This window comes from Balaenoptera ricei, chromosome 17 (genome assembly GCF_028023285.1).
Source record: "Balaenoptera ricei isolate mBalRic1 chromosome 17, mBalRic1.hap2, whole genome shotgun sequence".
Classification (NCBI taxonomy): domain Eukaryota; kingdom Metazoa; phylum Chordata; class Mammalia; order Artiodactyla; family Balaenopteridae; genus Balaenoptera; species Balaenoptera ricei.
In genome coordinates this window covers 19,651,849-19,723,937 of record NC_082655.1, presented here as the reverse complement: position 1 = coordinate 19,723,937, position 72,089 = coordinate 19,651,849, and the positions used below count along the sequence as shown (strand labels likewise).

At 38.6% G+C, this 72,089-nt stretch overlaps 1 protein-coding gene across 1 annotated transcript; it reads left to right on the top strand.

The window, feature by feature from the left end:
• The first annotated feature begins 27,838 nt into the window (after window positions 1–27,838).
• Window positions 27,839–34,820, top strand: CCN3 (cellular communication network factor 3). Its single transcript, XM_059901338.1, has 5 exons — window positions 27,839–28,183; window positions 28,275–28,500; window positions 29,586–29,840; window positions 31,158–31,372; window positions 34,434–34,820. The coding sequence occupies exons 1-5, from the start codon at window positions 28,100–28,102 to the stop codon at window positions 34,728–34,730; spliced, it is 1,077 nt and encodes a 358-aa protein (XP_059757321.1). The 5' UTR covers window positions 27,839–28,099; the 3' UTR covers window positions 34,731–34,820.
• The last annotated feature ends 37,269 nt before the right edge of the window (window positions 34,821–72,089 follow it).

Sequence of the window (72,089 nt, the reverse complement as noted above, 5' to 3'; positions counted from 1 at the left end):
CTAACATAATCATCCTCACTTTTCAGATAAAGAAACTGAGGCATAAAGAGAAGTTAAATAATTTGCTTTATGTGCACAGCTATAAAGTGGTAATGCTGAGATTTTAACTGGAAGTCCATCTAGTCATAGCTTGCATGTTTGCCTACTAAGCTAAATTGCATCAAATATTTTTTAATGTATATTCCTGGGATATCAATTACTGTAGATGCTAAATAATTTGATATATAATGGTTATGTTGAAAAATGGAATTTTAAAAAATGAACAAAACAGAAATTTCAGATGAAACCTAATGATGAAATAGATTTCAAATACGCTGTATCTTACTGTTAGCTACTGAGTTTTTCCTATCCCAGCCCTCTGCAGCCCACTCCTATGGGTATGAATATACTTTTCCTTGCTCTTAGAAAAAAAAAACTTACGATGAGACAGAGTAAATGAATCAAATCTAAGTGCCTCATCCAGTTTTTCCATCTCAAACATCATTTCTTGCTCTGTTCCAATGAGCTGGTTATTTGGGGAGGCAGATCTATTGAAGTTAGTTCCAGGACTTCCATCCCACTTTTCCAACTGCTGAGAATGCCCTCCATAGAGTATATGGCTATGTGAATCATGACTGGTAAGTTCCATTTCTGGCAGCAACATCTCTGAACCAACATGTGAGGGTTGCTTAATTTGAAGATTAATAGAATTGGGCAGTTAGATGGGTGGCGGTATCAGAGTCAACATGTACACTAATCCTATCTAGATTGAAACAAGAGTTTAGCTAGCTTGCATGCAACATCTTTTAGGAAGGGAATGAATAGTGATAACCTTAGGGCAACCAATCACAGAAACTGAGTTCCCCGCGATAAAAGATAAGAGCCCTAAGCTCTCATGATCAATGGCACTCACTCCTGATGTAGTGGTCCATGGTCTCTTCACACCCTCCTAACATTTGAAGGTTTAACCTCTGGATGGAAACTCTGGACCTCAAAGCAACTATATATCTTGTTCTTGGTTCTATCCAGACTATCAATCTATCCAGCCACTGGAGAGAGAAATGGAGTACGTTTACATCTACAAGACTATTAAGGAACCATCACAGCCATCCATCTAGAGCTTTAGGCACTGAGACATTTTACTCCTACAGATGGATATGTGTGTGTGTGTGATATGTGTATTGTTAGAAAATTTTGGCTTAATTAAACTGAATTAATTTTATATTGAATATGGTTATCCACTTGAATATAAATATAATGTAAATGATTTGAAATGGCTACCTGTGTTTGGTTTTTGCTTATTGTATCAAAGACAGCAGAGTCAATACAAAATGATTCACTGAAGGGCTTAGACTGCCTGTAGCTTTTCCATTCACCCACCTCCTTTCTGCCTGTTCATTTACACTACTTTTTCCAAGCCCATTCTTCAGCATTTACGCTTACAGTTTATTCCACATTCAAGGTTTTATGCACTTGTTTAAATTTTATAATTATGTTGCATGGGAATTTCTAGCTTGCCCTTTCAGAGCACAAAGCAGACATTTTATTGAATTTTTACTGAAGAAATAGATACTGGCCAAATGTTCAGTGAGTTGAGTGAGAGATTGACCTAATGCTTAGAATGAAGAGAACACAACCGCAGAACTTTGACGTGTGTCCATAAAATTGAACTCAACCTTCAGCACATGCAAAACAAATACATGAATGTAACCTAATGCTATAAAGGCCCATTAGCTTGTACATTTCAAATTTTAAAATTACATAGTAAGATAAGAGGAGATAGGGCTCTTCCCAACTTGTAGATGAGAAACACGAGGCAGAATGCAATGATTTGACTGAGCTTTTTTCCACTTAATTTCATTGCCTGTTAAAAATAACGGGAAAAAAAAATGACAGAAGCATTAGTGGAACAACTTTGTGCTGATTCACTCAAAAACTCGTCCTCAAGCCATTGTGATTTCTCATTTCTCTTTTGGATCAAGTATTTTTGTGTCTGCACGTGAAGCAGAAGTGTGAAATCAATTAAGAAGGATGGAGACTACTGCAAGTCTGGATCAGAGAGAATTTTTTCACCCTGACTTGCAAGGGAAACTCATTATTCCTTGATGAGGTGCTTTCCTTTGTTTCAAGCTTCAAATTTAATACTTACAAAAAAAAAAAAAAAAGAAAGAAAACGGTTTGGGGTATAAAATAATATTTCACACACTATTAAAGTTGAGAGATGAGAAAGGAGACAAAAAATTAATATTTATTGTTACTTAATATAGGTTTTTAAAAGTTCAGAATCAACATTTTGAAAGACTGACTTCTAAGTTACAGAAAATAAATGGAAAAGGCTGGGGTGCTGTTGCCAGGCCCAAGCTACTCAAATGCTAGGCAAACTGGCACTGCAAGTTGCTGACTAGTATGTTTTTTTTTAAAAATAAATTTATTTATTTATTTTTGGCTGTGTTGGGTCTTCGTTTCTGTGCGAGGGCTTTCTCCAGTTGCGGCAAGCGGGGGCCACTCTTCATCGCGGTGCGCGGGCCTCTCACTATCGCGGCCTCTCTTGTTGCGGGGCACAGGCTCCAGACGCGCAGGCTCAGTAGTTGTGGCTCACGGGCCCAGCCGCTCCGCGGCATGTGAGATCCTCCCAGACCAGGGCTCGAACCCGTGTCCCCTGCATTAGCAGGCAGACCCTCAACCACTGCGCCACCAGGGAAGCCCACTAGTATGGTTTTTGACTGCTATGGGTATTCGTGTTCTCACCCAGAGCAGAGGGGTATGAGAAATCTATATAAAAGTCAATAATTTTTAACCTACTGTGGTAGACGCAATAATGACCCCCAAATGTGTCTATGTCACAATCCCTAGAACCTGAGAACATGTTACTTTGTATAACAAAAGGGACTTTGCAGGTTTTTTTTTTAATTGAAGTATAGTTGATTTACAATGTTGTGTTCGTTTCAGATGTACAACAAAGTGATTCATATATATATATATGTATATATCTAAATATATATATATTCTTTCCATATTCTTTTCCATTATAGATTATTACAAAATATTGTATATAGTTCCCTGTGCTATACAGTAGGTCCCTGTTGTTTATATTTCTTTGTTTTAACTGACAATTTTTAAACTATTAAGAGGGAGTATTTTTTTCATATTCTTATTGGCCATTTCTCTTTCTTCTTTTTTGAAATGGCTGTTCATGATCTTTGTACAGTTTTCTATTGATTTGTTTATATTTTTCATACTAGTTTATTGGAATCTCTCACAGGTTAACAATATTAACACTTAGTCATATATTTTGCAAATATCAGTACAATTTGTTCTTTCCCTCCTTAGTTCATTAAGATTTTTAAATGGAAAAATTTTTTTCTTATTTGTGTAAGATTAAAATTTTGTTAAGTCCTTCTTTGGTGACGTATTTAGAAAATGTTGTTCCAAGGTCACATATACATCCCTGCCTATTTTCCTCCAAAATTTAATGGCTTTACTTTTTCATTTAAATGTTTTATACACCTGGAATTCATTTTACCATATGATGATGTCAGCTAGAGATACAACTCAATTTTTTCTAAATTGTTAGCCAGTTGTACCAACACCATTTACAGAATAAATCAAGAACTTCTTGTGATATAACATCATAGAATTCATGCAATTAATATTTGAGTATTTTCCCCCAGTGGTGGTGCCCCCTTCATTCTCATGTGCTCAGTATCCTCATAAATTCTCTCTTCTCCTACTAGAAATTGCTCTCAGGAAAGAGTCTCATAAACTCATTTTCAATACAATCTCCAAGTATTGAACACCCTCTAATAGGTCAGGCTCTGAGCTAGGCTTCTGAGGATACAGAACTGAACAGCCACAGACCTTATCTTCAAGAAGTCTATAGTTTAATGGTGAGACACACAAATAGAAGCAGCAAGAGTTTTAAGGTACAATAGTAATATTAAAATTTACAGCTATTTATTGAACACTTACTGTATGCCTCTCACTAAACTAAGTACTTCATAATCATCTCATTTCACCCTCAGGACGATGTAGGGACTACATTGATTCTCATTTTCACCACCCACTCTCCCTTTACGTGCGATTAAAGGAGCAAATGTTTCAGATGTTGAGATTGACGAACATGATACCGTTTTTAGTCCAAGCCAGTAGTCAGTCCTGAGAAAATATAAAACTGAGAAATTTGTTGACAAAAACAAGGCGAGGGAAGAAATCTGTAGGTCGTCTCTACAGTTGAGCCCCAGCTTTCGATGACCCGCAGAAGTTAACTGCATACCCTAGACAACTGTACAGCATTGTGGATTCTGTAGCGACCAGGAGCCACTACAGATCCCACAAGTTGTGTCTTACTGTTGCTCATCTTATGTTGCTCAACCAGGCTTGCAGCTCCCCCAGGCCAGCAGCTTCTTTTTCAGCTACTCCGAGGCCAGTGCCAGGTATGTGCGCAGCTTCATGGCAAAGGGCACCAGCTCCTTCTATTTCACCAGCATTGCCAAGGTTGGAGGGAGTGAGGGACTGATTTATATTCTGATTTGTCATTCTGCTCCACTTCACGTCTAGCTCACGTTCCTGACTGCCAGTCTGACTCACCTGCAATGACTTGGGCCCAGATGCAGAGGCAATAGGCTTTCACTTCTTCGACAGTGCCTACAACCATGTAAAATCAAATCCCCACCATAAATCCTTTATGCCATGTCACCCAAAGTGCTTCTGTTTTTCTGCTGGAACACTAACTGATACAATATGTTTGAACGTTACATAACAAATATGGTTTAGTGGTAGCCTCTGAGGAGGGAGGGAGGAGAATGAATTGGCTATAGTTGAACAAGGTCTTCAATGTTATTTATGTAATAAAATAAAAATGTGTGCCCAATGTATTTGTTACAGCAAATTATATTATATATTATAAAATTGTGTATAAAATTGTGTATATTGTACTCAGTTATAAAATTGTATATGTTATAATAAATTATAAAATTGTAAATTAGGCTGGTTGCTGAGTACACAACGTTTCTTCTTTTCAATTTCTTCATCTGTAAAATAATAGGATCGAATTATATTTATGTGTCTTCTAGGTCTAAAAATTCTTGAGCTCCATCAGTACAATCTGTTGATTTATAATATGTCAGGAAATAAAATACCTGTTCTCAAATATTTGAAGACCATCATGGAAGATGGTGATCTGCTTTAACCTATGTTATTTTTGAGAGCAATGGGTTATATTCAATATGAGAAATAATTTGCCACCAATTAAAACTGCCCACCAAAAGAAGAAGATGACTTTGGGGGTAATGTGTTCTCTTTTCCTGGAAAAATCCAGGCAAAAGACAGATCATTATTTATCACGGAAGCTACTGAAGAACTTACCGTCATGGGAGAATGATCAAGCTGGATGGCCTCTAATATCTCCCTGAACTTGAACTGGCTAAGTTTTTTGCATAAATATTTTCCATTTAAACTATTAGCTTAGATGGTTCCCAAAGAATAATCCCAGTCCAATTTTTTTTCAATTATAACGGATATAGCATTACAGTTTGCAATAGTTGATCAGGGCATACGCAATTTCTTGCTTGTGAATTTGAACGTGTAGCCAGGAATAAATAGCACACAGTATGTGTAATGCAATCTTAAAAGTGTTTTATTGGAACAATTCTTAGACCTCATACAAGGAAATGAAAAAACAAGAAATGTAAATGAATGTGATGTCAGACTGATGAGGCAAGTCTCCAGAGATCCTTGGAAGTTCGAATGGACTTTAAAATTCATTATGATTGAATTATAAAATAAATGAAAACCAGCAGGGTTAAATATGAGGTTGATGAGAGTAGGAAAAGAAAGTTCTTTGGATATTCATGACAGGGAACACGTTCATGTTCACCTCCAGGACAAGGAGAAATTTTCTTTCAGGTTCTTCCCTTTCAGTGTTTACTAGTCACCAGGCACTGTGCTGGTCACTTGAAATACAAAGACCAAGAAAACACAGAATCAATCATTTAGAAGTTCATGCTTTCAAAGCAGGGGCAAACGTATACAACTGAGCACTCATAATAATAATAATACTGTAATAGCTAAAGCCACTTGCACACTAACCATGTGCCAGATACTCTTCTAAGCACTTTACTTAGATGAACTCATTTCATTCTCATACCAACCCTATGAGGTAGACACTGTTATAATACCTGTGTTACACATGCTGAAAGCGAGGCATAGACAGGTTTAGCAGCTTACTCAGGTCACAGCTTCTTAGTGGCAGAGCCAAGATTCAGACCCAGGCAGTTCTCGATCAGAGTCTGTGCTACTGACGACACACCTTATTGCCTCTTTCAACATGGTGATTTTTCAGGGCTAAGAAGTCTAGAGATTGCTGCTTTGAAAATCTTCATGGTTATTCTTGTTGTTGTTTTAATAAGCTGTTGTTTAGTAGCTTTGAAAATAGAGATTTTCAGTACATAGTTGAAAGAAGATAGGGACATTCCATACAATTTAGCACAGATTAAGGCATAGACATGTGTTTATCTGATAGTTCAGGTCTCAAGAAACTTATTAATGGCAAAATTCATAGCTCATTTCAATTTTATACCTATTGAATAGCAACACTGTACCAAGCATTGCTTGGGGAAGGGTGGAAGGATAAAAATAAGAGACATTTCTTGACTTTAGGAAGCTTAAACTCTGATAGGCAAGATGAGCCAGTACACAAATAATTATAGTACAGAGCAGGTTGTGATAAGAGCCATGAAAGCGGTACAGAGTGTCAGAGAAGCTAAGAGGAAAGAAATTTTCATTCAGCGGAAGGATCAGGAAAGTCTTCCTGGAGGAGGTGACATCTTAAAGTCTCTTGTGTGCCAGGTAGGATCTTGGTAGGTGAGAACGAATAGAGGGTTAAAGGCATTCTGACAAAGCAAACAGTTGAGTAAAAAATAGAGTAGAAACCCAAGATGTATTCTTAGTAATGAATTAATCATGTTGATTGGTTGGAAAAAGTTGAAGATATGGATGAAAATGTGGGTTGGACCACTGAGGAATTTTTAGTACACAATTGACAGATACCTTTGAAATTAATTTAATTGAGTGGCATGACTGTTCATTAGAACAGACAACCCCTCAGGAGTATTCAAACATGACTATCACCTCTAAATTATTACCTGACCTTTGAGATAACACATTTCAGTGACAGCAGCTCAAGATTTCATTTTATATTTTCCTTCAGCCTAACTCATATTTATTAAGCATTCACCGTCTACACTGCATCGTGGCTTCAGGCACTGTAGGAAGAAATGGCCCCATGCCAGAAAGACCAAAAGGTACAGTCACAGGGGCCGAGGATGAACCTGGGAAGCTCTAGGTTTCATCTTATTGTAAAATTTCTCAGTCAAATGCCAACTTACCACAACCTATTCCCACTTTACATTAAAGGTTCTACCTATCTAAGTTTCTTTTTCTCTGAGAATCCAATGTTCTTCAGTTACCTTTATGGCCTTTTCTTGCCCTACAGTGTAGTGGTTGTTGTAATGGTGTAAGTAAAAGACGAAAAAACAAAGCAAACGTAGGCTGTAGATGTAAAGAAAAGGATGGTGTTAAGTACTTGAAAAGGCAGATTCAACTGGTCTTGGGCACCAATGGGAAATATTGGAAAGTGGGCAGGAAACAATCCAGTGTTCTTTCAAGGTTTCTAACTTAGAAGAGCATGGTCGAATCATCCATTCTAAATAAGAGTTCATGTGGAAGCAAGTTTGGAGTGGGAAGAAAAATACTAAGTTTTAGTTGAGGTCACAGTGACCTTGAGAAATTTATGGAGCACCATGGTATCTAAGAGACAGAAATATAAACAGACATAAATTGAGACATATAACTTGGGATGCTTTAGGTGATACCTGAAATTATTGGCTTGGATCCAATCAACCAAGGAGAGTCTAACAATGAGATGGTCGAGATACAGATCCTGAGGAATATAAAAGTTGACAACATTGTTACAAAAAGAGGTATCTGAGAAGATTAAGAAGTGCATAGAGATGCAGGGAAAAAATAGAAAAGAGGAAGCCAGGGGAGGAGAAGTGTTTCAAGAAGGAAGGAAAAGCAAACACTGCTGGATGCTTTGAAGCCTCCATCAGTAAACGAATAAAAAGGATTTGTTGGGTTTTAGTAGTTCCAGGTTTTTCAGTGGCTTCTGCAAGGGAAGTTGCAGAGGAGCAGTGAAATCATATTACCTTAGGTCCAGAAGAAAGGTGCAGGTAATAAATTGTAACTTCAAGTAGACACGATTCTTTCAAGAATTTTGGTTAAGAGAGGAGTTAAGGAGAGAACTGGAATAGTTCTAGCCGGGCATAGGATTCAGTTTACAGGAGAATAAAGTGGAAGTCAAAATGCCTTTGTCCCTTTTTTTCCTTTAGTCTCTGTTTGTAAAGTGCTTTTTTTCTATGCTTATGAAGAAATTTCTGAAGTAAAGATTTCTGTAAAAATTTACGTGAGACTCAACAATCATCATTTCAATGAATGTGAATTAATATAAAATATCTTCTCACTGATTTCCATATAACTAAATTTACTGGAATCCTAAAATTACATTTACCTGTAATTAGTCAGCATATTTTGAATTTATTTATTAATATGAAGTTTCTGTTCAGAGTATTGTTTAATTAAATATCAAGAAACAATAACAATAAACACAACTATAATTTTTTGAGCATTTACAATATGCCAGGCACTCTTCTAAGTGCATGTATTTTATTTATCCTTACCTCTCCTCCCAAGAATCCTTGAGGTAGGGCCTGTTTTTGTCTCCATTTCACAGAGGCACACAGGGAGGCTCCCTTCCCAACTTAGGAAGTAGCAGTTCTGGGTTCCAGCTCTGTGCCCATGCTTCTAATCATCACACCATCTTGCCTCTTGATCATAAATTGTAACTATCATTACACCTAAAGAGACATGTCAGGTGATAGAGTTTTGTTCTCTAGAGACTTCTGTCTTCACTAACTTTCAGGAGCTTATTTCTCCCTCCTGGATTCAGCTTGACCAATAAAAAAAGGGTAGCTAAGTCATTTGTGTAACTATACCAGAATTCAGACAAATTCAAACTTGGTTATGTTTATCCCTCTGTTTAAGAAGTTTCCTTAGCTACTCCAGCTCACTCTCCAGCTGGGAACTGAAGAGGGATCCTGGCATGAAGAGGTCATGGCCATCAGACCTTTGGGTAGGGTATGTAACTGGGAGATTTTAAAATGGGTTCTGATTGTCAAAATCAGAACTGAGGCCCAGGGGAAAAGCAAAATTTATTTCTCATGAAAACCATTCAAGACATTTATACAAAATACAAAAAATACTGTAAAGAACAAAACTATTCAGACTTGGGATCCAAATGTTAAGAATGCTTCAATAATAAGAATAAAACACAGGGGTAGCGACTTCTCTCTCAGCTCATATTAAATGGATGGGTCACAGTTTGCAGCATATGATTGCACACATATTTTTTAAAATTTCCTTATTATGAGCTACACAGTTAGCAACACAAAATAATATAAATTTTAAAAATAAGTGAAAAAATATGAAGCCAAAATTCTCCAATGGAACTGAAAGAATATATAGAAAAACTGATGTATGGACATTACGATAGGAGGGGGGTTCAATGATTTTCTAAGCTCTTCATAATTCTAAATGTATAACATGTAAGAAATACAGGTATTCCTATCATCATCCACATATATGCTACTTCAAGTAATTCATAAACATGACATCAAATTAGCCTTGAACAAGATCTAATCTAAATACACATTAGTCTACGGCCATACCACCCTGAAGGCGCCCGATCTCATCTAAAAACACATTAACTCTTTCATACTGAGTGCGTAGAAATTAGTAAATAAAGAAAAACATTTAATATTTTAATTGAAAGAACAATATATCTGCTAGGCATGCCTTTTCACTAAAACCTTTGGAGACAAAGCTAAATTTACTAATTGGGAAAAGGAAAATAACACTTGTTAGAGAAAGCCTTTAGGTATCTTAATGTGCTCTAAAAGTTTTACATACTCTGCCTCAGTATTCCTCACTACATTTCTCTCTCTGGAAGTTTCTAATTGCTCCCAATTTGAAAAGAGTTAAATAACTAGTCCAAGTTCACTGAGTTATCAAGTAGCAGAGCTGAGACTGGAACCCACTTCTGTCTGATTCCAAAATTCCTTCCACTTCACATACTCCCTCTGTGAGTAATAAGAACCATGGTCTCTCAAAATCTGGATAAAATGGAAAGGTAGAAATTAAATAATAGATATTAAATAGCAAAAAGTTGAACTCAGATTTAAAATAAGTGGATAGTAATAGATTTCAGTAATGTTCCTATTTTACATTAAAAAGTGAAACAAGCCACAGAATAAAAACTAATTTGTATGTAGAAATATCATTTACCCAGTGATAGCTCATGAGAACCACAGCATAATTATTAAGAGCCACTAATTTCCATATTAGTGATTCCAAGACCATATTATTTCAGAGTTTGATTTATACTAGAAAAAAATGAAATATATGTCATACCTAACGGCACAGCATCCATTGATTATTACACTAGTGGAATTTCTGGGTAAAATTATTGAAAGAATAATTCTATTTCTGTCAATATATATTTAACGTAAGGTGGACAAAATTACATGCTCAGTGAAAATTGTGTATAAATTAAGATTGTATAATTCAAGCGGCAAAACCCCAACTTAAGCTACTTTAGACTAAAAATGAAATGTGTAAGCTCACATAATGCAAAAGATCAGAAACAGTTTCAGGCAGAATGGATCCAGGGGCTCAAAAAATACCACCCAGAACTTCATTTTTAAGCCTCTCTCTGTTCTGCTCTGCTTGATCTTCAGGCTCCCCTTGAAGGCCCTCTCAGCTCTCCTTATAGCAACAGTGGTTCCCACAGATACAGACTTCACGACCTCATCTCATATTATTAAGGTGAAAAGTGATGGTCTCTAGTAGTTTCCACAGAGAAAAGACAAAAGCCCCAAACTGTTGCACATTTCATTAGCTCTGGTTGGACTTCCACATTCCCTATGAGCAGGGGAATGAAATACAAGTATTGACATAAGCCTCCAGGGTTGCTACTCTATAACTGGTAGTAGACATCCCACTCAGAACACTTGGACTCAGAATTGGGAGGGCTAGTATCTCAAAGGAGAGCTGAGGATACAATTAAAATGGGAAAATGGTGTTTGGTGTCCTCCAAATTACAAATGTCCAGTGCAAACTGAAAGATTCCTGGGCAAGACAATAACATGAACACAGAACACAGATAATCTCATAGACTGAAATAATACCCATAACAACAATAAAATTAATAATTATATTGGGTAATAGGTATTGATTGACTACTAAGTCAAAAGCTGAGTGCTTTACATATTTGCTTGATTGAAACCTCACAACTACCTACACGGTAGGTGTTATTAGTATACCTATATTTTACAGATGAGGACATTGAGGTCCAGAATATTTAAGTAATTTTTCCAATATAAAAAAAAGAATAGGGACTTCCCTTGTGGTGCAGTGGTTAAGAATCTGCCTGCCAATGCATGGGACATGGGTGAGAGCCCTGGTCCGGGAAGATCTCACATGCTGCAGAGCAGCTAAGCCCATGCACCACAACTACTGAGCCTGCACTCTGGAGCCCACGTACCACAACTACTGAGCCCGAGTGCCGCAAGTACTGAAACCCACACGCCTAGAGCCCATGCTCTGCAACAAGAGAAGCCACCGCAATGAGAAGCCCGTGCACCACAAGGAGGAGTGGCCCCCGCTCGTCCCAACTAGAGAAAGCCCACGCGCAGCAACGAAGACCCAACACAGCCAAGAATAAATAAATAAATACATACAAAAATAAATATATTTTTAAAAATTAAAAAATAATTTAAAAAAGGATGAAAGCCTCCATCACCTCTGTAAACTATGTGAGGGAGCCAACTAGAGGACAGAAAATTTGAAGGAAAATTGCTAGATATGACACTGATAAGGCTAGATTCATTCAAGAAGTATTCATTGAGTGTTTGCTACAAGTAGATATTGGGTTGAGCACTAGAGGCACTGAAGTGAGTGATGAATGGAAGAAAAGCCAACTTGTGACTCCAGCTGCAATCAGTGTGCCCAATCTAGACTTCTCCTTCTCCACCAAACTTTCCTTGCCTCAGGGCCTTTGTATGTGCTGTTCTTTCTACTTTCTCTCCATCCATAAGTCTCCTCTCTTCACATATCTCCTCATCCTTAACATGCATGGTCCATCACTGTATCATCTAATACCTAAACTCATTGTGCCTCTGTCAATTTGTAGATTAGTTCCCCCATAAATGGAAGGTTGATAATCCCAGCTGGGCTCTCAATGCTACCTAGGGTTGTACTAAATCTCTCTAGTATTCAGTTTCTTGCTTTCTTCAATTGCAATTTCAAACTTTAGCAGTCTCCTCAAATCTTTGACACTACCACCTTCTCTTGCTGTCTCTCAGCAACCTACCTCATCTACTTCTTCATGAAAAACTAAAACTATTAGACAGGAATTTTCTCATGTATATTCCTAACCCTAACCCTAGCCCCATCTGATGTGGTGGGTTCTCGGAATCTTATTTTTGGCATAAAACTTCCCCCTGAATCCAATTGAAAAGACTCAAATTGGACAACCTGGATCATGCTCCTGAGAAATTAGAATTGAAACTAAAGAATTAAAAATTCAGTTACATGCTTTCTTTTGAATGGAGGAGATGTAGAAATGTGAGTAATGTGCTGTGACCATCTTCCACCCTAAGTATAGAAGCCAGTATGCATAGACAGAGAAGAAGGCAGAGAAAATTTAGAAACAGAGATGAGAAATAAAAATAAGTCCCTTCTTGGTTCCAGGTCCTTTCTAAGTCTCAGCTATATGCCTTCATTTCCTTGGAGACATCCCTGTAATCATATAATTAGGTTAGTTATGCTAGTTTTGGATGGTTTCTGTCACTTCTACTAAAAATCATAAATATAAAGCATTTACTTTGCAACTGTTTCTGAAACTTTTTCTTTCCTCCCCATCTCCACTGCCAGATTCTGGTCCAAGCCATCATCATCTTTCAACTGGGCAATCGCAAAGGCCTTCTAACTGGTCTCCCTACATGCCTTCTTGCTCCATCCAAACAATCCTCTAGCTGGATTAGATCATTTGATTCTACTACTTTAAATCTTTTAATGGTTTCCCTTTGTTAAAAAGCCAAAGCTTAACATAGACTTCACAGACCCACATTACCTAGTTCCTGTCTGGACAGCCTCATGCTATAATAGTCTTCCCATTGTTCATTGCCCTTCAGCAGACCCTAAAACTCACCCAGTGCACTCTGCTTGAAGACTTTATCATTCTGCTCTCTCTGCCTGACATATCTTTTCACTCTTTCAACTGGCTAGGTCTACTCATCCTTCAGATTTTGCATTAATGACGTTTAAAATTATAATTGTGTTTATTTTTTTAAGAGCTGCCTCCCTCTAATTAGACTGCAAGACTAATAGACTACTGGCCATGTTTTCATCATCATTGTATTCACAGCATCTGGCACATGGTAAATAATCAATAAATGTTTGTTAAATAAAGGTGTGAGTCAAGTACAGGTGGATATACTACCTACATACACAGGAATCCCAAAAGGAGACAATACTGAAGAAACAATAAAATGAATGAAAAACTAGAAGAAAACTTTACAGAGACGAAGTAACTGAACAGACAGAAAAGTTGTCTAAAAATATAAAACATAGAGATTAATAGTTTGATATTTCATCCAGGTAGAGAGAAGAAAAAAACAACTTACCTTCCAGTGAAGAAAAATATGACTTGTCTCAGTAGTATTGTCTCTAAAAGCCAAGAGACAATGAATTAACACCTATAAATACCTAAGATACAATAATCTCCAAATGACTATCTAATGAACCATGTGCTGTAGTGGTTATGAGTGTAGGCTATGAGACAAAATTGCCCAGGTTCAAATTTTGACTCCTTCAGCAAGTTATTTAAGCTTTCTGTCCTTCAGTTATACCATCTTCAGAATGGAGATAATGATAAGAGCTTTCTCACAGAGGAATTACATGAGTCATTATATGGCTAGTGTTTGCAACATCTCTACCTAGATATAAGTATTATTTAAACTGAAAAATTTGTCACCCAAGAATTCTGTGTCCAGCCAAGTTGCTCTTCAGCTGTAAAGGACATCTTCATGTGCAAAGCTCCTCAGCAAGTATACAACTTACTTATCCCTCCTGGAAAACTAAAACATTAATCAAAGTGAAGAATGCAAAAAAAGGGAAGTCAAGGCTTAAAAAAAAGTAAGTCATCATTGAAACTATCATCAAAGACAATGTGTAAGCAGTTATTTTATGATTATAGCTTAAAGAAAATGTTATAATTTACTCTTATAATAAAAAATATATAATATAAAAATTTCGATAAACAAAATTTAGGATTAGAAAAAAGTATATTCCCAATCTTATTAGGATAAAATAAGAATAAAATAATAAAAAATAAATAATATTCACTCTTTAGCTAAATAATTAACATAAAATAGGCATTTTAATTTAAAGATAATGACATTTTCATTTAAAAATAATAAATATGAGTTATTTACCCTCTAAGTCACTTGAGGAAAAAGCTGAGGTTAAAAACAAACAAAAAAAGAAAAACAAGAAAGAGAAGAATAAAGCAATATATCATAAATATTATAGAACACAAAACAAGATAAAAGAGACAAGAAAAATCTTGTCGGTTATGGCAATAAATGTAAATGTATGAATCTCACCTATTAAAATACAGAGTCTATATATGAGTCAATGAGAATAATTAACAATAATACCATTATGGTGTGCTGTTTGAAATACAGAAGTATACACACCTGAAGCAAAACAACACAGGAAGTTTAAAACTCAATGAATTATCATGCATACATTAGAAGAACAAGAAGAAAAATAAAGTGGGAGTTGAAATATTTGGATTAGACAAAGCAGAATCCAAGAGAATATTATTTAAGGATACAGTAGGAAATATTTTATATAGAATATATATAAATTTATAATTTATTGTGAAAAATGTCATGTACTCTACACTTTTAATATGCTGAAAATGTCATAAATACACAAAGAATACAAATACATGAATTTCATAAAAAATAGCAACATAATTTTTTGTCATAAAGTATGTGAAAAATTATTGATCTAAAAGAGTTTAATAATATCAGTATAATATTAATTATCATGTTAATAATGTTAATTAAATACATGTACATATGTACATTATAATCATGGAAAATGAGCTTTCTCAAATTCTATGAAACATTTACAAAAATTACAGTGACTTCTTTTAAACTTTGGAGAAATAAATGATCCACAAGCAAAATAAACTCTTCCAATACAAGTGAAAACAGGAGAGCTTTCTAATTCATTATTATAAACTAACATCAAATCCTAACAAAGATTAAAAAGAAAAAACTATAAATTCATTTTACTTATGAACACACACAAATCATAAAGAAAATTAACAAGTCAACTTAACAGTTTACACCATAACAACCAACTCAGCCTTTTCTGAAAACACAAGGACGATTTCATATTAAAAAAATCAATTCATATAATATACAATATAAATAATTCAGTAAAAACACAACACAATAAAATGTCAACAATTTATTCAGTAAAATTCAATAAACATTATTGGCTTTAAAAGTTTTCTTCAAATCAATAGTTAACAGGACCCTTAAGGTAAAATGCTAGAGGAATTACCATGAAAGTCAGGAAGGAAACAAGGACATCTGCTACTATCCCAACAATTAACATTATTTTGGAAGTTTGGGGCAATGCAGAAAAATAAATAAATAAATAAAGAGAAATGAGAAATAAAATGTCCAAAAAAATCAGATACAAATTATTAGTATTTGTAACTAATATAATTGTCTGACTAAAACTGCAAGATAATTAAATGTATGAAAGAAATTAGAACTAATGATAAATTTCAGTAAAATAATCATATGTTAAATATACAACAAATAATGTTTTAGACAATATTGTCAAAACAGTGGCCACAGCAAAATACTTTGAACAAATTTAACAAGCCAAAAGCAGTATTTATATGAAGAAAATGTTAACCTTACAAAAGGGACTTTAAAAAAATATTGTGTTCTTGGGTGAAGAAAACAACTACAACAATAAAAGTAATTAACTTTTTTTTTTTTTGAGTACTTCCCACAAGCCAGAATCTCCTGAACAATTATAAGTATTACCTCATTTAATCCTCATAAAAATCCCTTGAGGCAGTTCAATAATTATTTCCATTTTAAAAATGAGTAGGGCTTCCCTGGTGGTGCAGTGGTTGAGAATCCGCCTGCCAATGCAGGGGACACGGGTTCGAGCCCTGGTCTGGGAAGATCCCACATGCCGCGGAGCAACTGGGCCCGTGAGCCACAACTACTGAGCCTGCGCGTCTGGAGCCTGTGCTCCGCAACGGGAGAGGCCGTGACAGTGAGAGGCCCGCGCACAGCGATGAAGAGTGGCCCCCACTCGCCACAACTAGAGAAAGCCCTCGCACAGAAACAAAGACGCAACACAGCCATAAATAAATTAATTAATTAATTTTAAAAAAAATGAGTAAACACTCTTTTTTCAAGTGCAAAAAAAAAAGCATTCACCAGAATAGATCATATTTTGAAGCATAAAACTCAAAACTTACTAACTTTGAAAGAGTTCAAATTATACAACCAAGTATATTCTGAGACCAAAACAGAATTGAACTACAAATAAATAACAGAAAGCTATCTGGAAGATCCCCAAACATTTCAAAATGAAACAGCATACTTCTAAATAACTCATAGATCAAAGCAGGAGTCACAAAAAAATATTAAAAGATATTTTGGGACTTCCCTGGTGGTCCAGTGGTTAAGACTTTTCCTTCCAATGCAGTGGGTGTGGGTTCAATACCTGGCCAGGATGCTAAGATCCCACATGCCTTGGGGCAAAAAACCAAAACATAAAACAGAAGCGATATTGTAACAAATTCAATAAAGACTTTAAAAATGGTCCACATCAAAAAAAGATCTTAAAAAAATAAATTAGAAGATATTTTGAATTGAATGAAAATGAAAACACAATCTATCAAAATGTGTAGGATTCAGCTAAACCAGTGCTTAGAGGAAAATACATAGCATTAAATGCTTATGTTAAAAAACAAGAAAGTTCTCAAATAAAAAATTTAAGCTTCCACCTTAAGAAACTAGAAATTGTAGAGCAAGTTAAACCCAAAGCAAGCAGACAGAAAGAATAATAAAGAACAGAAATCAGTAAAATTGAAAACAGAAAAAAGAAAAGAGAAAATCAGTAAATCCAAAAGCTAGTTTTATGAAAACACCAACAAAATTGATACACTTCAAGCCAGAATGATCAATAAATAAAGAGGGAAGAAACAAACTACCTACAACAGAAATGAAAGAGGAGACATTACTACAGATCCTAGAGAAGTTAAAAAGACAGTAAGGGAATATTATGAGCAACTTTGTTCCCACAAATTCAACAATTTAGATGAAATGGGTAAGTTTCTTGAAAGAAACAAACTACCAAAAGTCACTGAAGAAGAAATAAATAAGCTAAATATTCCTACATCTAACTTTAAAAATTGAATTTGTAGTTTAAAATCTTCCCAAAAGAAAACTCCAAACCCAGATGGCTTCACTGCTGAGTTCTTACTGAACACTTATGGAAGAAATAATAATTTTACACAAATTCTTCCAGAAAATAGAGGAGCAGGGAATACTTCCCAACTCATTTTCTGAGGTCAGATTATCCTGATACAAAAACCATACAAATACTTAAACTAGAAATAAGAAAAATACATATCAATATTCCTCGTGAATATAGTTGTGAAAATCCTCAACAAAAACTGACAAATTGAATCCAGAAAAGTAGAACACTTCATGACAAGACAAGGCTTATCTCCAAATGCAAGACTGATTCAACATTTGAAAATCAATCAATATAACTCACCATATCAATAGATTAAAGAAGAAAAATTGTATGATCATCTCAATAAATACCGAAAGAAAAAAAAAAAAAAAACAGCCAGCATGGAGAAAACCTATCAGCCTATCTCTCCCACTGACTGCAACTAAAAGTTTTATACAGAATACAAAAAGGAGCTACCTGAAGATTCTGAAAAGTAAACCATTTACATGATATTTTGGAAAAAACAAAGCTATAGGGACACAAAAAGATGAGAGTTTGAGAGATCAGAGTTTGGTTTTCAGAGGCTGGAAGTGGAAGAAGGGGCTGACTATAAGGGAGCACGAAAGAATTTTTGAGTGTGAAAGAACCATTCTATATCTTGATTGCAGCAATGATTATGTAACTTTGGTCAAAGGGTGTGAAATTATTCACTAAAAAGGGTAACTTTTACTTTATATCAATGACACCCCAATAAACCTGACTTTTTAAAAATTTAATAAAAGATTTAGTATATGAAATCAAGGCATAGACTTTCTGGAAAGTAGAACAAAAATACTAAGATGAAAAATAGGCTGTAAAGTATTTTTAAAATTGGATCACTGGTCTAGGAGATTTTATGTTCAGCTTAAAAGTTTCCAGAAAAAGAAAACAGAGAAGATGAAGGAAAAGAAATTATCAGATAATACCCCCCCCAAATCTCTAAATTGAAGGTATACAGAATGCCCAAAGTACACCAAAAGGAACAAGGTAGTTAGATTGATAGAGAGATAATTAGATAGGTAGATAGATAGATAGATAGATACAGATAGATAGGGCAAGCAAGCAAACCATGGTGAAATTTTAGCAACTTGCGGCTAAAAACAAGTTTCTAAAACCTTTCAGAGGGTAAAGGTAACATATCACATACAAAAGGTTGGGAATCAAAATGTCACTGAATTTCTCAAGAGCTACACTGGAAGATGGAAGACAATAGAGAAATGGCTTCTTCAAAGTGCAGATATAGCATCATATGCCCAGTTTCATTACCAAGAATAAAAGTGAAGCATAGGAATCTGTGTGGTTGTGATGTAAGAAAGTTAAACTCTCATCTTCCAGAGAAGAAAGTCAGTGGATAATATGAAAATTTGAAAAAGCAGCAGTATAAGCCACATATTGGGGTATAGTATTGAAAGCACTTGTTGACGTTTTCAGACTAAGTACAATTTTACTTCATAAAAATTAACTTTAAAAAGCCATAAGATTTTCAGTTGAAAGATTTGAATTTTTAAAAAATAATTACAATAACTACCTGAATGAAAAACCACAAAGGGAATATCTATGCATGCGTTGATATAAGTTTTTAAAATTCTGTATATCAAAAATCACCAAAATTAAATTTAAAGGTAAATGGCAAACTAGAACATTTTTCATAGTAGATAGACAATAGGTATTTGTCAACTTCAATACTGAAATTTCCTATGCATTTTGGGCAAAGTTCTTGATTTGTGTAGTATTGAAGGGATAACAGGGGATAAAGGGGGCAATTTCTTAACAGAACTAAAAGAATCTCATCTTTTTTAGCTGCAAAACTGAGATAATCAAAACAAAGTCCAATTTTTTCATCAGAGCCTTAGCAGTATCCAGAAGATAAGGAAAGTGCTGGATGCTGATAAGTGGAATTGGAAATGGGAAGACCCAGAAGCTTAGGAGCTACAGACCCTCTAAAAACACCTTAGCAACTGAAGGAAATCCTCCTTCCTTTTCTAATAAAGATGTTCTCTCTTTTACTTAAAGGCAGGCCTCATCTTTTACCTGAGATTCTAACCTTGCCCAGGGTGTCCAGGTCTCCTCCTGCCCTAACCCTCCTTTCCTCAGAAGTCAAATGCAGAAGAAGGAGTTGTAGATTCACAATTAGTATAATAATTGCCAAGCTTTGGGAAAAATATGGGACCATATTTATGAGAATAAATGTTGATGGTATTCAATTAAGGAGGAAGAAAACATCATTTTAGATCAGGCTGAACTTATGGTTATGGTTGAACTTACCAGAGATTCTGAATTTAATGCTCTCGCTTAGGTATCTGGGGGTGAGTAATGAATACCTAGACTCAGGGCTGGGCTGTACTAGACAAGGTGAAATTTCTTGTTACAAGAAAAAGGAAGAAATTCTAAGACAGAGAAAACAGGAATGCGGGAATGCACTTATTATATGTTACCACTCACCAACCTCTAACCAAGGAGTCACACCTCTTTCAGTAAGAAGCTAAATCATTAATTTAGGGAGTCATGATGGGCTTTTTTTTTTTTTAATGAAAGAGACTAAACAGCAAATATCTGAACACAAGGCATGTAGTAAAGACACTTATTTTATGAAATTTCATTCCAATTATACAGTGTGTATATATATTTAGATACACATGCATTTATTATATGAACATGCAAATATGTGTATATTTATATACACATAGATACATATGTATATATATACATACATTTATATGTATATGTGTATATATATGAACATGCATTTATACATATTTGTTATGATTTGTTTATGTTTAAAATTTCTGTATTTCTTACTGAGTGTCATGGTCAAAAATATTTGAGAGCCAATGTTCTAGTTGGTTAGAGATGACCTGGTACACACAGGCTAGCAGCTGCAATAAGAGATTCTTCTGAAAGCTCAGCTTCACACTGGAGAGTCCTAAAAGACAATGGAAAAGGATAGAAGTTTCAATAGTGACATGTTGTTGTCCCCTTAACCTGGGGGAAAGATTACTTGAAGGAAGGAACTTTAGCAATTCATAATTAGTGACATGAGGAGGACAAAATGGCCAGGACTGGGTAACAACAAAAAAAGTGAGTCCCAGTGTTGGCTGGAATGAGTGATCCCAATCAACAAAAAGGAAAGAGGTCTGCTAGTGGGGGAAGAAAGGAAGAGTACATGGGAAGGGAAGAATATGAATGACCCTTCCTCACGTGACCAGCAAATTCAGCGGTAAAAGCTAGTGAAAGAGAACCAGGCAGGTAGAACCACTAAAAGCACTGAAGGTTTGGGTCACTCTCTAACAAATCACCCCAACCACTCAAGGTACTGGCTTTCTGGAAATTGCCCAACATTTATCTCACTATCATACACTGCTAGCAGAAAAGCAAATGGATACACTCCCGGAAAGAAAATTGGAAATTTGTATGCAAAATCATAAATTACGCAAACCATTGCTTTGATAATTCTACTTCTACCAACCTCAAAGAAAAAAACCAAAGCTATTCACAGGATACAATAAGAAAAAAACAAAATCAGCCCTGATTACAGATAACTGTTGCTACCAATTAGGTTGTGAGTTTCCTCTGCTGTGAATTTCACAGAATATCAGCATCTGATGAGGACTCTCCATGACAAGACCACTTTATAATCATGTGTGATGGAAATAAAAATAAAGACACTGTGCAACCCCCAAAATAACCGAGCTTCTCCCTGACGCAGATAACATGAGCAGCTATCATTTCTTCTGCAAAAACAATTCAATTTGTGCCTTGTTCATCCCTCCTCTGCCATAAAGGTTATTAAGATAACCAATGATGGAATTACCTTCGCTTCCTTTCGGCACCCAATCCAAATATATCCCTGTTCATGCAATTTCTTGCTGATAGCTAGAGAAATGATGATAGATAGATAGATGATAGATAGGTAGATACATAGATACATAGATAGATTTTTTTAAAACCCAATTTTTTAAGGACCCAATTTCTTTGAATTGTCCTCAAAATCATCTAATGCAAGCCCAAATCTTATAATAAGCCTCCCCTAATTTCTTTCTGAGATGCCCCGTGGTTCCCTTTACAGTGTGTTACATGTTAGTACCATTCAAGATGCAGAAAAGAGAGGTTAATTCACTGAAATGGGTGCCTTGGGGTGTGAGGGTTTAATTCTCTCACAGAACCCTGCTGAAAAGGGCTGCAGGGCTTTGCATGTATCATCTTATTTAGCCTAACAACAATCCTAGAAAAGAAGAACAATTATTATCATTCCTGTTTTACAGACAGAGAAAGAAACTGAGGCACAGACTGGCCAGGTAGACTAAGATCTAAGGATCTGAACCCAGGTAGAGATGTTTCATCACAGAAGTTACTTGGCTTCCACCAAAATGCTATTACAAGTTACTTAGTTATCTAGGGTCAGAACCTGGTATCGTACTTATACGGTCACTAGCCTGACCTTCCACAGCCAGCCAGAGCTCCACTGAAGGCCAATCATCTCTTACCTCCAAATTCCTCTTTCCCTTCCCATTGCCACTCCACTAGTTCAAGTCCTCATTATCATCCTTGAACTACTGCAAAAATGTCATAACTGCAGTACTTACCTCTGGTCACCTCCTCCTATAATCAAGCATAAACTCTCAAAGAATAATGTTCCTAAATATTGGGTTGGCAAAAAAGTTCATTCGGGTTTCTCCGTAACATCTTACAAAAAAACCCAAACAAAATTTTTGGCCAACCCGTATATCCCTGTTCATACAATTTCTTGCTGATAGGTAGGGAAATGATAGATAGATAGATAGATAGATGATAGATGATAGATAGATAGATAGATATTTAAAAAAATAAACTCTAGAATTTGACATTTATATTCTTCTAAGAGTTGGCAACTGTGGTCCACTTTTCCAAATTTATTTTCCATGACCTCCCTCTGTTTCAGATAAATTAAACCACTCTTCATTTCCTGAACAAGTCCTGAATTTCCCCATCCTTATGCCTTTGTTCCACTGTTTCTGTTCAGCCTACATCTCCAGGTTTCAAAATCTTATCCATGCTTTATCCAACTTAATGTCATACAGTCTTCAAGGCAACATAGTTTAGTAAAAAGACAAACTGAACATGGAATTATAGATTTTCCAAACACTTTTTCTTTGGCCTCCATTACACCCATGTTCTCACAGCAAAGAAATGAATTTCATCATCCTTTATGCTCCTATGTTACTTTGCCTATGTTTATTTACAGGAATTACCACATTCTGCCTTATGCCTTAGCTATTTTTTTTTACTTCATTTTTCTACTAGGTTATAAAATCCTTGAAAAGACAAAACATCTTATTCATCTTTGATTCATGCCATGAAGTATAAAATAATTATCAATTCATGAATTGGATATTATGAATATTCACGTTGTCAAATGCAACACTGTTCTGTGGTCCTGCCTCTCCTAAAAGTCTATGTTTTCTTGCTAAGATTTCAGAGATTCGGTAGGAGAGGCTGCATAAGGTTTTTAATACTCTGAGATAGCATTTGGGAATAGGGACTCACCCAAAAAAGAATCTAATTTTTTTTCCTTTCTCCAGGAACAATCATTTGAAGCTATTCAGAGTTTTGCCTGTATTCGAGTGATACTACTTCCCTTCTCCTTCTTCACTTGGACACCGGCTTTTATGAGTTGGATCCACCATCACCCAATATGCAGCACTCCTGAGGCTTAGCTAACACGATGTCCTGCCCATATGTATGTGCCTTTGTTTCTGACACCAATTCCTGGTCTAAAGGATTCTAGGCCATGAAGCAGAACTGGTTTCATTCTACCCAGCTATTACAAGCCATACAGAAGTCACACAGAAAGAACTCCTGGTTGCCACTTTCTTCAGCTGGGCACAGGGAAGGGCAGGGCTAGTGCCAGGGGATTGAGAATGTGGTATGTAAATTGGTACACTTGATAGACTCCATTCCAGTTCAAAAAACTTTTAAAATAATTATTTAATTCCCCAAGAAGCTCACTTCCCTAGAAGGAGGTCATTTAGCAGTGGGAGAAATTAACTTACTTCTCAAATTTCTAGGTAAGTTATAGTTTGAATTTTTTACTTAAACTCCTACATTTTGGTTTTTTTTTTTAATAAGAAATGCACTAAAAAATAAATTTTAAAAATCTGGGCAATAGGAAGATGTTTCCAAAGAGGATAACATTAAATATTAAGTATATAATGTTCCCATCAGTGTTCCTTCTCTGCCCCTCATTGTTTCTCAAAAAGCAAGAAGTCAAGAGCTTTGTCAGAAAAGCAAGAGGGTTTGGTTGAAATTAGCCATATAACTGGACACCATGTAGGGCTGACCTGCCTAACATATAATCGGAATTACCTTGTGTTCTACCAACTCTCCGGGGCCCCAGAAAAGGGACCTATGAAGGAAATTCAGAAAAGAGCAACAAAATTAAGGAGCTGAGAGGCTGATTTATGAGGCACATTATGAGACCTAAGTGTCATGTGGCTTGGCTGAACAATGGCTGAATGAAGACGCAGTGAATGTCTATGAGCTTACAGAGAATGTAATCACCGAAGAAAGGAGAGAGATGGAGTTGTCCTGGGGTTGATAACACCATAGTCACTGCTTTTTATTGGTTTCATTTTTAATATGGGATTCTGTGCTTTATATTTCTCTTTCCTGCTACAGAAGCCACTGCCAATATATTTTAAATCTTTTATAATAATGAAAAAGATGAAACAACAACAATGGAAACCCTTGTAAAAGTTTACCTTTATAAAATGTAGGAAGTTCTCTAAATGTATTCTCTAAAGGTAGGAGCATTGACTGATAAGTCATAAGAATATAAATCCATTAACAGTCCATCTGAGATAGAGAGGGAGAAATGAGTCTCTGGTACCACATCTAGGGTAAAGGATAGGGAGGAGAGAAAGAAATGAAAGGGGAAAAGTGAATCCACCACAGTACTTGCACCTTCTAACCCAGTGGAGTCGCCATCTTGGTTGGTAGCCAAGACCAGTAACTCATGAAAAGTCGCTATTACGGGGTCCCCTAACTTCCCCAGAGACCTCAACTGACACATGGTTTATTTCAAATAGGAGATCACCAGCCTGTGTGCTATCCTTTAGACTCTGAGTGCATGGAAAGACTAAGAGAAGGTGTATGTCAGGGGCAGATGGGTGATGGCTGATAGGACCAACTTAGTCTCTACTGCCGCAGAGGAACAAGCAGCCTCCAGTTCTTTCTCACCTCATTGTATGCAAAGCGGTGACAAATGACAAAACTTCAAGTGAGGTTTGCAGTATCTTAAAAGGTCTAAAAACAAATGATCCATCCTTGAAATAGGTGTTGGGGGTATTATGGAGAATATGACCTGCTCCCTGTCCTCAAGGGCTCCCAGGCAGGAGAGGGAGACAGACACAGAAATAAGCTCATCATTATTCTTCAGTGAGTTAAGAGATAAAAGAGAAAAGCAAGGGATGCTGGGCCTTCAGAGAGAATGAAATCTATGCCAGCAGAGAGGATTCAAGAGACGGTGTCCTGGAGGTGGCAATGCAGGACCTGACATGATTGTCATCAGATGTCTTCATTTTCAATTTCCAATTGTTTTAATGTGGAGGTCCTTATCCTTTATAGCAGATGACAAAGTGGACATTCCTTCTGGGGTGACAAGGTCATAATGTAAGAAGTTTGGAGAACTTAAGGATGACACTTCCCTTAAACATTAGAAGCTGGTACATGGTGGGACAGACTGAGAAGCCGACACACAGAGAAGCAATAAAGATAGATAGAGGGATGGAGTCCTCACGGCTCCGAGGCCCTGATCTCAGTTGCCTCCCAGCCCTAGCGGCACCATTCCCATGCCATTATTATGTGAAATACCACAGCCTCTGTCCAATAAAGTCGTCTTTCTGGAACTAGCTCCAGTTTGGTTTTTATCACTTTCAGCAATCAAGAGACCTGAACGGCAGCACACTTTAGCAGTGACCAGACATCTTCCTTGTCTTAAAGTTACATTTCTACTCTCATCCTCCCCTTCTCCAAGAAGAGTCAGCCCAACCTCCATGCTGCCAACTTCTCCTTGTTCTGTCAATTCATACATTGAAAACTTGGCCTATAGTCTTGCCTCTCCAACAGTTGTGCTCCTAGTTGTTCCATATCAAGGTTTCCCAAGGCCAGCTCCCATTTCCAAGTACACTGAAGTGCTGTCTACCAAGAGCTTTCACCAGAAAATCCAACTGTGTGGACTGAGGGTTGGGTCCAAGAATGTATATTTTTCATATACAATGGACTATTACTCAGCTTTAAAAAAGAATGAAATAATGCCATTTGCAGCAACATAGATGGACCTAGAGATGATCATATTAAGTAAGTCAGACAGAGAAAGACAAATGTCATATGATATCACTTATATATGGAACTTAAAAAATGATACAAATGAACTTATTTACAAAACAGAAATAGATTCACAGACATAGAAAACAAACTTATGGTTACCAAAGAGGATAGCAGGGGGTCGGGAGATGGAGATAAATTAGGAGTTTGGGATTAACATATACACACTAGTATATATAAAATAGGTAAACAATAGGGACCTACTGTGTAGCACAGGGAACTATACTCAATATCTTGTAATAACCTATAATGGAAAATAATAACCCATATATGTAACTGAATCACTTTGCTGTGTGCTTGAAACTAAGACAACATTGTAAATTAACTATACCTCAATTTTTAAAAAACTCATTAAAAAAAGAATCTATATTTTTCAAAAATACACCCTGGTTGATTCTGATGTACAGCCAGGTGGAAGCATCACTAGACCAGATGGCCCAGGAAGCCCATCAATTTGAAGAGTATATTGAGTGTCCTCGACATGGCACAAATTAACTGTTCAATCTCTCACCAAGATTTACTGATCAGTCTGCTTTTCCTCAAAGAAAGCAGAATTCATGTAGGCTCGGAATTATGTAACAGCAGTTTTAAGCTGCTCAGAGAACTATACTGAAGGGCTTGGGATGACTTCGTGCCGGGAAGCCGGCATGGCAGGGGCAGACCTGGGCCCTTACATAAGCTGCCTTTGATTCCTTCACACTGGAGCTGGATGACCTAGAGGAAATTTGTTTCCTTTTAAAGCCTAGAGTTCCATCACAAGCCTGCATAATTTTTCTGCAAAGTGTCTTTCCAACACGACTACCCCCAAAGGAGCTGGATATAGTTATCCCAGAGGCAGCAGCGAAGTTGAAGTACAGGAGAGACATTTTTTTTAAAACCATCAAGCAGTGTCAACTTTGGAGCAAACTGCTCTCCTCCTCATGAGAGATGACAAGTGTTTCACAGCAGTCATTTTTGAAAGTAGGTGCCAGGTGGCAGAGGGATTTGATTGGCTGGAGTGTCAGCTCAGTAAAGCAAGTACCTTCCCCAGTCCTTCCTTCATTCGCTGAGGTTTTGACAGGGGCTGAGCTGAAGGGGACTTATAAACTCTCACAGGCTCTTGTATTCTGACATGTGCTGTTTCACAGGAGGCGTGACACCACTGGTGTTTCAAGGTTTTTCTCTACCAGGAAGAAAGTTTTTAGGTACCTCGGGCTCTTATATTTTTATTTCATTATGTTTTACTTGTATTTCTACTAAACCTGCAGAATCGGGGGTTTAAGAACCAGCGGAGCTTGCAATGGTTAAAGTCAAAAGAACTTTTTGCCTAAAGCATCATCCCCCATCCTCACTTGAAGACTTCTTCTACCTTCTGTTCCCCCCGCCCCGCCCCCAGCCACTCCTTTCTCCCTTCTGTTTCTCCTTTCCTCCCTCTCTCCCCTCCCCCTCTCTCAACACTCTCAAAGCGTGCCCTAAACGGTGACAAACTTGCATGTGCTTCCTTTATGACTAAACCCCTGGGCCTCTAGCCAACCCCTCACAGATGGTCCCAAATATCAGACACCCCTTTAGGGGAGCCCCACGTTTGCAACCCAGCTGGGAACGGCCAGGGTGGAGGAGAAGCGTGACGGGGAGTGGCGGTGTCTCAGTCCTGGGGGAAGGCGAAGCAGCTTCCAGGAGGAAACGGGCGTTTCCTTCCCACGCGCTCGGCGAAGCCCTGGGTCCTGGCCCTGGGCCTCCACCCAGCCCCTCCCGGCGCTCTGGGAAAAGCCAGTCGCTACACACAGGCACATGCAGGCCCCGGGGCCGCGCCCTAAGGAGAGCGGCACCCACGGCCAATTGCTATGGCAACTCCGGGGCTCGTTCCATTCCCCACCCCGCCGATCCCCCCGCCTCCTGCCTGAGCTGCAGCCAACCGGCTTGTGCGCGCCCCAGGAGCGCGCTATAAAACCTGCGCGGTGGCGCTGGGCAAGGGCGAGCCCGACCAGGAGCAGGGCGCGCAGAGCCAACCTCCGACCTGGAAAGCCCTGTGAAAGCGGCAGGAAAAAGCCTGAACATGCAGAGTGCGCAGAGCCTGCGTCTCGGTCCACCCGGTCAGTGCCTCTGCCTGGCTTTCCTGCTCCTCCATCTCCTGGGACAGGTGAGTGGCGCACTCGTCAGGTGCCTCTGGTTACTTTGCCTTCCAGGGTCCCTGCTAAGAAGTTTCTACTTCTGATCTCGCCCGCCCCCAGGTCCTTGCGACTCCGCGCTGTCCCTCCTCGTGCCCGGCTCCGTGCCCCAAGAAGCCGCCGACCTGCGCCCCCGGGGTGAGAGCCGTGCTGGACGACTGTTCCTGCTGCCTGGTGTGCGCCCGCCAGCGCGGCGAGAGCTGCTCCGTGATGCTGCCCTGCGAGGAAAGCCGCGGTCTCTTCTGCGACCGCAGAGCGGACCCCAGCGCCCAGACTGGCATCTGCATGGGTAACCCTGCCCCCTCCTCCGCTTGATCTCCTGTCCCTCAGCTAGCGGAGCTGCCCGCTCTTTCCTCTCCCCTTCCCCCGACTCCCGAGAGGGTGATGAGCAAATACTAACAGTGATGCCGTGGGTGATGTTTATGGAGCGCTGCGCGCCAGGGATGGGCTGGGGGCGCGTGGGGCTTTGCGGAGCGCCAGAAGCCAGGAGGGAAACCTGCCCGCGGAGGTGAGAAGCATTTGCCTCCCTAGAGAAGAATCTAGATAGACAGGGAGCAGAGCCGACTTAAGGGCCAGTGAAGTCATTTCCTTTGGAAGTTTCCAGGGGACGCTTGGGGGGTGATGGAAGCTTGGGCTTAACTCACAGTTCCCCCAGCTGTAGCCAGGCTGGTGTGTTTTCACACCTGTAATTGTCCTATTTGAGCCAAAGCAGCCACTACTCTCCTGGGCTGACTATGCAACAACCCCTGTCTGGGCCGTGAGTAAAATAAAAATGCAGACAGTCAGCCAATCCAGGATGGTGAAAAGGAATCAACTGGGGATCAATTTCCCACACGGTGCACCGTTTAGTTGGAGACCTGTCCCTGCCTCCCCGGAGAAGAGGGCTTGGAATAGCCTTTTAGTTTCTTCTCTGAACTAGTCATGATTTATTGTGCTGGAATGCCAAGGGATCCTAATGCCCTTCCGAATTTGACCAGTTAACCTGTTTGGAGACTATGAAGCGCACTTTCTTCTTTTTAATTCTGAGCTTCTGGAGTAGGAGAATCGAAGGAGGTTCTGGCGAAACGACTTTATCATTGGGAACAACAGCTGAGGGCCCTGGGGAATGTCACTTCACGGTTCTGCCCGTCTTTCCTCCTGCGTCAAATGAGTGGCGGGACTGGGTGTTCTTGAGCGTTTCTTCTTGCACCGGGAGGCCTCCGTGAGGACATCTCTCTGCTGGTGATGGGTCAGCAACCACATGGCCTCAACTAGAAAAAGAATGATTTGGGGCTTGGAACACGTGCTGTGGCTCTTATATAGCCTCTTCGATGCATTGTGTTCTTGATTTTCTCTCTCCCCTTCCCTCTCTGCCCTGCTTCCCCAACGTTCTAGCGATAGAAGGAGACAATTGTGTGTTCGATGGAGTCATCTACCAAAGTGGAGAGACCTTCCAGCCTAGCTGCAAATACCAGTGCGCCTGCCAAGATGGGCAGGTTGGTTGTGTGCCCCGCTGTGAAGAGGACCTGCTACTGCCCCAGCCTGACTGCCAAGCTCCGAGAAAAGTGAAAGTGCCTGGGGAGTGCTGTGAAAAGTGGATCTGTGACTCCAATGAGACGGGGACATTAGGGGACCTCCAAACCCTTCCAGGTAAGAAATCGAACATACCTGGAAATGATCACAGCACAGGAATAAGTGCAGGCAGGAAGCATGTATGCTCTTTGGGATCTGCAGTGAGAAACTGGCTTCAGTTTCTGGTCATTCAGTTGTGGAGTCCAGCTTGCCCACTAGATCAGACACATCACGTGTTGGAATCCCAGACAAGTGATTGAAGTACACGCAGTCTCTTCTGAAGAAGAATCACATCCCGTGGTTCTGTTGAGCCGTAGGAATGATTTTTCTTATTACATGACTGCCATTTGTATTTTAGTCTATTCCACTTGACCGTTGTTAACATTGCAAAGATGTGCTTTGACAACTTTATGCAAAACACGTAATTGATAGAGCTTCTATACTTGTGGCAAGTGTCAACTCCATGGGAACACCATTTAAGCCATTTGCAAAGGGCCTGGTGATGGCCCTTTTTTTTTTCTGGACTCTGTCAACTACCTATGCACTCTTAAGACCAGCTTCCCTAAAGAATGCCATCCCTGGACAGGTGTCACAGAGAAATGCCACCTTTCCAGGTGCTGCAGGAAGGATCAAGTGACACTTCAGGATCTTTGCTTTGCTTTTCCTTTAGTTTTGGCTTATAAAGGAAATGATTTTTTTTTGAAAAGTAAACATTCAAGATCCAGTAGAGAATATTTTAGAAGCCATTAATCAGCCAGATTATTTATACTGGCAGTACACAGAACTTTACAGTTTTTCTGAAGTCAGAAATTCTCAGCCATGCTTACAGATAGGAAAACTGCCATGTAAGGGAGGAGATGTGCCCTAGGCCATGCATATTAAGTGTTGAGACAGAACCGTCTGTCATCAAAGTCCCAGTGACTATATCCTACAACCCAAATAACCAATTCTACCTCCCTAAGGCAGAGCATTACCTCCATCACTATTTTGAGTTGGTTGGTTCTACTTACTCATCCAGTTACAATTTTTTCATTATCCTTTCTCTGGACAAAATCACACATTGAAAACATTATGGTTTATGGAATGGTTTTTGATGCTATACTGTGCTATATTCTTAAAACTACTAAGCTTCTCAAAGACAGGTTCTCCTAAACTTCTTATGAACAAATCGGACAGTCATTCCACAAAGATTTCTTGAAGGCCAACCATGTGCCAGGCATTGTGCTACCTGTTAGGGGTTTATAAATACAGAGATCCAGGTCTGCCCCCTGAGAACACCTGAGTTGCACAGGTACCGAATTGGATGAGATGCTCTTCCTAATGATGGTTGAAAGGACCGCTTTGCCATCCCCACATTTTACTCAGTAACACTGTCCTTATTTCAACATCCCATAGCCTACAGAACAGAAGCCACTCTAGGAGTTGCAGTCTCCGACTCAGGTATCAACTGCATTGAGCAGACCACAGAGTGGAGTGCGTGTTCCAAGAGTTGTGGCATGGGTTTTTCCACCCGGGTCACCAACAGGAATCCACATTGCGAGATGGTGAAGCAGACCCGGCTCTGCTCGGTGCGGCCCTGTGACCAAGAGCACAAGCAGCCGACAGATAAGGTATGAGCCTGGGAGGAGCCCCCACCACAGAGGAGGTGGCCTTGCCTCGCTGGGGCCTGTGTTTTATTTTTTGTTGTTGTTCTTGTTTTTCTTATAAGGCAAGGAATAGTGACTTTATTCAGAAAGCCAGCAGACCGAGAAGATGGCGGACTAGTGTCCCCAGAAACCATCTTAACGGGGTCTGGATGCCAGTTTCTTTTATAGAACAGAGAGGGGGAGGAGGTGAGGAAATAAAGTAAAAAGGCCATTGATTTTGCAAAATATCTCCTGGCTTGGCCAGTATCAGGGAGGGGATATGTTAATTTCTTCTTTTCTGCAGGCATTCACAGGTGGGCAGGGTCAGATTGTCTCCCTGTGAGCTGAACAAAGGCACTTTAGTTTAACATTCAGACAGAGGGGCAGGGTTCCCTGAGGCAGGCCATTATGTATGATTTTAAAAACAAAAGCAACAAAAAGCAAAGCTTAAAGTAAAAGAAACAGATCCAACATGGAGTCAGATTTTGCTCTTCCCTGTTACAATTCCCCACTGTCTTGTCCATTCCACAGTCCTGTGGAAAAGGGGGCAATGACCATTCTAACTGCTTCTTGCTGTGTCTTGTCAGATGGATCTTTCTGAGAATGTCCACCATTGGTGCCAGTTGTTCCAAATGTTGAGATTTGTCTTCTTTTGTTCCTCTATGAATGGATGTCTGGGAATTATTTTCTGTATTTCAAAAAGCCTAGTATGACTAGTACATTTGCCAGCATAAGGCTATCTGTGCCAAATAAAATAGCACATTTCTTTCCTTTTTTGCTGGAATGATATCAACTCAGTGTGTTAATGCTGAGTACAAGGCATGCAGATCAGAAGCTCTGATTGGTTCCTGATGACATCACAAGCCTTGTTAACAGAGTCCTAGGTCAGATAAATGCAGTACCCAAATCAAACTCGTATATGGACCCTTGTACAAACCTAAGGCCAAAATAAAACCGTCCCTAACAATGAACGATTTACATATCTCTCCACTGAGGCAATATCATCTCATGCTTAAGGGTGCAACTCTGGAGCCAGACAGCCTGGCTTTAAATCTTGGCTTCCCACATGAACTAGCTGTGGGATCTTGGGTGATTTTCTTAACCTTTAAGACTCAGTTCTTTCCCCTATATAACAGAGACATTAACAATACCTACCTCAGAGTTGTCATGAGGATCAAATAGAATGCATTTGCAAAGTGCTGGGCATAGATTACTCTGTTAACATAAATATCATTACCTAATATTAACCATCATTTCTATTTATTGATAAAGTAAGAGTCTCTAGTGGTTGCATTGTTATATGGCTACTTAGCTGTATGACTTTTTGAGGTCCATTCTAACTTTATGCTTCTTCCACCAATTTAGAAAGAGCACCTAGAAACACCTTCTTCTCTGTTTCTGTCCTTCCCTCTGTCTCTCTCTCTCTCTCTCTCTCTCACACACACACACACACACACACACACACATACATATACACACACACACAGATATTGCAGACCTTGTACCTTTTTGTGGATATTGGCAAAAATATACACTAAACATTAAATATTAAAAAGGAAAAAACAAGAAGCCTTTAAATATTGTCAAGTACACAGTAACTTGCTTATTAAATAAGCCATTTCCATGTCATGAGTTTAAAATTTTGCTTTTTCTATTGTTTCTTTTTCCAAAATTCATATTTTTCTTGTCCCTTGCACCAAGTTTAATATTGGGAGATATTATATTTAAGACATTTATTTATAGTGTGTGTATATATATATATATATGTATATATATATATATATTTCATTAAGGGGCCAGAAATTTGTTTGGAATCTAGGGAAATGCCAGCCTAATAATCGTTACTTCCTTATCACCAAAAGATTCTTAAATGTGAGATGGTGCTTCTCAAAGCACCAGTGATCCCCAGACCAGCATCATCATCTAAGAACTTGTTAGAAATGCAAATTATGGGGGCTCACATCAAACCTACTGAATCAGAAACTCTGGGTGTAAGGCCCAACAATGTGTGTTTTAACAAACCCTCTAGATGATTCTGATGTACTCTTACTTATTAAAGTTTGAGAGCTACCAATTTTAGAGAATTCCAAGTCTCATCACTCCACAAGCTGTGGATTACAACTAGGAAGGTGAAAAGCAGTGGAAAATTGTGACAAATTAGGTGAAGAAATCTAGGTGGGAAATTAACATATCATCAATGTCTTACTGAATTATCAATACTGGGGTTCCTCTTCAACTCTTACCAATGGAATGTTGAATAAATTCTCCTCTTACCATGCCTTCATGGAAACTAACCTTAAATCCCACTGTCTTAGACTTTCCTGAGGTCACAGTGTAATAGAAGGAACGGGCTTTGTGTCAGACAAATTCAGGTTCTAGATGTTTTCTGATCACTTTGGCCTCTGAGACTACGTTTACTCATCTATAAAACTTGGACAGTTGTTCTTTATGTGAATAACTGCTCCTTGTATGAGTGAATGTTCCTAATAAGGTTAAGTAAGTTAATGTCTGAAAGATATTTGAAATATTAATAGGCCTGCAGTGATGCCATATTTATTCCATTTCTCTTTATAACACCTAAGAATGTATTGGGCTAATAACAACGCCAAAGCCTATTTATGGTGGTTTGAAAAAAATAGGTTTCTTTATCATACATATGCTTTCATCTTCATGCTTATGCCACATGGTCAAAAGATGGTTATATACAATTAGGCATGATTTCCACATTCTAGATAGGAAGGCAAATGAATGCAGGAAGCGATTAAGAACTGTACCCATCTGAAGGGCAAAGGATTTCCCAGAATCCCTTGGTTTATGTATCACTGGCCAGAACTTGGCCACAAGGCCATTGCAAGCTCCCAGATATTCTGGGGAAGAATATACTTGTAGTGGACCACATTACTCAAACAAAATTAACATTCTGTTAGCAAAGAAGAAAGAGCAACAGATTTTGGGTAGGCAACTAGCAAGTTATTCCGTGTGCCTAGACCGATCCCTCGGAGGAACGATGGCCGTTTCATGCATCACTCCTTTTCTTCTTTCTTAGAAAGGGAAAAAGTGTCTCCGCACCACCAAGTCACTCAAAGCCATCCACCTGCAGTTTGAGAACTGCACGAGCCTATACACCTACAAGCCCAGGTTCTGCGGTGTCTGCAGCGATGGCCGATGCTGTACCCCACACAACACCAAAACCATCCAGGTGGAGTTCCAGTGCTCCCCAGGGCAGATCCTCAAGAAACCAGTGATGGTCATCGGGACCTGCACCTGTCACAACAACTGTCCTCATAACAATGCGTCTTTCCTCCAAGACTTAAAGCCAAACACCAGCAGAGGAGAAATGTAATGTGTCCCCTAGGAAGCCCACCTACAGAGGCAACCTATAGCCACCCACTAGCAAATGACTATAAGAAAAATTACAAAGAATTATTATCCACATCTGCGTCCCATGTATTTTCTGTGGTCATGTGAGGTCAGTTATGTCTGTCTTTTTTTCATGAAAGATATGATTAACTGTAAACTTGGAATCAAGGTAAGCTCAGGATAGTGCTTAGGGATGACATTCTTTTGTGCTGTTTACTACACATGAAAATTTCTGTAAATTTCAGAAATCAGATATATGTCTTACTGTGTACACTGTATCACATTACACTCATTTTGTTATACACTAGTGAAATTTCAAGAAAAGGTCACAGTAATGAATGACACGGTGAAATCCAAGGTCATACTGAGGGTGTCATCATACAAATATTTCACCATAGATTGAGATTTGACCTAAGGGTTCTCTGTGGAGCACTCTTTTTGAGTAGCTCAACTCTGAACTTCAAATTCCAAGATCCGAGGAAACATATAGCTCTTCAACACGAAATCTAGAGATTATTAATTTTCTGTGTACATAGAAAACAAGCTGTATCTACAGTAATGGAACGCTTCTTCATTAAGTGCACTGGTGTCATAAATTGGCTCCATTTCAGACAAGTTGACTCCTTTCCAAAAGAAAGAAGCTAAACAGAAAACTCTCCCTTATACATAGATGACCAGCCTCTACCAGCCCTCAGACACTTGTATGTGTCTGGAGGCTGCTGGGGATCACTAGTTTTTTAATTCAGAAGAAGCAGAACATATCAGCAGGGCTCCTCTCACCTTGCTGATGAATAAACTGAGGCCCAAAGCACCTGATTACAACCTTTGATGACTTTCAAGTGTGCTGGTAGTGCAATTTTGAAAAAGAAGAACAAAATTGACAAGACTGCAGTGGCAAGATACCACAAACTCTATGGGAGTTTAGAATTATTGTACAGATCCCCAAACTTATCCTTGGGCCTTAGTTATGCAAGCTCATGAACAAGATATATGTGTCTACATACATGTATCTAACTTGTCAGGCTATAAGATAGGTTGCAAACTTAAAATGTATACATTCTTCTAATGTCACCTTATGTGTTCAGCTTCTCTCCTTTGAAGTATTTATATAAATATAAATTATACATTTTTAAAAATATTCCTTTTACTTTCTCTATTTGTCAGACATTACTAAATAAACATGATCTTATCAGTGTGTGACTCTGCTGTTATTTTTGTGCTTCTGAGTTGTTTATTGAAAATATAAATTAAAATTTACAAATTAAATATTGAAAGCAAAGTGGTCATCTTTAGTTGAGCTTACAACTTCTTATCAGAAGGAAAACAAAAGACAGCTCTTAATTTGGTGATCTCTATTGCCAAGGCCTCAGATATTCTCCACACTTTCTACTCAATCCAATATCTAGATCCCTGATGTTTTTTTCTGGACAACCTGCAAGAGACCTCCATATGTTAAAAATTGCATCTTTATTCCTGTCCTGCCCCTAGGTTCTTCAGAACCATTTCTTTTTTTTTAGATTCTATGCACATGTGTTAGCATACGGTATTTGTGTTACTCTTTCTGACTTATTTCACTCTGTATGACAGACTCTAAGTTCATCCACCTCACTACAAATAACTCAATTTTGTTTCCTTTTATGGCTGAGTAATATTCCATTGTATATATGTGCCACATCTTCTTTATCCATTCATCTGTCGATGGACACTTAGGTTGCTTCCATGTCCTGGCTATTGTAAATAGAGCTGCAATGAACATTGTGGTACATGCCTCTTTTTGAATTATGGTTTTCTCAGGGTATATGCCCAGTAGTGGGATTGCTGGGTCATATGGTAGTTCTATTTTTAATTTTTTAAGGAACCTCCATACTGTTCTCCATAGTGGCTGTATCAATTTACATTCCCACCAAGAGTGCAAGAGGATTCCCTTTTCTCCACACCCTCTCCAGCATTTATTGTTTGTAGATTTTTTTGATGATGGCCATTCTGACTGGTGTGAGGTGATACCTCATTGTAGTTTTGATTTGCATTTCTCTAATGATTAGTGATGTCGAGCATCCTTTCATGTGTTTGTTGGCAATCTGTGTATCTTCTTTGGAGAAATGTCTGTTTAGGTCTTCTGCCCATTTTTGGATTGAGTTGTTTGTTTTTTTGATATTGAGCTGCATGAGCTGCTTGTAAATTTTTGAGATTAATCCTTTGTCAGTTGCTTTGTTTGCAAATATTTTCTCCCATTCTGAGGGTTGTCTTTTCGTTTTGTTTATGGTTTCCTTTGCTGTGCAAAAGCTTTTAAGTTTCATTAGGTCCCATTTGTTTATTTTTGTTTTTATTTCCATTTCTCTAGGAGGTGGGTCAAAAAGGACCTTGCTGTGATTTATGTCGCAGAGTGTTCTGCCTATGTTTTCCTCTAAGAATTTTATAGTGTCTGGACTTACATTTAGGTCTTTAATCCATTTTGAGTTTATTTTTGTGTATGGTGTTAGGGAGTGTTCTAATTTCATTCTTTTACATGTAGCTGTCCAGTTTTCCCAGCACCACTTATTGAAGAGGCTGTCTTTTCCCCATTGTATATTCTTGCCTCCTTTATCAAAGATAAGGTGACCATGTGTGCGTGGGTTTATCTCTGGGCTTTCTATCCTGTTCCATTGATCTGTATTTCTGTTTTTGTGCCAGTACCATACTGTCTTGATTACTGTAGCTTTGTAGTATAGTCTGAAGTTTGAAAGGGAGTACATTGAACCTGTAGATTGCTTTGGGTAGTATAGTCATTTTCACAATGTTGATTCTTCCAATCCAAGAGCACGGTATATCTCTCCATCTGTTTGTATCATCTTTAATTTCTTTTATCAGTATCTTATAGTTTTCTGCATACAGGTCTTTTGTCTCCTTAGGTAGGTTTATTCCTAGGTATTTTATTCTTTTTGTTGCAATGGTAAATGGGAGTGTTTCCTTAATTTCTCTTTCAGATTTTTCATCATTAGTTATTTTACAATTATTCTTTAACAATCCCATTACTCTGAGCATCTTGAGGCCAGTACCTTAGTCTTCTTTGTATCTGCCCCAGTACCTGGAACACAATAGGACCTCACTGTAAACCTATTGAATGAATGGATGGACGGATGGATAAGTGAATGAATCAATGAGTTATGCATTGACAAAAGATAAAATGTTCTTCAAAATAGATGTTAGGCTTTTAAACTATCTTTTTCAGTATCACTATCACTATGATTTTCTTTATCTCTCACTTAGAGATCTCCCCACTCTGTAACATCTGCAAAAACACACACATGCATTCCTGAAATTATAATTTCAGCCAGTTGAAAAAATGTGATCTGATCTACGAATGTTTGTTAAATCCAGAACGTTCTAGTAATACAGCAAGGAAAGCTATACTTACCGAGCAGAATTTAGGGCTGCAGACAGTGCAGGCTTGGGAGTTATCCAAACCTGGGTTGCATATGGGACCTATTCTTTCCCAGCTGTGGGATATTGAAAAATTTGGATACACCCCCTGAGCCTCAGTTTCCACACCTGTAAAGTGAAACCATAATATTGAGAGAGTAGTCAATCACCCTAGTTTGTCCTGGACTGAGATGGTCCCTGAGACTCAGGACTTTCAGTTGTAAAATCAGGACAGTCCCAGGCAAACTGGGATGAGCTGGACACCCTAAGTATCAACTACATATTGTAACATTATACGTGTTCATAAGCACTTGACCATGCCAGGAACCTAGTAGGCCGGCAAATGACAGCTGTTAATATGATAAGTATCCAGTAAAGACAAGCACTGCCCCTTAGTCTTTGCATGTCATATTCAGAGGCAGACATTATTGACCTCATTTTTACAGGAAAAGACAAAGTGACTAAAAGAAGTTAATGACCTATTAAGGACACAGTAAATGAAGGAGCTGGGATTCAAACTCAGAGTCTGCCTGAGCTCAGAGCCAAAGTTCTTTCTTTTCTACAGCGCCACAGCCACTGAGGCCAAGTATATTTTCAGCAACCAAAACAATTCCAACAATTTTCATTTTTGTGCTGTTTTCCCAAACTATAAATGTTCTCTTTTAGAAACTGCATTGCAAAGTAGTGAGATTGTTGAGATCATTCTGTGAATGTGAAATTTTGAAAGCACTTAATTGCTGTTTAGTGATAAGGCACGCTTCACTGAAAATTATTGGAGGATTTTTCTTTTCTTTTACCACACAAGGATTCAATTCAACAATGCCGCAAGGACATCTTTAAGCAAGGAAATAAACTTGTCACATGCCTATCTGTGCTTGATGAGATTATCAGTAAAGCTTTTGCTGGAGATTTCTGGGCAGTATTAGACTTCTCTCCCAGGGTCTTCCTTGTAGGTACACGTTGTCATGCTTCTGAACGGGTTTCAGTCCAAAATGCTCAACATCACAAGTCAAATCATCAAAACAGTATGTCCTTTTGGCCCTGTGCTTTTGAGCTTAGTTTGAAGATTCATTTTTGTTGGAAGTATATTCATCTTAACCACACCGCATGGTTCTTGCAGGCAGTGCTATGCTGTCTTGACCACAGAGGGTTCACCAAATTCAATTACCACTTCAATAACACTGCTGGCACTTGCTGAACTCTGAATAATGAAGAATTCTCTGCAGCCAACCTGCTGAGGACTGTGAATTACTGCTACATTAAGCCAGCTGTTCCGGGGATAATCAGAAGGTGCAAAGTGTAAGGATGGCAATGCTGTACAATTCTTCCTAAAGGATATGTGTCTTTCTCTTTAGGACAAGAAAATGAAGGTCTGAATTTCAACCCAGGAAGCTCTAGAAAAGAATATGCAGTTCCATGCAAATGGCAGAGTTTCACAGAATGAACAGCCAACCGGTACTGTTGCGCTGGAAGGTGCTTGGAAATAAATGTTTTATAATCCAAGAAGAGGATGTTGCTTGGACTTATATTTTATTAGCAAAATCAGAGAAGCAAGATCTGTTTGTAGCATAGATTCAGAAGTCTGGAAGAGGTTATAAAGTTCTTAGCTTGGGTTAAATAAAGATCAATATGCTCCACGCTGACCCAAATTTGTCCTGCTAAAGCAAGGCCACCCACAAGATCCTTGGAAGAACTTGCCAGAGAAGATCCCAGTACATGCAAGTTCTAGTTCCTCTGCAAGTTCAGCAGTGAGAATCTTCCCCAATACTACAGAGCATCTCAGTACCCAGGAAAAAGGATAAAAATGACAAGGGTCCTGTTGAGTGTGCCCTGTCTTCTCTCCAAACTACATATCCTCATTCAAAAATATACTTCAAGGTCACCTTCTCTAAGAAGTCTTCTCAATTGCACCCTTAAGCCCCTAACAGAACTGGCCACTCCCTCCTTTGTGCCTAAATGCTCCTTGTAGTAATTCTATCATAAATGCTAAAATACCCTACATCTGTTATTTGTTTTCATGTTTTTCTCCCATTAGACTCTAAGTTCCATGAGGGCAGGGACGTTGTTTGGTTTTCTTGCACTGCTTCACACCGTGCTTCTCAAACTTTTCCATCACCTTACTCTAAACAGCAGAGCATAATAAACAACTACAACAGAAATCTAGCGTTTCAAGCCAAAGTTTCTATGGCATGCCACATTTTTCTCTTAAAAATTCAGGTAAATCTTGACTTCTTTTTAATCCATCCATGTTTGTTTAAATATAAAAATAACATTTAAAATTTGTAAGTGGCTAGCTTATTCAACTTTTCCCACCTAAATCTTTAAGTAAAATTGATGCTCCAGAATGGTGTTTACACTGAAGCCTCTCATATTTCCTTGCATATTTCACATAGTCAGATTAGCAGTAATAAGTACAATTCCAAGTTCTATCTCATTTTAGGAGCCATCAATCGTAAGAGGTACTATTGATTTATACATCAAAAAGAAATAAAAAATTCTTCCAGTTCACCTAGGACACACCATCAATTGTAAGTACAAAAGTCCCACTTTCAGAAGTACAAAAATTTTATTAAATGTTTCTTTTAGAATATTTAACATTTAGGAAGAAGATAAAGAAGGAGAAGATGGTGGAGAAGAGAAAGAACTAACATTTATCAAGCTTATTAGGTACCAGGCAACATGCAAAGTGTTTTACAGAGTTTACCTCGTTCACTTCAGTCCATATAAAAAACCTATGTGGTTGGTACTATTATATCTCAAAATTACAGATGAGGAAAACGATGCTGTAGGAAGACAAACAGCTTGCACAGGATCATAAATCTATTATGTAGTAAAGCCTGGATCCAAATCCTCACGTTCTGCATCTAGAATTTGTGCATTTAATCCTTCTGCCTTACTGTCTGTATCCTGGGTTATGTGTACTTACGTTGGAGAAGCAAGTAGTTGATCCTCAAGAAAGTCAAATGGTTGAATAAGCTGCTACTAAACCCTGAAGGATTTGTGCTATGGACACTGGTGATCACCTAAGGAATTTCTCTAACAGGAGGCATTGCGAGTACATGCAGTTCTTTGCCAAGAAAAGTCATTGGCTTTGGGTAACAACTCTGAGACCAAGAGCTGTTAGGAACATGGTCCTGAGCTTCTCACCAGTCACTGAGATTAAGGCAAGTGTTGCTTCTTTTGTGCATTCATTAATTAAGGAATTCAACAAATATGTACTGATCACCTACCATATTCCAAGTCATGTGCAGTCACTGGGAACAAAACAATGAACAAGACAAATATAGTCCTTACCCTCATGAAGCTTAGAGTCTGGTGGGTTGTTTGAGTTTTTCCTTAGACCTCGATTCCTCAGACTAAACTATTTACCCTTTTTAGCCTTTCCTCTTCTGCTCACTATTTTAACTATTCTCATGGGAGGGGGCTCCCTAGCTCAGCCCCACTTTTGGGGACCCCCTATATCCCAAAGAAGATCCAGAGAAAATAAGCTCCCTATACCTGAGTCAGAAACAGTTCAGACCTCTGTTCTTATGTAAGCCAGCTCCTCATCTGGAACCACCTTAGATGTCAATATCTCATCTGAAGATGAGCTACTTACAGAGGTCCCTTTGCAGTGACCATGAAAAAGAGGAGTGCCTACTAAACATATGCCTGGAAGATTTCAGAAGTACATAGAGAGATAGGGGTTTCAGAGGTCTCCCCGTGAGTCCTCATTCACTAAGAGAATGATTTAACCCCCAAGCCTATGTTCATTGGTTTACTCAAAGGGATCATGGGGTGCTCTTTTTCTCTTGGGCAGAATGGCTCAACTTCTATTGTGTCCATACCCTTCTTGTTGCTATATTATGTACCTGGAATGTCCTCCTCCCATTAGCTTCACCTTTTGAAATCTTGTCTATCATTCAAGATACCACTACAAGATGCTATCTACTAAACTTTATCCAATCCCCACCATGCCTCTTCAACCAAGACAAAAATATAGTAGCAGAACATATTGGAAAACACTGAACTTGGAGTCAGAAAACCAAGCATGTCCTCATTGCTTGGCTTCTGGACTTCTATGCCCACAAAATGAGGATGTTGAATTCAGCAGCTCCTGTGGTCCCATCCATCTTGATACTTACGGAGTACGTACTATGTGCCATGCACTCATAAATTTCATCTTTATAACCTTATTTTTCCTCACAACAACCCTAAAAGATGAGCGATGTTACCCTATTTTACAGATGAGACTGGTAAGGATTCAAGCTCAGGGGCACCTGGCTGTAGGGACCAGACTCCTTGTAGCATCACTTACCATCATTTCCCAAGAGCTTCAGTGCCCTTCCTCCTCCTTTTCTCTTTTATTATAATGAGCATTCTAAAGGTTGAACTCATCGCAATAGAAGTAATTATGTTTTTCTGGATTGGAAAATAACCACCATAGCCTTTAGATTTATTCTGGTCTCTCTAGGCACTGTGGTGATGAAATAAGCAATGAACATATTAATTCAAACTGTATCTATACATCCCCCAACCTGGTAGAGAGATTAAAAAAAAAATCAAACAGGAAACCAGCTATTAAAACTATATCCTACCAATCAAAGAATTTGACTTTTTTATGGGACCACTTGATTTGTCGGGTTGAAATAAGATACCAAGGTGTATCTATAAATGCAAAGCTTTGTAGACAGATTCATTGAGTTGGTCAGAACATTTTTTGAAATGGGTCGTTTCGTTTAAACAATTTGTTTATGACCCAAGTTACTAACTAGTTAATGACCATTCAATGTATAGAGCCTACTAACATTTAAAAAAATTAACCTATATTAGTTATCCAAGAAAAATGTATTAATTAATTAATACTTTTATTTGATCAAAGCTTGAGATTGTCTGAGGCCTGACCACACACCTTTTGTCCTATTAGGTTGGTCATACAGATAAATTCTTACAATATTGAACACAGATTCTTAAACAAAAGTGTTGAACTTCATACCACACTGGAATGGTTCATGCAGTATAGATTGTTCAACCTTGGAACAAAAGTAAAGTTCAAGTATTATTTTCTATGACCTTCCTTAAAAATACAAAGCCATGCATTTTAGTGGGCATATTTTTCTCCCAACACTTTGTATTGATGTACACATCCCTTCAATCCTATATAACTTAAATGTGGATTTACAAGACCCTCGAATCTCATAAATTGCCCCAAATTTTTTTCTGCCACTGATTTTTCTACTACTCTTTTAGTTCTGTGTCTTTCTCATCTTTGATGAATAGCTTTGAAAATGTCCAGAGAAGGTACCTTGTTGTTTTCTGAGGGGAGAAATGGCATTGTTTGACTCCGGTGTTCCCTGAACTCTACAGTCTCTGAAAAAACAGTAACAGCCAAGACCCCTCATCCCCACCCTGGTTAGCTGGGTGTATGTAACATTTTTTATATGGCCATTAAGCCCAGAGCAAATGTCCTTTTATTGGTTATCTAGACCTTTCATAGGCATTTGGTCAAATTGTAAATTACTCAGGATTTGTGACTTCTACATAATAAAAGCCTGTTTACATGTTCTTGGCTATTTCAGATTCCCTGTCTAGTTACATGATTCAGTTGTAAAGGGTAGTTGATACATCACAGCTCAGGAGGAACCACCTGAAGTAGTATTAAAGGTGTTACTTTGTTTCCAAGATTTCAGTTTGCCTTCTCCTTGACTCTCTCTCTCCAACTTGTCAATTTCTTGCTTTCTTTTCTTCAAAGAGTTTTGGTAAGTGCAGGCACTCCCCAATCCATTGGCCCACTAGCATGACACTGAGTTGTAACATTTGCTCCGTGTGCCCACTGATGCCCTCTTTTCTAGGTTAAACAGTTGAACTGCCCTTATCAAGTTTAGTAGGTGGAAAGCAAACACAGGAGAAATCTCTATATGAGCACAACTAAGAAAGATCCTTTATCCATCAACCTGAACTTATCACAGCCATTATTACAGGTCATAGATAATACCTTATGGGCTGTGTTCAACTCTCTTCACTCCTTTACAAAGTGTTAAACAATAATTTCTCACAAAATGGGTACTCAGTAAATGCCATATAAAATTAAAAGGATAAAATGATGAAAGAATGGAAGGATCATTAGATGGATGGATATTAGATGGTTAGATAAAGGTATTAATTGATGAGTAGATAAACAAATGAGAACTGGCACTTTATGACTATCATTCCCTGACCCTTTAAGTAAAAGTTTTACCTTTGCAAAATTTATGCTAAAAGTCTGGAAAGGTCCATGAATTATCATCTCAGGAATTTGTCCAGAGTTCACACCTGTCCACAGCAATTGCTCCACGCTCCTTTCCCTGGTTCTCAGCAACCCTCCTATTAATTCTATGCCTCAGTCTGCATTGTTTCTATTGATTCTTGTTCCTAGCCTTAACCTGGCCCAATTTATGATGTACGTTCTCCAGCCATACTCTCTCTAAACTTTCCCCTTTCATCTTTGTGAGCCTGGCCAGCTAGGTTGGCCCTCTATCTCCCAAGCTGTCCATCAAAAGTATAGGAATTGTATAGTTAGACTTAAAATTCAACTGTTAGACTTAAAACCAGCACAATTTTAATTGACGCTGTTTATTTTCTTTGTCCTTGCCTGAATAACAAATCACTCTAATACCATTGTACATTATAGGTCTTTCTTTGTCACCAGACCCCCAGTTTCGTGCAGGAGTAAGCCCACAATGGCTTAAGGAGTGTAGTACTCTCTTCAACTCTAGGGGGGAAAATGTGTGTAAAAGTAGTAGGTAAATTCCAAATGCCCATCTGAAATAAGTTACTAATAGGGGTCATTAGCTGTCTACACTTTAAGACCTTTGAATACAAATTCAAATTTGTCCTCATCCAGATGCTTGACATTTGAAAAAGCCTATTTGGCATACTAGTTCCAACTCTCTGGATGATTAATGCAGCAATGAGCAGGAAAAGTCAATGTTTGTCACTGTGTAGACACTTTTCTATAAAGCTTCAGTGTGCTGTAAACTGAGGAGGAAATATTATAGCCAACTTTTTAAAACTTTGACCATATGCAAAAATGATGAAGCAATATGAGTCATTTAGCTAAAAGAATAAATGACCACTGGCAGATAAGACTGTTATCTTGGGTTTGGATATGTTTCTGTGTTTTGCAGAAGATGATATCAGATATTTTTTACTGAAGTATAGTTGATTTACAATGTTATGTTAGTTTCTGGTGTACAGCAGAGTGAGTCAGATATATAGATACAGATATAGATTCTTTTTCATTATAGGTTATTACAAGCTATTGAATATAGTTCCCTGTGCTACACAGTAGGACATTGTTGTTTTTCTATTTTATGTATAGTAGTGTGTATCTGTTAACCCCAACTCCTAATTTATCCTTCCCCCACACCTTCCCCTTTGGTAACCATAGTAACCAAGTTTATTTTCTATGTCTGTGAGTCTGTTTCTGTTTTGTAAATAAGTTCATTTTTATCATTTTTTAAGATTCTGCATATAAGTGATATGTGATATTTGTCTTTGTTTGAATTACTTCACTTAGTATGATAATCTCTAAGTCCATCCATGTTGTTGCAAATGGCATTATTTCATTCTTTTTTATGGCTAATTCCATTATAGATATATACCACATCTTCTTTATCCATTCATCTGTTGATGGACACTTAGCTTGCTTCTGTGTCTTGGCTATTGTAAATTGTGCTGCTATGAACACTGGGGTGCATGTATCTTTTCAAATTAGAGTTTTCATCCTTTCTGGATATATGCCCAGGAGCAGGATTGCTGGATCACATGGTAACTCTATTTTTAGTTTTTTAAGGAACCTCCTTACTGTTCTCCATAGTGGCTGTATCCATTTATATCCCCACCAGCAGTGTAGGAGGGTTCCCTTTTCTCCACACCCTCTCCAGCATTTATTGTTTGTAGACTTCTTGATGATGGCCATTCTGACTGGTGTGAGGTGATACCTCATTGTAGTTTTGATTTGCATTTCTCTAATAATTAGTGATGCTGAGCATCTTTTCATGTGCCTATTGGCTATCCGTATGTCTTCTTTGAAGAAATGTCTATTTAGATCTTCTGCCCATTTTTCGATTGGGTTGTTTGTTTTTTTTTTGATATTGAGCTGTATGAGCTGTTTGTACATTTTGGAAATTAAGCCCTTGTCAGTCACATCATTTGCAATTATTTTCTCCTATTCCGTAGGTTGTCTTTTCATTTTTCAAAAGTTTTTGAATGTAACCCCTGTTGTATGTATTCTTTGTGGTGATAAGAAGGTGAAGGGGGGCTTCCCTGGTGGCGCAGTGGTTGAGAATCTGCCTGCCAATGCAGGGGACACGGGTTCGAGCCCTGGTCTGGGAAGATCCCACATGCCGCAGAGCAACTAGGCCCGTGAGCCACAACTACTGAGCCTGCGCGTCTGGAGCCTGTGCTCCGCAACAAGAGAGGCCGCGATAGTGAGAGGCACGCGCACCGCGATGAGGAGTGGCCCCCGCTTGCCACAACTAGAGAAAGCCCTCGCACAGAAACGAAGACCCAACATAGCAATCAATCAATCAATAAAAAAAACTTAAAAAAAAAAAAGAAAGTGAAGGGTTCCATGGACAATGCCTCTCTCAATCCTGATTCAACTCTACAAGACAATATTTACTAAGTAAGCAGAGTACATAAGGGTATTCTCATGAAGGTGATATGCAAAAACCCCCACAATTTTGATGTCTGGAATCTCCAAATTTAATTCCATGAAGGCATGGTACATCATTATGTGAGAAATAATTCATCTAACATTTTCTGAGCACTTATGAAACTCACACTGCAAGATCCTTCTTTTCTACCACAGAAGATATTCACTGCTAGCTTATGGAGGGTACATAATTCAATTCTATTTTCTCTCCAGCCTGGTAGGAACAGTTCTGCTGCTATTTCCAGGCTCTGGGTCTCTGACCTGCTGCCATCATCCCAATAATTGTAATAGCTTTATTTGGTCATCTACAGTGGGGTAAGGGATAAGATAGGAGAAATCTGTTCTCCCAATTATATCACCACAAGAGTCCACAAGGTGAGTGGGAGACTAATACCTTCTCTTTCCTGAGAGCCACCTTACCTCTCTTCCTCATGCCAAATATCTACTGGACTATTATGGGAGCATATAAAGGGATAGGTAGGGTAGATCTCAAAACAACAGTACAGGGTAATAGGAGGAAAGATGAACTTTGTCCAACTTATGCATTCCTTTGTGCCTCACTAGCAAAGGAAATTCCTGAAAGAAGTGTGCTCCAAATGAATTCTCTATATTTCCTTAGAATTCTCTTTTTTATTTTTTCACAGCTCTCTCTCAAATCCTCTACTCCAACACCCAATCTGATCTCTCAGCTAATTCTACCCCTTCCCAATAAAGTCCCTCCATCTCTATTTAACTTTGACAAACTCAAGTGCCTGAGATATTAGCCTGAGGCTAACGAAGGCTCTCCTCTACTTTTTCCTTTTTGACTTATGAGGACAGGGCGGGATCAGAGTCCTGTGAATGAGGCAAAAGATGAATGTTCTGAGTTTCATCTTCCGTCATCAAGGGGTTCCACTGATGTCCTCATGAATTTACCTGAAGAAGGACAGTACCTTGGGGGCAAGGACTGATTTTGCCTCAAAAACAAAACAAATCAAAACCAAAAAAAACAGGTGTATTCTGATATCATGAAAAATGGTATGTCTCCTTTCAGCATGGCTTTAACCTCACCCTTTGTGGAAACAATGACCCTAGAATTGTTAAAGGAGGAGCCTTTGACTCTTTCTTAGGTCCAATTTATACTCCAGCATCTTAATGGGGTAGCTCCAGTTCTAATTAGATTGATTTCCATTCCAAATAACCTTACACACATTATCTCGTTCAATACTCATAACTACCCACTGAGGTACTGGGTTGTTGCCCATTTTACTTGTGAAGTTCCCTTAGAGTGCTAGCACTCTCACATTTGCATTAATGAGTCTGGCATTTGGGAGAAAAATATGCACTCTATAAACTCAATTGAAATAACGTGTAATAAGTTCATTTGAACCATCAGTCATGTTTCCCACAAATGATGTAAGCCTTTAATTGCCTAACTTTTCTAAGGGAATAGTAAAGCATCCCACAGGTTTTGTGGCTTTCAGTCTTTTCTAGATAGTTCTTAAGCAGTATCCATTAGAGAACTTGGAGAAGACAATCTTCACTAAGTGTACATCACCCCGTCATCATAGACTGGGAGTTTCCTATTTCTCCGTATTGCAAGGCATAGCAAAATATGCTATAAGACACACTTTTATAGACTTTATAAATCATAACTCATTATGCAGATGACAGACCTACCCAAGAAAAAAATGAAAAAAAATGAGGGCGAGATTTCTATTCTTCATAAATCATGCTTCATTCCAATGTATTCTATATCAGAGAAGGATAACATTCTATTTGGATGAGCTCATCTAAACATGTCAAACTCTTTTCACAAAGATTAATTAAAATACGTCAGCTATGTTGGTGGCAAAGCCATCTTGTTTTAAATCTTCAAGAAGTAATATACAAAGCAGGATTACAACTGTTCAATCTTTAGCATGACATGCATAAGATCAATATTTCAAGCTCTTTTGGGAGTTACAGCCCAACATGTTGCTTATGAATGGTCATAATGACCTCACCCAGCCCCTCCTGTCCAGTGGGAAATGGGATTACCCAGCTTTCAAGGAGGGACTGAAAGACTAGGCAGTTCCTAGGAGTTGTGGAGAGGCCGATGGTTTTCTAGAAGACAAATGTCAGATGTACAAGTTTCCTAGATGTCATGCCATAATCAGTCCCAGCTGCTCCAAACTCAGAGAGCCAAACTCAGTCACTGGAAAGGCTTTGAGGACAGGAGAGCAAGGTCATAATCAAAGCCTATCCTGAATGACTTCTCACTGTCCAAGAGTTCACAATAGCAGGACTTCTATACATTCCAGAAAGAAAGGGACCTCAAAATTTCTTCTGGGAGAGCTTTTTTTTTTTTTTTTTTGAGACCTTATCTTGTATCTCACTGAACGAAAGAAGTTCTTTTCTTGTTGATTGATCTCTCTGGGCTTATCATCAATGTTTTAATTTCTGTATTTTTTAACTTTGTGAAAAACTGAGGTTCTCCTTTGCAGTTTGGATGATCTAAGATTTCTACCATTTCTTGCACTGTGTTTTGAAACTTCAGCTCTACTTGAGGATGCTTTAAGGATAATCTAGGGAAGATATGGTTGGATTTACTAGCACAATGTTTTTAGCTGGGATGATTTTGTTCCCCAATGGATGTTTGGTAATATCTGAAGACATTTTTGATCCTGACAGCTGGGGAACCGCTACTGGCATCTAATGGATAGAGGCAAGGGATACTTCTAAACATCCTACAATGCACAACACAGCCCTTACAACAAGGAATTATCCAGCCCAAGTTGCCAATGACACCACTGTGAAGAAGCCTTGCACTAGCATAATGGCAAAAGCTTAAGTTTAATCAGTGGAAAAAGCTCAAGTTTAACCACAGATTAAATACTCTCTCTTACCATGTTTCAGGAGGCAAAGAAAATGGCAGGGCAATTATACCAACGTTGACTAATAAGAAATCTCTGAAAAGAGATGTTGCAGAAACCACTTTGGTGACAAGATAGGCATGCCAGAAAAATACGTGTGGCCTTATGGCTGCCCATTCGAACACAATTTGGAACAGTAAACTCCAGGGATAACTGGAAAAAAGAATTGATAACCAAAGAGATTTCCCTCTTGTGACATATTTTAGCTGACTTAAGGACCCTCAAAGTGTTAATTTCCAGAGAAACTGAAAGAGGAATTAAGATAAACATCATCTGTGAGTTGTTCTTAAGCCACGGTTGAAGAGAGTTCGTGAAATATATTTTTCATTCATGTTCTGTCTCTTCCCTATGTGAGAAACATGGCAGGCACAATTGGCGCCTATATTATCCTTTGACCAATACTTTATCCCAGTTGCCTTAGCAACTGTCAATATTTGTCTGGTATGTCACAGCCCCAAGTTGGCTGATGTCTAAGTCAACATTTACTTTTAAAGTTTAGGGAAGAGAGACACCCAGTGGTCTAAATGAACTGAGCTGCAGAAAACCACCTCCTGCTTCATTTTATTTTCACTTGAGAATGTTTATTAATCTTTAAATCTGATCCCCTGTTAATGATCAGCAATATCCACAGTTAAAATTATGAAAACAGAGAAGAACAAGGGTTGGCACACTTACTTTTTCTGTAAAGGAGCAAACAGCAAACATTTTAAACTTTGTGGGCCATTTGGTCTCTGTTGCAACTTCTCAACTCTGCCATTATAGCATGAAAGCGGCATTAGACAATAGATAAACAAATGAGCATATCTGTATTGCAATAAAATTTTATTTACAAAAGGAAGCAGCAGACCAGATGTGTCCCACAGGCAATAGCTTGCCAACCTCTGCAAAAGAAAATAGAATCTATACGCTCTTTCAAGCTACACATGCAAATGCCCCTTCATTCTCCCGAATTTCCAGAGACTTGGAAGAATCGACATTCAGTCAATAACATTTATATAACAGCTATGTATTGTGTGTGTACTATGTTCCATGCGCTGTTCTAAATACCAGCGTAACAACAAGGTACAAGACAGTTAAAAATCCCTGCCATATAGAGCTTATATTTACAGTCAGTAATATAACATATAAATAAAGTGTCCTATGAGCCAAACAATAATAAGTGCTATGCGAAAATTTCAAAGTGGGAACCAGGACAGGAAATATTGAGTCAAGGAAATGTTACAGGTTGAACTGTGTCCCCCAGAAAGATATGTTGAAGTCCTAACCTGGTCCTTGTGAATGTGATCTTATTTGGAAATAGGGTCTTTGTAGATATAACCAAGTTAAGATGAAGTCATTAGGGTGAGTCCTAATCCAATATGACTGATGTCCTTGTAAGAAGGGGAAATGCCATGTGAAGACTGAGACACACCGGGAGGCCCCCAAGTGCAACACAGGAAGAGGTTGGAATGAGGCAGCTGCAAACCAAAGAATGCTAAGGATTGCTGACCACAACCAGAGCTAAGAAGAAGCAAGAAAGGATTCTACCCAGACTTTCAGCGGGAGCATGACCCTGAAGGCAACTTGATTTCAGACATCTAGGTTCCAGAACTGTGATAGAGTAAACTTCTGTTGTTTTCAGCCACACAGCTTGTAGTGCTTTGTTCCAGCAGCTCTAAGAAACTAATACAAGAAGGAAGGGAACTGCCTTTGGAGAAAGGATGGTAAGGAAAACTTCAAAGAGAAGGTGAAGGAGTAACTCATGGGGACAGTGAAAGTAATCCAAGTAGTGGAAACAGCAAGTGTTAAAACCCTGGGGCACGTAAAGCAACTATACTCCAGTAAAAATTGATTAAAAAAAAAAAAAAGAAAGACCCTGGGGCAGGAGAGATCACAAGGGTGCCCGTGTGCCTGGGGCACAGTGAACAATGGGAAGAAAAGGAGGCGAGAACATCAGAAAGGTAAATGGAGCAGGATGACGGCAGGCCTGTGGTTACTGCATGGAATTTGGATTTTATATTGAGTGGGATATGATATTAAAGGATTTTGAACAGAAGAGTGACATGTAATGTGACTTATTTGTGAAAAGGATTGCTTTGACTACTCTATTGAGAACATAGCCTATGGAAGCAAAGATGGAAGTAGGACGGTCTATTATGAGGATACTGCAATCATCCAGGTGAGAGATACCTGTGGAAATGGTGGGGATGGTGATAAGTATAAGACTTGTTGTTAGAACAAACAGGATCTGATGACACACTGGATGTAAGAGCAACTGAAGGTCAAAGATAATATCAAGGTGTTTGCTTCCTACAAACTGTAGTTGGTACTTATGATGGGGAGGACTGGAGTAAGAGCAAAATTTTCCTGTGGGAGACGTCAAGTGTTCACTTTTGAATATGTTATGATTGGGATGCTATTAGACAGATAGTTGGATATATGAGTCTATACTTCAAGGGTAAATTTTAGGATAAATCTTTAAATGTAGGTATAATTACTAAATGAATGGTATTTAAAGTCATGAGACCAGAGATTAACAAGGGAATGAATACAGCTGGGGTAGAGAAGAAGAGAATTCAATTGATTGAGCCCTCGGGCACTGCAACCCTCACTACTTGGGGAGATGAGGAGGAACAAGGTGAAAAAACTGAGGAGCTGCTAGAAAGATAATAGGAGAACCAGAATGTGAGATCCTGGAAGACAAGTGAAGAAAGAAAGATGTGATAAGATGTGTTAAATACTAGTAGCTCCAGTACCATGAGCACTGAGAACTCATTTAGCTGGATTTTGTTGGATTTATCAATGTGGAGATCATAAACAATGTGAACATACAATTTACCATCCAAACCAAGACACTTTGAGAGTGAAAAAGCACTCCTGGAGAACAGGCAGAGGCCTGAACTATCTGTAGAAACAGAGATGTGCCGTCATCCTAGTCAAGGAAATATTGACAAGAGCAGTTTCATGGGTGTGATGGGTGATTGCCTGAATGGCTTGGGTTCAACAGAGAGTGGATGGATATGAATTAGAGAGAGTGACTCCAGATAACATTTCAAGGCATTTGCAATAAAAGGAAATAAAGAGAATCATATAGGGTAAAGAGGCTTTTTGTTTGGTTTTTAATATGGTGGGTGTTATAGAATTTTTGTGTAGTGATGGAAATGATCTAGGCAAAAAGGAAAAAAAAATTTTGTCTTAGTCAAGGGGTGGAGAGAAGAGAATTGCTGGAGCCATGGGTTCTAAGGCACAAACAGAAAAATTGGTGTTAGATATACATATAGGTATTTTTTCCATAATAACGGGAGGCAAGGCAGAGAAAATAAGCACAGATTCAGGTAGATGGATAGATGGGATGATGGGATCTTGTAGAACTTCTCTCATTGCTTAAACTTTCTTATCCTAATGAATGTGAGGAGGGGGGAAGAAGGAAGAGGAGGAGATGGACATATAGTCCATGGAGTTGGGTAATACAACAGGACCTGTGGACAGCACCAACGCTGGCTGGATTGGAGAGGGCGTTGAGGCTGTGGTGGACTCAATCCAAGGCAACCCAGGAATGATGTGTGGGAAAGCGCTGATTCCCTGAGGAAAATCTGAAATTGAAGTAATATTAAGTGAACGTGGAATGAATGTTGGCACAAGCTCAATAGACCATAGGTTCTAGTTCCAGCTCTTCCATTTATCGTCTGTGCTACTTTGAACAAGTTCCTTAAAGTCTTTGGGTCTCTGTACCTTCACACACAAAATGCAGATCATAATACCTAGCCCACCATCTTTCCATGAGGACTGAATGAGATAGTGTGTGTAAACACAAGAAATACTGTTTTCAATAAGGTCTTTTGAATTTGAAAGATCACCTAATTCTGTTGCTTCAGAATGATAATAATAAATTAGGCGATCTTTTTGGGGGGGAGTAGATAAACTATTCTGCTATTAATAAAGAAATCACCAGCAATATATCTAAGAATCATTGAAAAATATCATTAACTTGTGAAGTCCACAATGATTTATAATGTACTTACACATACGTTGCTTCATTAGATTCCCAGCAGGCGATCTTTTAGATTCGAAAGACCTTACTGAAAGCAGTATTTGATGTTATGATAATAACATCAATATGTGATTATTTCATAATCAAATTATGAAATTGTTATAACTATTATTATTATATTACTGTTATGTTTCCAAAATATTAGGCCACTGTCTATAGACTGAGTCTCTGACCTCAAATTCCAGTTAGTATCAGATAAATGTGTGAGAAATGTTCATAAAACGTTTCCATTCTGTAGGAAAGCTGAATTTTTAAGTAAACATAGAATATAAGTTTTTATTATTCTGAGGCCAGTGTGAGGAAAATGACTGACATTTCTACCAAGATGTGTTCACATTTAAGCCCGAGGGCTAAAGTATATGACCTCTAAGAGTCCTTGCAACTCTAAGCTTCTGTATTGACATCTACTCAAGTTTTTTCAGATCAATGGCTTATCAGTTCTGCACAAATTACTCCCTGGATCCAGCACTGCTGTAACTCAAAGTCACCAGATCCTTCTTGTCTGCAAATACAAATTAAGTGACCTTTACATCTATAAATCAAAGTTTTTGTTCTTGACCTCTACATCTGCTGAATCCCTCACTGTCCCCCCAAATCCCCCCCTTAAGCATTTTGAGAATCCGATGAAGTAAAAGTTCATATATCCTCACATCCAGGCTGTTAGCTACTGACACCATGTGCAAATCCTCTATATTCTTTGTGTCTGTTTCATTTTCCTAAGTCTATACTTGTCCATAAAATTGCTTGGGGTAGGTTTTCCATTGTCATTGTCAACCTCCCTCCTAAGAAGGCCAACATAACATCCAAGGGAGCTGTCTTTGGAAGTTCCCAAAGCTGGCCAGCTGGGAAGTGTCAGAGGTGCTGAGTTGTAAGCAGAGGTAGAGAGAGGGGCCAAAATTGTAATCCCTTGACTCATTCATTCATTTGTTCAACATTAATTGAGCACCTGCTGTATACAGTAACAGAGCTTAAGGGTTAAGAGTGAGAAATTTGGTGTTAGACATACATGGGTTCAAATCCTACTCTGCCACTTACAAGCTTTGTGATCTTCGTCAAGTTCCTTATTCTCTCTGAGCCTCAGTTTACTTCTCTGAAAGAAGACTCATGATAGACCTCTCTCATGGGTTGCAGTGAGAATTAAATGAGACAATACATGTCATGTTGAAACCTGGATCAAATATAGCAGCTTTCATCCTCACTTAGGTTCCAGCCTTTGGTTTGGCTCTGGGGATGCAAATTTGCATTACATCTGCTACAACTGATTGCTTTAAGCACACCCAGCAGACCACTCAGATCAAAACAACCACGGAGGTCTGTGGGGAGATTTGAGAATCACTCTGGGCCAAGGTCTTTCCCATTTGACTTAAACCATTTCACACACTGTCTTCCAAAAGTCTTTGTCTTATTTGGCTTCATCCTTTGGTCTCTTCTCTTTGCCTAGGACACTTTCTGAGAATGGTGAAAATTTTTAATCCTTTCTTTTGTTCTCTTATTGTTACTATTTCCAAAATCCAGTTTGAGTGTTCCCAAATCTGTCTCCCCATTGCCTTCACCCTGGTTCCCAACAAAAACAGCTCCTGCCTGAACTACTTCAAAAGCTTTCTAACTCATCTTCCCATTTCCTCTCTAACCTTGCTCTATGTTTTCATAACAAAGCAATTGAATAGTCCATTCCTCTGTCCACGTATCAGCTTCCCATGGTATTCTTAACAAAATCCAAACTAATTACCATAGGGTGGAGAAGATAACTTGCTTTCTACTGAAATCCATTCTCCCCTCCATAGCAACTGAGTCATAGCAGAGAAGCAGCTGCCGAGCCAGGAATGCCATCCTCCTTGTACTGAGGCAGGAGACAGATTGGCCCCCGAGGCAAACAGTTGGAATTTGTTCTCTGAGGACCGACATTCCAAGATGAAAATAGCAGGACAATAGAGAGAGGAGGCTGGGCCCTGCTCAAATAGAAGATAAGAGACCACATATTTTTCATTCTCGAAGTCAGAGACCTCCCCCGACTACACGTGCACAGAAAAGCTCCTTGGAGGTCAAAAAGGGAGGAGGTACCACCCCATAGTAAGTGACGCTAGCTACCCATAGGCCTCTTTGGTAGAATCCGTCTTGGCTAAGAGATGTGCACGCACACATGGGAGGATCCTGAGATAAACCAAATACGGACTCTGAACCAGGCAAATCAGAATGATTGGCCAAAGGAAACCCAGAAGAAATGCCCCGTAAAAATGATGCAAACTGCCACGAGGGCACGACTCACTCGCTTTGAGCCGCCCGTGTGTCTATCCACATGTACTGTACTCTGTTTTCCTCCTAATAAACACTTTACTTGCTTCACTACTTTCCATCTTTGTGGGAATTCTTTTTCTGCAAAGCCGAAGAGCCAGGGTCTTGTCACTGACCAGTGGTCTAGTGGCTAGGGTTTGGTGCTCTCACTGCCACGACCTGACCTCAGTCGCTGGCCAGGAACTGAATGCCTGTTTTAAGCCACTGCAAGGCTGAGGCCACCCGAGATCAGTACCCGTGTGTGGCCTTTTGTGTTGGTTATCTATTGCGCATAACACATTATCCCCAAACCTAGTAGCTTAAAACAATACATATTTATTACTGCACAGTTTCTGTGGATCAGGAATTCAGGGGCAGCTTAGCTGGGGGTTCTGTCTCAGGGTCTTTCATGAGCTTGCAGTCAAGATGTTGAACAGGGCTGCAATCATGTCAAAGTTTGATTGGGGCTGAAAGATCCTCTTCAGTCTCACTAGTGTGGCTGTTGACAGAAGGCTTCAGTTCCTTGCTGTCTGATGGCAGAGGATTTACTTCTTTCCCATGTGGGTCTCTTTATAGGTGAATGTCCTCATCACATGGCAACTGGCTTCCCCCGAAAACAAGTGAACCAGAAGAGAAAGCAAGCAGGAACCCACAGTGCCTTTTATTTTTTTATTTTTTTTAAAGATTTATATTTATTATCTATTTTTGGCCACCTCACGGGCGTGCAGGATCTTAGTTCCCCAACCAGGAACGAACCTGTGCCCCCTGCAGTGGAAGTACTGAGTCTTAACCACCGGACAGCCAGGGAAGTCTCCACAGTGCCTTTTATAACCTAGTCCTCAAGTCATCTCTATCACTTCCATTCTTTTCTATTCATTAGGTGTGAATCTCTAAATCAACCACACTCAAAGGGTGGGGAATTCCCTGAATATGTAGCATCATTCTAGAATTCTCTCTCTTGAGCTCCAGACTCATACTTCCAAATGCCTAGTAAAATCTCTCTCAATGTGTTGTATATATCTCATACTGAACTTACCCCCAAATAAACTCAACCCCTGCCCCAGTCTGCTCCTCCCCTTATATTTTTTTCTCTTGGTTAATAGTATTTTATCCAGGCAGACAAGTAATATTTTTTACCCTCCTATTCTCCCCACTTGCTACATTCACTTGGTCACCAATTGTGTTCAAGTGTATCAGAAAGTCTCTCTGGAATTTTTCTCCCGCTCTCCGTCTCCACTGGTACCTGGATAGGCACCTCCTGAATTCTTACAATAGACTTGAACCATAAATGCCCCCTCCAGTCTCTCCTCCACAGTATTACCAGAGATCTCTCACTTAAAATCTAATCACTCTCCAGATTAAAGTCTATCTGTGATCCCTCCTTTCCAACACACAAACCCAAATTCCTTACATGATGCCCATGTCTTCGCACTGTTTGACTCCTGTACTTGTCTCCTTCCAGTTTTTTTCTGCCAAGCCCCACATGTAGCCTATGATCAAGCCACTATCAGAAAGTACCTAATTAGGCCATGTCCTTCCCCCTCTAAGCTTTTGTACCCTGTTCTTCGTCTGCCTGGAATGCCCTTCTCCTCCCATCCCATCCAACAGATGCATATCCACCCTCCAAAGCATAAATCAAAGCATAAATCATAAATCACTTCACCTCTACACTATCTTTGACTTACTTTCTCTTCTCCTTTTGGATTTTGTGCAAACCCATATTATTGAATTTATCTCAGTGAGGAATAGTTTTTGTCTGTATGTCTGTATCCTCATAATATTCTGAGCTCTTTGGGACCAAGGATCATGAGTAAGTCAATTTTCTGACTGCCAAGCAGCAAATGTCAATATTTTGGAGGGGAAAAAAACACGTTTTAGTATGTATAAATGTTTTTTTTAAAGAGAATTGCTTTTATTTCTTCAGCCAATATTATGTTCTTTTATGAGTGATTAGAATGTTTTCTGAAGAAAGGGACACCTTTTTGGATTTCTGAGAGGATAACTTTGACTTAAAAAATATTGTAGTATCTGCATTTTAGAATAACCGGCCTATTTGTTGAATATCACCTCCATTCTGTTCTTTGCGCTGGCAGAAAATGGCCACTAGGGAGCATCACAGTTACGTATACTTTATACAATTTGAAGTGATTAACTTTAGGGCAAAGCTAGTTTTGAAAACAAAAAGCTCTTTATGCCTCACATTTGTTCAGCTCTGCATGATTTTTCAAAGAAAAGTAACATGTAAACTTCCCACTCCTTATTTCTATTCTTCATACTACTCAGAAATCCTTCCACAAATAGTCATATTTGGAATATTTGCTAAGAAAACTCAACTCCCCACTTTCCCTCTACCTCCAGCAAATTCTTCATTAAACAAACATTATTTCCAAATCTCCAACTATGCGTAAACCACTTTGACAGAAAATATAGAAGACAGAAAATCTTCAACCAACGGTTACTAGGAGTCAGGCATTGTACTGGAGTGTACACAGGCACAGGAAATTAGGAGGTGGTACATACTACTTACTGTTAGTATATTATAACCTAAGTTTTTGATAACTAACTTCTTACATTTTAAAGAGGCAACATAACAGAAGAATAAATATGAAAATAAAGCAGCAAAGAAGGAATTTGGAAACTGGTTTGAGCCCCTAGAGTTAGCTAGGCTTAAGAGAGAAGAAAGCCAATTTAGGAAGAGCTTATATAAAGAAATTTAAAAGGGCAAGATATGAATTTCCACTACTGATGGCCTATTCTCTAAAAAACAATCAATCCCACAGAAAAATGTGCTTTCTAAATGGAAGAAGAAAAGGAAATCCCCAAGCTCTCCTTTAAAAAAATTTAAAGAGAGAAATGACGGATAACCTCAAACAGGTCTAGGGACAAGCAAGTAAAGGCAAAAGATGAGGTTGCCTTGAGGATATATCTGCAATGTAAATCAGAAGACTAGCTTTGGAAGAGAAGGAGGATAGGGAGGATGAACCTTAGAATCTACATTTTTACCAAGGACCATGGAAGAGGGATAAAGTGGCCTCAAGTTGGAAGCCTTCAAGCAAGAGCAAATAGAAGTCTCTAGAGGAAAGCATTGTTAATTTAGATCTTGAGAATGCCCACAAATTAAAATCAACCATTTGTGAGCTTATAATCAAAAGTCACCAAACACACACGATAAGCCACCATGAGTGAAAGTTACAAGAAGCAACAAGTTAGACCCCCAAGACTTCAGATCTTAGAACTGTCAGACATAAAATATGATATAGCTAAATATAAACTGTTTAAATAAATTAAGCTAAGATAAAAGTTACGCAAACAAAAAAGTAATGAACAGGTATATTTGGGGAAAAAAAAGACAAATTTTAGGAATGAAATAAAGATTGTTTAAGTATAGAACTTGTATATGGATTATAGAGAAAAATACAGATCTTCCTCGACTTACTAAGGGGTTATATCCCAATAAACCCATTGTAAGTTGAAAATATTGAGTCAAAGTTGAAAATGTTGAGTCAAAATGCATTTAATATACCTAACCTACCAAACATCAAAGCTTAGCCTAGTCTACCTTAAACATGTTCAGAACATTTACATTGGTCTACAATAGGGCAAATTATCTAATACAAGGCCTATTTTATAATAAAGTGTTGAATAGCTCATGGAATTTGTTGAATATTGTACTGAAAGTAAAAAACAGAATGATTGTAAGTGTATCAGTTGTTTCCCCTCGTGATTGTGTGGCCAGCTGGGAGATGCAGCTCACTGCTGCTGCCCAACATCATGAGAGAGTATCATGCTGCATATCGCTCGCCTAGGAAAAGATCAAAATTCAAAATTCAAAATATGGTTTCTACTGAACAAGTATTGCTTTCACACCATTGTAAAGCCAAAAAATCTTAAGTCAAAGCATGGTAAGTTGGGGATCACCTGCAGACATAGCTGAAGTAAACTAAAAGATAAGTCTGAAGAAGGTATACTGAATGCAGCACAAGAAACTAAGAAAATGGAGCATATGGAAGAGAGGGTAAGAAATACAGAATATAGAATTGAAATATCTCACACAAATCTAATCAGAGTCTCAGAAAGACAGAATAGGTAGAGTGAAGAAAAGACTATATGTGAAGAGATAATGCCTAAGAACTTTTCAGGACTAATCAGCTTTTAATTAAAGTCACGAATCTCTAGATAGCAGAAAGCACAGTGCGTCAACCAGGATATATCAAATGAACCCCACCCTATATTATAAAACATACAGGCTAAGGTGCTGTAACAAAGAGATCCCAAATTACATTGGCTTCAGGAAGATGAGATTTTATTGTTCATCACAAAATAGTCTAGCAGGTAGATAGTCCGAATTGGTTAGGTAGCTGTGCTGCTCGAGGGGACTGAGGGAGGAAGCTCTGCCAGTCTTAAACCTGACTTCCATCCTGAGTCCAAGACAGCTACTCCAGTTGCTGCTAATTCCCAGCCAGTAAGGACAGAGGAAAAATAAGAGGAAAATACAAGCATTCTCTTAAGGATATGACACAGATGTTGAACCCATCACTTCAAGAAGAGACTAGCCTAATTTTTGACAACCGTGTTAGAAGACTTGAACATCAGTATAAACCATCTAGACCTAAGAGACACCTATAAAACTCGTCACCCAGAAAAGCAGAATGCACATTCTTCTCAAGCTCCCATGGAACACTCTCCAGGATTGATCACATACTAGACCATAAAATAAACTTCAATGAATTTTAAATGATTGAAACTATACAAAGTATATTCTCAGACTACAGCAGAGAGAAATGAGAGATCAATAACAGAAAATTTTGGATATTAACAAATAGATGAAAATTAAACAACACATGCTTTTTTAAAAATTTATTTTATTTTATTTATTTTTGGCTGTGTTGGGTCTTCATTGAGATGTGCAGGCTTCTCATTGTGGTGGTTTCTCTTGCTGAGGAGTACAGGCTCTAGGCGTGTGGTCTTCAGTAGTTGTGGCTCGCAGGCTTAGTTGGTCCGCAACATGTGGGATCTTCCCGGACCAGGGCTCGAACCCGTGTCCCCTGCATTGGCAGGCAGATTCTTAACCACTGCGCCACCAGGGAAGCCCTAAACAACACATTTTAAAATATCCAGTGGGTCAAAAAAGAAACCACAAGGGAAATCAGAAAATACTTCAAGATGAATGAAAATGAAGACACAACATAGCAAAAATTGTGGGATGCACTAAAACAGTGCTTAGAGGAAAACGTCCAGCTGTAAATGCCTACATTAAAAAAAAAAATCAGGGACTTCCCTGGTGGCACAGTGGTTAAGAATCCGCCTGCTAATGCAGGGGACGCGGGTTCGGGCCCTGGTCGGGGAAGATCCCACATGCCGCGGAGAAGCTAGGCCCATGCACCACAGCTGCTGAGCCTGTGCTCTAGGGCCCGCGAGCCACAACTACCGAGCCCACATGCCTAGAGCCTGTGCTCCGCAACAAGAGAGGCCACCGCAATGAGAAGCCTGCGCACCGCAACGAAGGGTAGCCCCCGCTCGCTGCAACTAGAGAAAGCCCGTGTGCAGCAACGAAGACCCAATGCAGCCAAAATAAATAAATTAAAAAAAAATCATATCAAAATCCTAAATTTTACCTTAAGACACTGGAAAAAGAACTGCAAACAAAATTCAAATCAAGCAGAAAAAAACCCAATAAAGAGTAGAGTAGAAATAATGAAATACAGAATAGATATAAGGGAATACAAACAACTGAAACTGACTCAAGAATAAACAGAAAGCATTAACAGACTTACAACAAATAAAGATATTAAATTATTAATTAAAGCAAAAAAATTAAAAACTACATTCAAAGAAAAGCTCAGGCCCAGATGACTTAACTGGGAAATTCTACAAAACATTCAAAGAAAAATTAACACCAATTTCAAGGAATCTCCAAAAATCTCCTAGAATTAATGAGTTCAGTAAAGTTCTAGGATATAACATAAACATACAAAAATCAATTTCATTTCTATGTGCTAGCAATGAATACATGGAAACCAAAACTAAAAATGCAATGCTGTTTACAATCTCTAGGAGAAAAAAATAAATACTAAGGTGTGAATCTAACAAAACATGTATAGAATCTATGTGCTATAAAATAAATGGAGGGACGTATCATGTTCATGGATTGAAAGACTCAGCATAGTGAAGACGTCAGTTCTCTCCAAACTGATACAAAGGCTTAATGTATTTGCTATCAAAATCCTAGCAAGATTTTTTTGTAGATATAGTCAACAGTACTCTAAAAGTTACATAGGGAGGCAAAGGAAATAGAGTAGCTAAAACAGTTTTTGAAAAAACAGAACATTATCAAGACTGTGTAGTACTGGCAGAGGAATAGACATATAAAAGTGATTTTTCACAAAGGTACAAAAGCAATTTAATGGAGGAAAGATAGTCTTTTTAACAATGGTACTGGACCAAGTGGACATCAGTGGACAAAAAATAAACCCCAACCCAAATCTCACACCTTACAAAAAAATTAACTCAAAACAGATCACAAACTAAGATGTAAATATAAAACTATAAAATTTTTAGAAAACTATAGGAGAACATCTTCAAGATCTAAGGCTAGACAAAGAGTTCTGAGACGTGACACTAAAAGCATGACCCATAAAAGGAAAAACCAATAAATTGGACCTTTTCAAAATTACAGACAATTGCTCTGCAAAAGATCCTGACAAGAGGATGAAAAGACAAGCTATAGAGTAGGTAAAATATTAACAAACCACAAATCTGACAAAGAACTATTATCTGGAATATATAAAGAATTCTAAAAACTCAACATTAAAAAGCAAACAATTCAATTAGAAATTAGGCAAAAGATATGCAGAGACTTTTCACCAAAGAGAGCACACAGTTGGAAAATTAAGCACACGAAAAGATGTTCAACAACATTAACCATAAGGGAAATTTAAATTAAAACCATAATGGGATATTGCTACACACCTATCAGAATCACTCATAAAAAGTAGTGACAACACCAAATGTTGAAAAGATGTGGAGAAACGATCACTCATACATTGCTGGTAGAAGTGTGATATGGTACAGTAACTCTGTAAAAAAGGTGGAAATTTTTCTTAACAATTAAACAGGTAACAACCATACAACCCAGTAATTGCACTCCTATTCATTTATCCCAGAGTAATGAAAACATGCTCATATAGAAACCTGCACAAATGTTTACAGATGCTTTATACATAATAGAAACTGGAAACAACCAAGATGTCCTTTAACAAGTGTATGGTTAACACACTCTGGTACATCCATACCATATATGATAAGCAGAATAATGGGCTCTCGAAGACATCCATGCCCTAACTCCACAACAATATATGAATATGACAAGTGACTTTGCAGGTGTGGTTAAGGGTATGGGCTAACAGCCATGAAAGCATGTTCAACATCACTAGCCAGCAGGAAATGCAAATTAAAACCACATGAGATAGTCTTTTAATTTTAGAATGGCTAAAATTAAAAACTTATAACACAAAATGATGATAATGTGGAGGAACTGGAATGCTCATTCATCATCACTAGTTAGTATAAAATTGTACAACCACTTTGGAAAAGATTTTAGTAGATTTTTTTAAAAACATAAACATACTCTTTCCTTATGATATGGCAACTCCACTTCTAGGTATCTAACCAAGATAAATAAAAAACCTGTGTCCACAAAAAGGCTTGCATAAGAATTTCACTGCAGCCATATCTATAAGAGGCAAGCCTGGAAAGAATCCTAATATCTAGCAAGAAGTAAATGAATAAATAAATTATGATTTAGTTTTTCAATGGAATACTACTAAAAAATAATGAATTACTAGGGTGATGTAACTACTAAGATGATGTTACTGTGGTGGTGGACACACAACTCTCTGCACTTTTTAAAACTCATAAGACTAGACCAACAAAGAGTGAATTTTACCATTTGCAAAATGTAAACACTCAACCAGGACAGTGGGGAGAAAGATTAAATGTAGACTATAACAAATGAATCTAACTTTATTACAAATTAATGACATAACCCAACTGGAGGGGATGGGGAAGAAATAAGCTGGCCTAAATATCTTTGTAAAAAAGTGTTTGGGGCTGGGAGGAATCACTTCTTGACACACTTGTAGAAAAAGAAAATGTTTTGACTATATACAGTACGGTTGAAGAAAAAAACTGTATACAAACTCTGTACTCTAGTTGAAAATTTTGTTTCTTACAGGGATATGGATAGCTATTCTGAAATGACTTTACACGTAGACTAGGATTGAACAATTTAGTAAATAAACTGTAGATTATGAGAACCGGGTTTCTCACTGTCAGAGAAAGAAGTTGCAAATTAATAAAGGGGAGATGTTAGAATGAACCCTGTGAGACCACTGGATTGGAGTCAGAGACATCAATGTGACCTCATGCTTCTACTAATCTGTGTGTATATTAGAATCTGCATTTCTACCTATATTTATGTAAATACAGATTGATAGATACAGTAATAAATATAGAGATATGTGTATACATGGATTAGTAGAAATACATATATTTCCTAGATGTTAACATAAGGAGAAGCTGGATGTAATGTTTTTGCCAATTTTCAATAAGTCTGAATTATTTCAAAATTTAAAAAATTTTAATAAATTATGTAAACTTTAAGTTATATTAGACTCACAGACATAGAGAATAGACTTGTGGTTGCTAAGGGGGAGGAGAGATGGAGGAGGGACCGAGTAGGAGTTTGGGGTTAACAGATGCAAACTCATATATAGAATGGATGTACAACAAGGTCCTACTGTATAGCACAAGGAACTATATTCAATATCCTGTGATAAACCATAATGGAAAAGAATATTAAAAAAGAATGTATATATATATATATATATATGTTAACTGAAACACTTTGCTATAGAGGAGAAACTAACACAACATTGTAAATCAACTATACTTCAATTTTAAAAATTGTTATATTAAAGACAGGAAAAGAATAATAATGAACTACCGACAGATGCAAAACTATGGATGGATCTCAGAAAAATTATGCTAAGCAAAAGAAACTAGACCTAAGAGTATATAAATGTATGATTCTATTTATATCAACTCTTGAAAACAGGCAAAAGTAATGGTAATAGAAATTTTATCAGTGAGTGTCCCTGGATAGGGAGGAAATGACTGCAAAAGAATATAAGAGAACTTTCTGGGCTAGTAGAAATATCCCATATCTTAACTGAGGTTATGGCTACATGGATGTTTACATTTCTAAAATCTCATCAAACTGCATTTTAAAGGTGCATTTATTGTATGTAAATTATACCCCAGTTAAGCTGCTTTTTAAAAAAGATTATAGAGTAGAAAAATGAATTGAAAACATTCATAAAATATATAAATGTTTTATAAACATTTATAAAATATACAAATGTTTTATAAACATTTATAAAATATATGAGACAAATAAAATAACACTAATTTGATCAAGGAAAAGACCCAAGAACAAGCTCTCTGTTTAAAGCTTTGAAAATAACCATATACTCCAGATTGACCCTAAACTTCTGAGCACTAAAACTGGGAAATGTTCTAAATTTCCAGGAAACAAGGGTGAAAGCAGGCTGTCCCCACATCTCTAATAGTCTTGGCCTCCATGTATGTCTGAGATTAATTGACAACTATTAAAGTACTAATAAGCGATCAGTACCCGTGGCACCCACACCGTGCAACAGCTCACTTTGAAGTTCATGCCATTTCCTTCCTTTGCTTGGAAGCACCTGAGGTCAAATACCGCTGTGTTATCCAAAGAGCCTGTTAAACTGACCTGGGCAGTACATCCAAAGAAGGGATTTGGGTGCTCTGGAGAAGATGTTCTAGGCTCCTGTTGCATTTTCCCTGCCCCAGACTTGGAATCAGCCATTTTTTTTGAGAAGCCCTTAGAGTTTTGGCACTTGTAGCAGTTGAAACTTTTTAGCATAAAATCAACCAAAACGGAGCTCCTGAGCTATGTGAATGCCAGTTATAAAAAATCAAGATGGAGGTTGGTGAATCAGCTCTCAATCCCTCACCAGATCATGAGCTTCTCTGCTTTCTTCCTTTAGAGAATCCTGGCCACTTAGAAAAATGGGGCACAAAACTTACAGTTCAATTTGCAATTTAATTCAAGTAATAATGGCAGCCAAGGGGCACATGTACTGCTACACTTGCCAGGTTATCAGGTTATCAGGAGCCAAGGACCAGGTCTCTAACTGCATTTATTGACTTTCTGTCTCTGGAAAACTTAGAAAGTTCTTAGTATTCTTTTATTAAAAGGTATAAAAATTAACTTTCTGTAGATCCTGTTTGTTCTTGGTTTATAAGTCGCAGTACCATGTACAGAAATGTAAGAGTGGTGTCTGCCTTCCTGGTCCTTGTAAGCCACTCCCAGACACCACCACAACCAGAGAAATTGCCTGAAGATACCAGCAAACATGTCACGAGAACCAAAGAGGACAAGAACCAGAGGCTGAGAGAAAAGCACAAAGCAAGGTGACCAAAACACAAGAGGGACAATAGACTGAGGGTGAAACATGGCACACGACCATCTGGTCACCCATCTTGTGCTGCTCTCTGTACCAATCATCCATCTCTCTTCAGCAGCTGAGCTCCCCATTTGTATCAGCTCTTTTGTGTCGACACACAAGCATTTCTAAGCCTTTTTCAGGTTTAAAAATTACTACTCCCTTTACCATATACCGCCCTTTCATTATCACCCTTTACCTCTCATCACCTTTATAACCAAACTAGTTTTAAAAGGGTATTCAATACTCACTGTTTCCACTATTTCACCTCCATTCGCCTTCTTCAATTTTCAGCCAGGTTCTTCCCCCTCCATCCCTAACATTGCCATTGCCAAGATCAACTATGACCATCCTAATGCTAAATTCTATAGACAGATATTTATCAACCTCTGTGTATTAGCCTTTTCAACAGCATTTGGCTCTGTACACCACTTCCTCCCTGAGTCTCTGCAGTCCGTTAGCAGAGTATCACTCCTCCCGGTTTTCCTGCTACCTCTATGGCTGCTTCTTTTAGATGCCTCCACTTTGACCTACCATCCCCACCTGAGGTGTTCACTAGGGTCCAACCCTCCATCTTCGAGGTGATCACACGCACTCACTCCCCTGCCTTTATTAATAAACAGAGCCGAGAAAGCCAAACCTACATCACCTGCCAGGAGCTCCTGTCCAAACCTAAACTGCTTAGCTTCAAAGTCAAAACCTACTACTCCTCCTGCACGCCTCCCCTTCTTTTGGGCACCATCAACTCAGTCCCCCAAACCAGAAGGTTGGGAGACTTTCTGGACTCATTACTCTCTCTCACTTTCTTCATCAAGTCCCATTGAAATTAACTCCTATACCTCCTAAATATTGCTCGAATCTCTCTTGTATATTTCTGTTGCCACTGGTATGATTCAAACACTCATTACTTCTCACTCAAATCACTGAAAGAGCCTCTAAAGAAACACCAGACTTACCCTGCTTTTGTCCTTTTCCATCAGCAGAGTCTCTCTACACCTCAAGTCTGATGATGTTAATCCTCTGCTTAAATTTACTCAAAAACATCCTAATGCTGCAGAAGGAAAAGCAAAATCCTTAGCAGGATGTTCAAGGCTCTTTGTGATCTGGCACCAACTTAATTCTCAAGCTTCATTCCTCAACACTTCCTAGATGTATGCAGTGCTTCAGTCCCTTTCAATAACTTCCAGTTACCCCAGCAAATCCTGCTTCATGCACACCCCTGCCTCTGGACATGCAGACTCCTTAGCCAAGAACTCACCCTCTTCTACACATCCCTCTAAGAGCCAGTACTGAGCAGACACAATTCACACACGTCACCTCCTCCAGAAAGCCTATTCTGACTTCCCTTATCTAGACTAGTGCCTTGCCTCTGCTTGCAAAGCCTCCAGACCTCCCCTGTCTTAACACCCACCAAATTGCTTTACGATCACTCTTTCTCTTATCTGTCTCGCCTTGGAAGTCACACAATAATTTCCCACAGGCTGTATCCAAACCCTATGTGTCTTTTATTTTTACCCAAACAATGCTTTAAAATAACACTTTGGGCTTCCCTGGTGGCGCAGTGGTTGAGAGTCTGCCTGCCAATGCGGGGGACACGGGTTCGAGCCCTGGTCTGGGAAGATCCCACATGCCGTGGAGCAACTGGGCCCGTGAGCCACAATTGCTGAGCCTGCGCGTCTGGAGCCTGTGCTCCGCAACAAGAGAGGCCGCCGCGATAGTGAGAGGCCCGCGCACCGCGATGAAGAGTGGCCCCCACTTGCCGCAACTAGAGAAAGCCCTCGCACAGAAACGAAGACTCAACACAGTCATAAAATAAATAAATAAATAAATAAAAGAACGTGAATTTCTATTAAAAAAAAAAAATAACACTTTAGTTGACAAAAAAAAAAAAAAAATCTGGAGATTTTTCCATATTAAAAAATAGTAATTCTGGATTTCTGGTATCTCTTGAAACATCAGGCCATACTGTTTCATCCTCCTAAAGAGCAACAACTTTCTGGAATTGACTTGTGGATGCCCCTTTACAAAGAGGAATTGCTCTCCAAAATATACCACAGTCCCCATGTGGACTTCTTCCCTCACTGACCTCACCTGCCTGGTCCCCGTGTGGGCATTTGACTTTGTAGCTTCCCCTCCAAACAGACTGCGTGCTCCCTAAGAAGAGGGATGGTATTTTATCTATTTTTCTATCCCTAGCGCGCCTTCATAATTTCACTTTGTTTGCTCCCACTTGGTAAGCCCAACAGAGCACTCTGCATTCAGTGGATACTAACAGACGTTGTTGATCCCTTCAACCACAACTCCGTGAGGTGACCAAGATGGCAGGGCCTGGGCCTCTGTACAGGCTGACCAAGTGGGAAAGAGGGTGGAGCTGGGACATTTTGGAGGACCGTAAAGTAGAAAGTTGGTAAGCTAACGCATTCCTGCCACTGCGGCTCTGGTCATCCTGCTCTGGTAACATTGGGTATTTGGTGAATGAAAGGTTGGCCCACAGTTTCTAAACACAATCTGGAGAAGGACAGTACATCTCACGTCCCCCATTCCAAGGAGATGACATTTTTCTTTCTCTTTGGAGAACAGACCAAAATGGAAGATCAGTTTCCTCAAAGATCTGAAGTCTTTTTTGTAACTGTTTCATACTGAATCTGTAACAGCTGTCTGTCTTCTTCCATTGCCAAGTTGGTCTGTATTATTGAAGCAATACTCAAGGCTGTGGCTTTCTGGGAGAGAAAAAAACTCCGAAGAATAATAGGATAGCAGTTGAAGGGGGACAAATGTTATTTCAGAAGGGTTCCACATCACCAACCGCACAGCCCAGGAGAGCATGTGGCTCTCTGGATCAGCCCTGGCATGAAGAAGCCAGCATCCCTTCTTATTTGTCAAAGGGGACGCTCCCTAAATCTTGAGCTACAGATGCCTAAAGACTTGATTTTAAATGCAGACTGCACCTTGACCCTTTTTCCTTGGTCATCTGGTCCAAGGAAGAACTTATTTTTATACTTTTAATTTTTTCCCATGCCCAATGCACGGACACTCATACACACATTTACACGATCTTCCTTCCTTCCCTAGCTGAGAACGTTGAGAGTTTTAGATTTATGCCCTATCCTTGCAGAGTTATCTTTCATTCCTTATTTTCCTTATGAGGTTTTGAATAAATACAGCAGTTATTTCCATTTCTAGGGAATATTGTATTAATCACATAAGCTTTGAGGTCAAAGAGAACCGTGTTCATATCGTGGTGCCAACACTTCCTGGGTGACCTAAGTCAAATCACTTAAATCCACATCCTCAATGACTTACAATACATCGGTTTGGTAGAATATTGGGCATTAGACAGAATAACTATGAGATTTATGAAATACAAAACTATTTACAATGCTATATGAACACAAAATTTCTTCCATTATTAGTAAAACTAGCATTCGTGGTATGATTTTTAGTTTACAAAATTCTTTACACATATATTATCTAAATAAGATTTAAAAAATAATACCTCATAATGACCTTAATAGGATGATATTATCGTAAGTCTTATTTTACAGAATAAGAAACCCAGACTGCCAACAGTTAGGTAACTTGCCAAGGGTCATACACTTAGTAAATAACAGAATTAAAACTTACTTTCTGGAACCCATATGATAGCTTTCATTTTAAGATAGTTCTAAAAGTCAGAAAATAATATAGCATCATTACAGAAAGTTTAGAAGTTTCAGAGAAATTATCTCAAGTTCTGCACTCTTAAAAACAACAAATGGTAGTTTCTCCCACTTACCTCCCCCCGCCCCATCTTATTTCACAGAGTAGAAAGCAATTCTGCTATTCTCCCACCTTTGCCTAACAATCCCACTATTGGTAAATTTATACCATCTTTCTGAACCATTTTCTTTCTTTTGGGCATCAACCCCAGGATTTTATCTCATTTTCATTAGGGAATAAATCTTTATTGGAGTAAGTGATGATAATGTGATGAGAGATGAATAAATGCTGTGTAATTCTGGCTCCTGATTTTTTTCATTACCTCATTATCTGCCCAGATATCACCATCTACAGATCGAGAGGCTTTACGTTTGTCCATTTTTTCTGATTTTAGTGAGCTATGTGCCATTCCATTGTAGTTACGCACATACAAGACTATTACTCCTTAAAATAAGTTTTCATTTGGAGCTGTTCCATTTTGGAGCAGCAGAAAACTCGGAGCCTACAGAGTCTGACAAATTTGAGTATTATCACTTGCTAATATTGTGACATGGGCAAATCAGTTAATAGCTGTGATCTTCAGTTTGCATATGCAAATTGGGAGGTGATTATAAGTAATATTTGATCCTCATGGGCCAATTTAAAGTTATATTCAATGATAGATCTTCTGTATCCTGAATAAACCTCAAGATTAATATGGCCCAGCTTCAACTAAATGTGGCAATCAAAGAAAGAGTTCAGTTATAACAATCATTACTAAAATAATTCAGTGTATTACTTTTATCCCTTAGGAAAAATTTAGTCAATAATGCAGGGCAAAACTTTTATAAATCCCCTTTTTTCTTCTTTTCCATTCCCCCACCTTATAGTTGTTCCAAAAGAGATGTCCCCTTCCTTCTCTCTCTCTCTGTTTCTCTCTCTCTTTCTGTCATTTTGCCAGATTTTTTTTTGTTTCATGTGTGTCTCTCTCAGCTCTCTAATATGTAGATTGTCCTAGCTTCACTGATATTTTCTTTTTCTTTTTTAAACATCTTTATTGGAGTATAATTGCTTTACAATGGTGTGTTAGTTTCTGCTTTATGACAAAGTGAATTAGCCATACATATACATATATCTCCATATTTCCTCCCTCTTGCATCTCCCTCCCACCCTCCCTATCCCACCCGTCTATGTGGACACAAAGCACTGAGCTGATCTCCCTTTGCTATGCGGCTGCTTCCCACTAGCTATCTATTTTACATTTGGTAGTGTATATATGTCCATGCCACTCTCTCACTTCGTCCCAGCTTACCCTTCCCTGTCCCCGTGTCCTCAAGTCCATTCTCTACGCCTGCGTCTTTATTCCTGTCCTGCTCCTAGGCTCTTCAGAACCTTTTTTTATTTTTTATTTTTTAGATTCCATATATATGTGTTAGCCTACGGTATTTGTTTTACTCTTTCTGACTTACTTCACTCTGTATGACAGACTCTAGGTCCATCCACCTCACTACAAATAACTCAATTTTGTTTCTTCTTATGGCTGAGTAATATTCAATTGTACATATGTGCCACATCTTCTTTATCCATTCATCTGTCGATGGACACTTAGGTTGCTTCCATGTCCTGGCTATTGTAAATAGAGCTGCAATGAACATTGTGGTACATGACTCTTTTTGAATTATGGTTTTCTCAGTGTATATGCCCAGTAGTAGGATTGCTGGGTTGTATGGTAGTTCTATTTTTAGTTTTTTAAGGAACCTCTATGACATAAGTCACAGTAAGAGCCTTTTTGACCCACCTCCTAGAGAAATGGAAATAAAAACAAAAATAAACAAATGGGACCTAA

Bases quoted from the DNA above. Each gene is read 5' to 3' on its own strand.
- CCN3 (XM_059901338.1), top strand. From the start codon at position 28,100: ATGCAGAGTGCGCAGAGCCTGCGTCTCGGTCCACCCGGTCAGTGCCTC. The intron at 28,184-28,274 runs GTGAGTGGCGCA...GCCCGCCCCCAG, and splicing joins TCCTCCATCTCCTGGGACAG to GTCCTTGCGACTCCGCGCTG. The intron at 31,373-34,433 runs GTATGAGCCTGG...CTTCTTTCTTAG, and splicing joins ACAAGCAGCCGACAGATAAG to AAAGGGAAAAAGTGTCTCCG.